Below are 72,089 nucleotides of genomic sequence, written 5' to 3'. Positions count from 1 at the left end.
TTCAGAATAGCGCTGGAGTTTTGATCATTGGCCCTTTAGTTCAGGGATAAGAATTACTCCCCCTCAACCTTCTGATCAAATTTGACACAATCCTGCTTATAATCGAACGAGAAAAACGCCCAAGAGCCGACCTAAATCGGGAGATGGACGTTAATCTCACAAAAACGAGTAAATCCATATAATCGAAAGCAATGTTTCAGTGCGTCCGTGTCGCTCGTACGTGGACGTAAAAACGCCCAAATAAGAGGCGTGTCGGGGGCGTGTTAGGGGCGGTGATACGACGTGGACGGGTACAACGTATAACGAATAGCGAAAGGGCTCTGGTTGGGCGGGAAGATGGGCGTAATATGATGGACCCGAAATAAAAGCGACCAGAGCAAGGAGGAAATCGTCTTTAGACCCATTAGCGATTGTGTGTAGTTGGAGAGTGGCGATATTGTTGGTGGAAGAGCTGAAGTGGTGGTTGCAGAGAGAAAGCCGAGCGTGTTCAGTACCTGTGACGGTCGTCTGTGTGCCCTGCCTCTTTTTGTGTCTTACCCTTTCACCGTTCCTTACTCCTACTCCTTTGCTCTATCGCCCCTTCCCCTCCCTCTCCCCCTATCCCTCCCCATTCACTCTTCCCACGTGTATACTGTATTCCCTGACCTCCGTTTGTCTCTGTGTGCCTGTACTGTTTGGCGAGTGAGTGGCCAGAGGGGCGTAGTGCCTGGAAGTGACAGATCTGTGTGTGTTGCTGTTTGACTACTAGTCCTAATACTTGCACTGGTGGTGGGGATATGGATGCACTTAATGCACTTGTGGCATTCATGCTACACGAAGAGGCCACCCACCGCAGGAGGTATTCACGGCCCCGAGTGTTTAGGCCCCGCACCACCTTCCTACAACTCACTGACCAGCAGTGTCTAACAAGGTTCAGGTTTGATAGGGCCACCATTCGTCAGCTGTGTGAGCAGCTGAAACCCCTCCTTCAGCCCCAGACACGTAGGAATAACCCCATCCCTGCCCACCTCAAAATCACTTCCGCTCTCTCTGTCCTGGCCACTGGCAGTTTTCAATCCGTATTAGCTGCTAACACAGGCCTCACCCAGGCTTCTATTTCACACTGTCTCACCCAGTTCCTGGATGCCTTCATAACTCACACCTCACACTACATCACTTTCCCCACCACCCCCCAGGCTCTGCACAACAACATGGCCACCTTCTATGCTGTTGCTAGATTCCCCTCGGTCATCGGTGTGATAGACTGCACACACGTAGCCCTCAGACCCCCCCGGGCACACGAAGCCACCTACAGAAATAGGAAGGCATTTCATTCTATGAACATGCAAGTTGTATGTGATGCCCAGGGGGAGATATTAGACGTGTGTGCCAGGTACCCCGGCTCCAGCCACGATGCTTACATCCTACAGCACTCGGGCATCTTCCGCAGGTTCGAGCGAGGGGAGTTCATTGGTGGATGGCTACTAGGTAAGTGCAACATGCATGTACCACCCATACTAGACCTCCTCCACTGGGCAACCCTCCGCCCTGGCTTCCTCCACCACAACCCACTATCCAAATCCCCCCGCCCCCCCTGTACCTGCTCCAAGCGATACACACTCATCTATCTCATTCTGCTTTTCTGCAAAGGTGACCGAGGCTACCCGCAGAGGACATGGCTCATGACCCCCCTGATCCACCCACAACCAGGGCCAGAAGAAACCTACAACAGGAAACATCGCAGCACCCGGGGGATCATTGAGCGCACCTTTGGTTTATTGAAAAACCGCTTCCGCTGTCTGGACCGGTCTGGAGGAGAGCTGCTCTACAGTCCAGAAAAGGTGGCCAAGATCTTTGTGGCGTGCTGTATGTTACACAATTTGGCCCAGCGCAGAGGACAGCCTCTCCCAGAGGAGCCACAGCCACCACCAGAAGAGGCCCCAGATGAGCTGGAAGAGGAGCCCCCTCCACCCCCAGCCCACAGAGCAGAGCTCAATGCCTACCAGCTTGGCGTAAGAGCAAGACAAAGACTCATTGAAACAAGTTTTAGGTGAATGTAAGTGAGCATTTATTTTTTACATACAGTGCATATGTGTTTGGTGAACCCCACCACCACCACCACCACCACCCCTCCCACACCCACCCCCCTCCCACCAACCCTCACCCTACAGCATGTCCCATCATTTTCCCCTTCCCTTCCCCCGTCCCCTCCTACCCCTCCCACGCCCTTCCTTTGCAGCTGGTGCTGCACGGGAAGTCTCTTCCCCCTCTTCGGAGCTGCTGCTCCCAGTGTCCTCCTCCCTATCCCCACGGCAGCCTGCGGCTTCGGCTGCACCGTGGAAATCGGGCCACCTTCTTGGTTGTAGTGGTCTGGCCACAGGACCCAGAATGGGAGCAGCAGGAGTGGGTGCGGAGGCTGAGGAGCGCAATGCCCACCTCTTAGCTGGTGGTTGCTGGTGGTCAGTGGAGGAGGAGGTTGATGGCAGGGGCTGCTCCAGCAGCACGGGGGCTGGAGTAGGCGCGGTGCCCTGAGGGTGCAGGTGTTGGATGCTCTGCTCCAGCCGTCTCAGTTGCTGGAGCACCTCCTGGTGGCCTTCACGTTGCGCCTGGAGGAGTTCTTGGTGTGCTCGCTGCTGTGCCTCCAGTGCTTGGCGCTGCAGCTCCAGTTTCTGCTGGCGGTACTCCTCCAAGCGCACGTTGTGGCGGAGTAGTTCCGTGGCCAGCCGCAGGAGTTGCCTCCTTTGGGCGGATGGCCTCTGGCGGGGAGCTGGGCCCTCCTCCTCCTCACCAAAGTCCTCCGGTGCTGGAGGTGCGGCCTCTGCTGGTGCAGGTGGTGGTGGTGGTGGTGGCAGAGGCTGGACAGCCGGTGCAGGTGGTGGTGGTGGTGCTGGCAGAGGCTGGACAGCCGGTGCAGGTGGTGGTGGTGGTGCTGGCAGAGGCTGGGGTGCAGGTGGTGGTGGTGGTGCTGGCAGAGGCTGGACAGCTGGTGGTGGTAGAGGCTGGACAGCTGGTGCAGGTGGTGGTGGACGCGGAGGATGCACAGCTGGTGCAGGTGGTGGAGGCTGGACTGCAGGCTGTGGAGGTTGAGGCTGGACGGATGGTGTAGGGCGTTGGCCTTGCAGGCCACTAGGGCCAGCCTCCTCTGAGTCTTCACCTGTATAGCACAAGAGAGGAATAGTGTTGGTGCAAATAACCCACTTTTGTCTTTCAGCATTCATATACATTGGTATGTCCCCCAACCTGATGACCCAGCAAAGAGATGGTGAGGAGAAATGGAATTGACACGGGTACAAAAGAGAGAGGCCCGCAGGCAGCTGGGTAGAGGTGGTGGATGAGCAGCCACGAGAAGGACACCACTCACAACGTTGTGCACAAGCTGTTAGTTGTATAATTGTTAAATTGAACAACATTGCAGCATGTGTTGTGTTACTACTGACTTGCTAAACTGCATAGAACTGCTTTATGACCCCCATTACAGGCTCCTTCAGTTGAATGCATGTGTCCCTCACTCAGTAGAGCACAGAGGTCACAGGAGGAACTAGGCACAGTTTGGTAAAATGGGAAAATAGGAGGGAGTAGTAGGGAAGGACGGCCCCCAGAGTTCTGCCACAGTAGTAACCTACACACACCCATAGGAGCCAACTGGAAAGTAGTATTGGGGGTGCTAAGCCCAGTGACCAACACTCCTCCCTGCACAGCTACATGATCTTTCCTCAATATTGGGGGTGCTCACACACACACACAGCACCCACCCTGTCTGCTTGCTCCTATAACACACATGACCACTACCACTACTCAAATAGAGCTTACAATTAATTCTATAAATATGGGCACACAGGACAAGTAAGAGGAAACCCAATCACAATGGTAGGGATAGGGAGTAAGGGTAGAGAGCTAGTGAGTAGGGGTTACCAGGTCACAACAGCATCATAAAGGTGGCCTGTTAATATACAGAAAGACAGCCAGAGATACTCCCCCCCCCACCCCCACCTCCACCTACCTCCCTCCTCCTGCCCCCCACTCCTCACCTCCCTCCCCCTGACCCCAACTTCTATAACACAAGTGTACTGCAGCACAACAGATACCCCAACTGCATAATGAAACACCTACCCGAGTCCTCAGCCTGGCCCGAGGTGTCCATGGAGCCAATCCCGTGGATGCCCTCCTGGGGTAGGAGGGAGTACACCATCAGCTCCATTGGTGTAAGGTTGGCAGTGTCATTGCCTGGGGGATTGGCCCCTGCCTTCCTGCGAACATCCCTCCTCAGCTTCCGCCACTTCCTCTTGCAGTCCTCCACGTCTCTCCCAGCATGGAAGACAGCATTCAGGCTGTCCCGTACTGCCTCCCATTCCCGCTGCTTTACTGTTGCTGCCAGCCTCTGCCCTGTGGGAGCAAACAGACTCCGGTGCCGCTGTACAATTTCTTGTACCAGGAGCTCCACCTCTGCCTCGAGAAAATTACCCTTCCGGGTCGGCGGCATGCGTGGTGGCATTGTACCAATGGTGTTTTCGAAAATACGGAGTGGGCGTTTATATAGGCGCCAAGAACGCCCATTGAGACGGGGGGAATAGGCGTTTCTGATTTGGGCGCTACTTTTTCAATTATACACATAATTCCTAAGCGTGCCCAGCTCAGATAGCGATTAGGAACACATGGTTTCGATTATGAGTAGATAAGTATGGGCGTCTCCACCTGCCTTCCCTTTCTTCATTGCCATTTTACCTGCCATTTCCTGCACTGAGACCTTGCCCGATGTTCGTAATAATCAGTTACAGGGTTTTACCCTCACTTAGCATGCTTGGGTACACCTGTGTATTTAGGGGGGGGGGGATTATTGTTGGCCCTCAGCCACCACGCCTTCCGTTTCCTGTCTTCCACATCGCCTGATGCTCCCTTCCTTTCTCCCATTCTCTCTGCCTGGTTGTAGCAGGCAGTGTGTGGGGGCCACGAATTTGCTACACTCACCCCAAATCAAGCACCCCTCGGTAAGGGTCATTTCAATCAGGGAGATGTGCAGCTAATGTTCCAGAAGATAAAAGGCGCACTACACAGTCTTGAAACAGACGTTCATGGTAAGCTCTCATTTGTCTGCCACCTCTTCTCTTTGTGCTCATAGTCAAGGAGTGTGCATTCACTGTATGTATGTAGTCTGGAGTCAGATGTTAGGTAGCTCTGTTTTCACCAGGTTCCTGTGCACTGTACTGTGGGGTTGGCAGGTCCTCAGTGGTGTGGGCCAGCTGTTGGAGGTGCTGTATTGGTTCCCGGTAGGTTCCATCTTCCTTGTTTATGTGGTGTACCCCAGTCCCCATTTATGAAGTGGCCACCCATTCTCAAGGTCCATAGGCGGGGGAGGGGAGAATGATTAATGCAATCGATGTGTATAGCACATTATGGACCACCTTCCTAAATTGCTCCATAGGTAGTAGTAGGGTAGGGAACATGCACATTACATTGTTTTTAATCGGTAGCCTGGACAAAATGATAGAGGTGGCTACAGGTAGTGCCACTGAGGCCTATGACGTGGTGGTGAGGGAAAGGGGGGTGTGTACAGGTACCAACCCAAAGTAACTGGTGGTGGCTAAAGCCTGATGGCTGCTGTGGCCTAGTGGTTAGAGCACCAGCCTTATAATCATAAGGTTGCTGGTTCAAATCCCACCTAAGGCAAGTCAGTTCAGCGACAAAGTTTGACACAAACCCAGAATACTTGAATGTAACACACCTTGATCGACTACTGGAGAAAGTGTGATCACACCTGCAAATAATGAGCACCATTTTTATTTGTGGCCTTCCCTAACACAAGTATTACATTGCAACTGTGATGAAGTAACCATCCATCTATTGGGTTTCCCATTGTTTCCCTTTTGCTCCTCAGCATTATATACCATAGCTGATGTATTCAATGTGAAAATATGAGCCAGCTGTTTGTATTGTAGGTCCTTCTTGCCCCCCCCCCCCACCCCACCAATGTGGCTTGTGGGTAAGGATATGTGTCCATCAGACAGCAAACACTTTGTATGTGGTACCTGGAGTTATGTGGAAGTGTGTACCTGGCAGATCACACGTGGTACACTATTAATCTCTTATTGATGGCACTCTGTATTGTGGGTCAGTATGGTGGAGGGGAGGGAGGGAGGAAGGGAGAGAGAGATGCTGGCTGGCCATTTTTATTAATGAACACAAATATCCATCCAGCCTCCCTGGCCCAACCCCCCTGCACATATGGGCCATGCAGGTTGGAATGAACAGGTGGCGTTCTGTCTGGCCAACATTCTCAGACATACATCACCTTCTCATTCACACAGCACATTTAATGCTGTGCATATTGCTGCCTCCTTCCTCTCAACTCAACAGCACCATTTGGTGATATGTAATGCACAAGGGAGACAAACACACACACACACCCTGATAGTTATATTATAACAAAAATTTATTTGGCCCCATCCCCACCCCCACCCCTACAAAATAACCCCAACAATGCCATCCTCCCCCCCACACCTCCCCACACACCCCAACAATTCCCTCCCCCACCCCCCACAGAACCCCCAACATTTCCCTCCCCCCACACACACAACCCCAACAATTCCCTCCCTCCCTCCCCCCACACACACAACACCAACAGGCCCCCCTATTTAAATTAAGGGCGGCCACGCCCTCTTAGTAAGGCCCTCTGTAGCAGGGCAATGAGCAGCCCCAGCAGTACCCTTAGTGGGCCCTGGAGCTGCTCATTGCCCTGCCGCAGGGCTGTCACCTCCTGCAGCAGCTGGTGCTGGCCAACTAGAAGTTGCTGCTGGCCAACTATAATTTGCTGCTGGCCATCTACCAGCTGCTGCAGGAGGCGCACCACAGTGGCAGGCCCAAAGGCTGGAGGTGGGCCAGGGGACACGGAAGAAGATGGCCCAGGGGATGGAGGTGGGCCAGGGGACACAGAAGCTGGCCCAGGGGATGGAGGTGGGCCAGGGGACACAGAAGCTGGCCCAGGGGATGGAGGTGGGTCAGGGGACACAGAAGCTGGCCCAGGGGATGGAGGTGGGCCAGGCGATGGTGCTGCAGGTGGGGAGGGGTCCTCATGCAGGTCTATAATGAGGACTCCCTCCTCCGAGTCCTCCTCCTCCTCTTCTTGCTGGTGGCCCGCCTCCTGGCCTGGCTCCTGCTCCTCCTCTTCCTCCATGTGCCCCTCCTCCTGCTCTTCCTCCTCCTCCTCCTCCTCCTGGGGGTGGTGGCCCTCCTCATCCTGGCGCTCACTTTCCTGCTGGTGGAGCCCTGTGTATGTAAAAGGAGTGTGATTGAGATCAGTGCATACACCATGGCTTGCATAGTGCAGTAGCTGGGTGGCATGGGGCAGGGTGTGGTAAGGCGTAGCCTATGCCCATGGGGAATGAGCTGCATCAGATGACATGAAACAGAACCCTGGACCCTCCTCTGACACACACCACGCAGGACATGTGGCCATACCAAATTCATTGCTGACCAGCATGTTTGCATTGTGAAATGCAACGAGGGGTTGATGGGCAGTTGTTGTAGGAGTTATTGGGGGGGGGGGGCAGTGGGAAGGGTGTTGAGCACAATTCTTTTATGTGATTTAGGCCATAACATGCAGTAAAAGTAGGGCCTCAGGCAGCTGTACCAGGACACAGTAATCAGCCACCACAATAAGGGGAATAGTAAAGTGTGGCATATCATCTCATTCATCTCGGGAGGATGGTCGGACGTTGCAAGCATGCTCATGGGAGAACCCCTGCAACCTGCATCCTTGATCTGGGACAGATATGGTATTACTTACTAGGTGGCTATTAGGCACATGGGAAGTGATATTGTACAACACATTTGCTTTATTCATGAAATGTATGTAGTAATGTGTACAGGTGTCCTGTTTTTGAATACTTACGGCGAGCCCTGAGGTGCCTTCGCACCGCCCGGATGAGCTCAGGCCTCTCCCGCCTCACCCGCCGGAACCGCCTCCTTAAGGACCCGAGGTCCCGGTGGACTCCAAAGCGTCTGTAAGATATAAGTTTGTAGAGCAGGGGTCAGGGGTGTTGGTCCTTTTTGTCCTCTGCACACATTCATTTGCTATTCACATACCAGAGAGAGAGGGTCTACAGTGTTGGGGGGGGGGGGGGGCACCTCCATTGGTAGTGAATCATAGGAGCCACCTTTTTAACATTTTGGGGGGGTGGAACCCCCAGTGGAGATGACCCCTCCCTCCATACATATTTGATATTGGGGGTGGGGTGGTGAAGCACCCACAGCAGCCACCGAGTTGGTTCCTATGCAGATGATGGCAGAGAGGTGGGCATGAGGCCAGACAGTACCGTTTGTATACATTCTAATGTATGCTTGTTAAACTACTTTATATGTGTTATCATGGTGGTCGTTTAAATAACATACAAATTATTAGTGATTGTGCATGTTCCTATATTACTCATGATCCTTGCATGGACACTCCAGTTACTGCTGGTAACATTGATGACGGAGCTGTTATATGTGTAGGTACAGGAGGGGAGGGGGGTTGGGCCATAACCTTACCTTTCCAATCGTTCCCGGATGCGGGACCAGGCTCGCATGGCCTGCAGCCTGGGGGGCAGGTGGTGGTGCTGGATGAAAAGGCGATGGCGGTGCCTTAGGCAGAGCCGGACAAGCAGCAGGCTCTCCTCTTCTCCAAAATTTGGCTCCCTGCGTTGTGCCATTTTTCCACGTGTTGGAAAAGAGGTGCCTTATATAGACGACCTTGCGTGAGGGACGTCGTTTCATGCACAGCTCCATATATGGATGACCATTCCATATATGGCCGCTATCAGCACGTGGACGCCCTCGTAAGCATAGACGTCTTTGACGTGCACATGCCTGCAGGAGTGTGAAACGTGCCTTATATAGATGACGCACCCCACCCGACCCTTTTCACATATACACAATATGCATTTACTGCATGTTTAGTAGGTGTACAGTGCATGCAGATCCGGACATTCAGATGGGCACATATGATGGAAGATTTGGTGGAGCAGTAGGTGTACAGTGCATGCAGATCCGGATATTCAGATGGGCACATATGATGGAAGTATGGGTGGAGCAGCATGATATGTCTGTAGTTGACACATATATGCGTTCCTCATATATTTCCGTACCCAGATGGCATGAACAACATGTATTGTACTTACGATACACCTATGTACATTATTTTTCACACCACGTGATTTGGTCGTTTGCACCTGCAATAGTCGACCGTGTTAGGGCGCCCAATTTAGTCACGCTTATGCGCTCGTCATTTGATTGTTTTCTTACAGGGATAATCAATTGTCGAAAAACGCCCACACTATTTTTCCATTATACAGGTCTATTTTTGGACGTTATCGTAAGAACGCCCTAATTCGTACTTGGACGATCTTTCCATTTTGCCCCTCTATGCGTTCCGATGGTGGAAGATAATTTGCTACAGTGGGGGGCCCCATTGCAGGGGCATAGCCAGATTTTGGCGGGAGGAGGGTCCACAGCCCGAGGTGAGGGGGCACATTTTAGCCCCCCGGCGGCGCTGATACCCCTGGCGCCGCCAGCACCACCACCACCAACTTTGACCCCCCCCCTGATGACGACCCTCTCAACCCCCCCTCCCGCCGTCAACCCGCCGTCACCGTCTGCTACCTTTGCTGGCAGGGGACCCCAACCCCCGCCAGCCGAAGTCTTCTTCCTTCGTTTTGGTTCTGAGTCTGACTTCCTGCACGTACAATGTGCAGGACATCAGATTCACAGAAACAGAATGAAGCCTAACGATCTGCAGGGCTTCGTTCTGTTTCTGTGAGTCTGATGTCCTGCACGTTGTATGTGCAGGACGTCAGACTCAGAACCAAAACGAAGGAAGAAGACTTCGGCCGGCAGGGGTTGGGGTCCCCCACCAGCAAAGGTAGCAGACGGCGACGGCGGGTTGACAGCGGGTTGGCGGCGGGAGGGGGGTTGAGAGGGTTGTCGGCAGGGGGTCCAGGGCCAAATCTACGGGGGCCCAGGCCCCCATGGCCCCATAGTAGCTACGCCACTGCCCCATTGTAGGCAAACCCAAAGAGAGGATAGGCGCTGAGAGTGTGTTAGATTGTTTGATGGGCACACCCTCTGCTGTGAACTTCCCAGCTGCATTGGATTCTGATCATTGTTCTTCAGGGCCTGTTCAAGACTCAGAAATAACTATTAAAGATGTATGGGTAGTAGCTATTAGATTGGAGACTATTTTGATAGAGTCTTTGAAGAATATCCGTAACTTTTCTTAAGATACCGTTAAAAAATTGGCTGAGTAAGGGGCCCTTTTACTAAGCAGTGCAAGTGTTTACGCGTGCCCAGCGTGTGCCAAAATGGAGTTACCACTCAGCTGCCGCGTGGCTCTTGCAGTAATTTCATTTTTGGCGCACGTCTGATACACGCATCCAAAAAATAGTTTTTCTTTTCGAATGCATGTATTGGACGCACGCTAAGTGGCATTTGACACACGTAGGTCATAACCGCCCGGTTACCATGTGAGACTTTATGCTAGGTCAATGGCTGGCGGTAAGGTCTCAGACCCAAAATCGACTTGCAGCAATTTTCATTTTGCTGCATGTCCATTTTCGGCAAAAATTTAAAAAGGCATTTTTTACAGGTGCGCTGAAAAATGATCCTGCGTGCGCCTAAAAAAATGCATCTACACTACCGCAGGCCATTTTTCAGCGTGCCTTTGTAAAAGGGTCCCTAAGATAGGAGAATTCATTACATTACATTATAGTGACATTTGTACCCTACACATATTTCACGAGTTTAGTGTGGCTTACAAAATAAGACAACTGGGCAGACCCAGGAAAATAACAATAGTCATACTTAACAAGAAAAACCAGATTAACATGAACCACGAACTTCTTAAACAAATAGGTCTTCAATAATTTGCAAAATATATCATAATCAGGTTGATATCTAATTTGATGTGGAAGCTCATTTTAATACTTAGTAGCCTGATTGCTAATATAGCTGAAAATACAGCTGAGATTAGGATAATTCAATGTTAAAAATTCCCTAGATTCTGGACTCGAATTTCTAGTCGATAAATGAATATATTTGAAAGGTATTAATCCGTAAACAAATCTTTTCCGGAGATGGGAAGGCGGTAGAACGAGAGGACATGAAATGAGATTGAAGGGGGGCAGACTCAAGAAAAATGTCTGGAAGTATTTTTTCAGAGAGAGAGAGTGGTGGATGCTTGGAATGCCCTCCCTCGGGAGGTGGTGGAGAAGAAAACGGTAACGGAATTCAAACACGTGTGGGATATACATAAAGGAATCCTGTGCAGAAGGAATGGATCCTCAGAAGCTTAACCGAAATTGGGTGGTGGAGCTGGTGGGGGGAAAGGGGGTTGGTGGTGGTTAGGCAAAGATAGTGGTGGGCAGACTTATACGGTCTGTGCCCTGAAAAAGACAGGTACAAATCAAGGTAAGGTATACACATGAGTTTATCTTGTTGGGCAGACTGGATGGACCGTGCGGGTCTTTTTCTGCCGTCATCTACTATGTTACTATGAGATAACTAGAGCATAATGAAGTATCAAACGAGCATAACTTAAATAGAATACATTACTATAACAGCAGCCAATGAAGTTGCTACAACAGAGGTGTAGCCTTCTCAAATTTTGTAACTTTAAAAAATCATTTGGGCTTTTGTGCTCATCAGTATCTGAATTTTCTTTATAATTTTCTCTTTACAACCCAAATAAATTCTGTTTCAGTAGTCAAAATGTGCTAACACCATTGTTTGTGCAATCATTCTAAAAACCTCCATAGTAAAATTGGATCTAATTTGTCTCAATTCAGGATATGTCCTCTTGAGTCTTTAAAGTGGAGTTGCAAAATAATTCATATCAAGGTGTTATTACCTCTTCTGTTAAGGACCCTATGATGACATATAATAGGTTGGAGTGGATTAAGAAATCAGTGTGCTCTAGGAATATGCATTTTTAGGGACCCTTTTACTAAGATGTGTAGGCACCTATGCAAGTCCAATGCACTTCAGTTTTGAACTACCGCCCAGCTACTGCGTGGGACGGGTGGTAATTTCATTTTTTACACGCGTCTGCTACGCGCACAGGAAAATATATATTTTTTCCAGTATGTGGTGTTAACCGGGCGGTAATCAGCATTGTAAGCGCATTGACCATTACCGCCTAGTTAATGTGTGAGACCTTACCACTAAGTCCATGGGTGGCGGTAAAGTCTCAGACCCAAAATGGACATGCACCAATTTTTATTTTGTTGCACGTCCATTTTCAACAAAAAAAGGCCTTTTTTGCAGGTTCACTGAAAAATGGATCTGCGTGGGTCCAAAACGTGTGCCTATACTAGAGCAGGCCATTTTTCAGTGCATGATAGTAAAAGGACCCCTTAAACTTAGTTCTAAGACTCACTATTTGGCTCTGTTGAAATTGTTAAAAAATATTTTAAAGAAGTGTTGTTATATCCACTAATGAATAATTTTGTGGTGGTTAATATTTATTATATTCCAAAGGTTCTAAACAAGTGAGTTCTGAGGAAGGTGCTCTGGATATAACACCTCCTACTTTTGGTATAGCACAGTTTTTAGAATCTTCTCAGGATGTTACCGAATCACGTGCAACTTTATTGGTTATTTTTCAGACAGAGATTCAGTAAAAGCTTATTCTTAAACGTTACTGTACTAAGAAAAATGTACCTTTTTGTGGACAACAGATTAATATTTTCCTGATGTGACCAGACCTACTCAGTTACATAGAAAAGCTTTCTTGGCTTTAAAACCTAGGGCCCTATTTACTAAGGTGTGCTAGCATTTTTAGCGTGTGCTAAAAATTAGCAAGCACTAACCGTGTAGATGCCCATAGGAATATTATTGGCGTCTACATGGTAGGTGTGCGCTAATGCTTAGTGCACTAAGGGATGTGTTTACTAAGCTGCATTAGTGCTTTTAACGCGCGTTTAAAGTTAAGGCGCATTAAATGCTAACACACCAATACATTCCTATAGGTGCATTAGCGTTTAATGTGCGTTAGCATTTAACACACGTTAAAAACGCTAACGTACCTATACCGCACCTATGTAAACACAGGCGTAAAAATGTTAACATGCCTCTACCATGGCTTAGTAAACATGACCCCTAGAATTTTAACCTTGGGAGCTACTTTCTTTATTAAAAATTTCCCTGTAAATGTCTGGTCACATTATAAGTACATAAGTACATAAGTATTGCCATACTGGGAAAGACCAAAGGTCCATCAAGCCTAGCATCCTGTTTCCAACAGTGGCCAATCCAGGTCACAAATACCTGGCAAGATCCCAAAAAAGTACAAAATATTTTATACTTCTTATCCCAGAAATTGTGGATTTCCCCAAGTCCATTTAATAATGGTCTATGGACTTTTCCTTTAGGAAGCCGTCCAAACCTTTTTTAAACTCCGCTAAGCTAATCACCTTTACCACATTCTCTGGCAACGAATTCCAGAGTTTAATTACACGTTGAGTGAAGAAAACGTTTCTCCGATTCGTTTTAAATTTACTAAATTGTAGCTTCATTGCATGCCCCCTAGTCCTAGTATTTTTGGAAAGCGTAGACGCTTCACATCTACCCGTTCAACTCCCACTCATTATTTTATAGACCTCTATCATATCTCCCCTCAGCCGCCTTTTCTCCAAACTGAAGAGCCCTAGCCACTTTAGCCTTTCCTCATAGGGAAGTCGTCCCATCCCCTTTATCATTTTCGTCGCCCTTCTCTGCACCTTTTCTAATTCCACTATATCTTTTTTGAGATACATTAGGGAACAATAGATATATTTTTGTTGATCCTTTACAGCTGGAGAATTTTCCAAGTGAAAAAGCTGTACCAACATGATAATTCACTGTTTAAAAACTTTTCTAGAAGTTTGAATGAGTGATTGGAGTAATTTTATTAAAGTTTTTTTCCCTGCTCTTTGAGATTTACCTGCAGTTTGGGCTGGTGTATCCTGTAATGTGGACTGGTGAATTCTTAAATATGTAGAAATTATGTTTCTTTTTTGAATTCTGTTTCCTAATATTCTTTTCTGTATCACTGGGTTTGTATTAATGATTATAAAATTAAAAAAACAAAAAACAAAAATATGTGAAAGGAGACTTTTTAATGGAATGGAGATGTTGGAAGAAGCATGCTGTATAGGGAGAGCACAGTTTCACTGGTTTGGAAGCCTTTCCTTGCAAAGACCAAGAAGAAAAAGAAGATACTCTGTTAATGTTGTTGTGATAGAATGTATGGTAAAAATTACTTCTAATTATATATCCCAGGATGTAAATAAGCAGGAACCCTGATCAATTCCTCTCTGGATGATTCACTCTGTGAGAATGAGACTGTCTGTCTTTCTCCCCACTCTCATCCTGAGTACGTAAAGTGCTTGGAAATAAAAAAAAACAAAACCCAAATCGTGCCATTTACTAAGGGGTCGTTTTACTAAGATGTGCTGAAAAATAGCTTGCGGTAGTGTATTTATTTATTTATTTATAGCATTTATATCCCACATTTTCCCACCCACGGGCAGTCTCAATGTGGCTTACATTAGTCTGAAAAAGGCATACATTAATCTGGCACTAGTGTAGGCATGAGTTTTGGGTGTGCGCAAATTCATTTTTCAACATGCCTGTAAAAAAGGCCTTTTTAAAATTTTTGCTGAAAATGCACGTGCGGCAAAATCAAAATTGCCGTGCATGCATTTTGGGTCTGCGACCTTACCATCAGCCATTGACCTAGTAGTAAAGTCTCAAGCGGTAATTAGGCGGTAATGACCTATGCAAATGCCACTTATGGTGCGCGTCTGATACGTGCTTCCAAAAATTACTTTTCGGCTGCGCGTATCGACCACACCCCAAAAATGAAATTACCAGAAGAGCCAGGCAGTAGCCGTGCGGTAACTCCATTTTGGCGTGCGTTGGGCACACATAGATGCTTACGCGGCTTAGTAATGGGGCCCCTAAGTAAAATATACTTGCTGCAAAAATCAGTGAGACTTTGAATAAAGATTATTAAATGAAACAAGGAAATCTAGAAACAGATAGAATGTTATTTTGAGTGCTCTAGTGAGCACCAATGCTGCAAAGCATAAAGTAAGGCTTTAATTAGATAGTAATGAACTTTCCTGTGATCTGTATTATGCACATTTGGCTCTGGGGAAGCCTGGAATCACAGGAAGCTGTCATAGTTTTTACTGTCCCAATATAAAAGGATGTTGTCCTCACAGACCCAATCTTTCAGAGGCCGTCTGAGGTTTCTGAAAACAAAACAATGTTGATTCATACAGTTTCTAACATCTGATCAATTTAAGGTTTTAGTTGCGTTCATAATGTACAGTTTGTTGTTTGTTGTGTATAAACTTTATTTTGTCATGCATATGGTGTATTGCGATGCTTTATTTTAAAATGTATTGTATCTGTATTGTATATTGACTGTACTACACCTTGGTCTCTGAGTGGAAAGATAATAGCAAAAGCACTCTGCACATACACAAATCTTTTAAAAAAAGAAGACTTGTACATTTTTGTTCCATCAAAGTTTGGTTGCTGAACTCTTTAACAGAATGTGCCCTGAAGGCAAAGTTCTAGCAAAGTAATTTTAAAGCTATAATCTGGTAGTATTTTAAATGCAGTAATATTCAGTTTAACTGACAAGGATTCACTTAAGTAAAGATACCGATGAGCTGCTGACTGATCTAGTGTGCCTTAGCAAAACAGCCCTTCTGTATGTTGGTATTTGTCAGATTTTTCTTTCTCACAGTCATGCAGTTTTCAGCATGCTTAAATTATGATCAGTTCTGCTTTTTTTAAGGCTATAATACAGCTGATAAAGCTGGTCTTCAAATGCTGAATTTAGCAAGGGTGGAGTGAGTGTGTGTGTTTTGAGGAGAAGGTTTGATGATGAACAGTTCAACAGCACCATGAAAGGATGGTACATTTCTAGTGGCTTATTCTTAAGGACTTTGTCCCATCTTGTGCCTATGGGATGAATGTTGCAACAAAAGATAGATGCATATTTTGCCTTCAGTAAGGGCCAGAAAGCAAAGTGCATATGATATTGCTTTGGATTAAGATTAGATGTATTCTTTGTTCAGTGTGTTTGCCTCAAAGAATGAGGCAATCCTAAAAAAAAAACAATACAAAACATTATGGGTATGATTAAAGTACCGGTGACAAATGCATTTGCAAAAAAAGAAGCGGTGAGAATTCTTCTCTCATCTCCTAGAACAGGAATGGGCAACTACGTTCCTCAAGGACCATACACAGTTGGGTTTTCAAGATTTCCAAAATGTAATTCCGTTACCGGAAATGGCAATCGCCATTATGGCAAATGTAAGTCACATTGAGCCTGCAAATTGGTGGGAAAATGTGGGATACAAATGCTACAAATAAAATAAAATAAAAAATAAAATATGCATGACATCTATTTGCATACAATGAAAGCATATTCATTGTGAAAATCATGAAAACTCAACTGGGCTGTGGCCCTTTAGGACTGTGGTTGCCCACCCCTGCCCCAGAACATCCCTAGATTTCTTTCCTCTGATTATGGTTTATGTTTCATTACTACTACTACTACTACTATTTAGCATGTCTATAGCGCTACAAGGTGTACGCAGCGCTGCACAAACATAGAAGAAAGACAATCCCTGCTCAAAGAGCTTACAATCTAATAGACAAAAAATAAAGTAAGCAAATCAACTCAATTAATGTGTACAGGAAGGAGGAGAGGAGGGTAGGTGGAGGCGAGTGGTTACAAGTGGTTACGAGTCAAAAGCAATGTTAAAGAGGTGGGCTTTCAGTCTAGATTTAAAGGTGGCCAAGGATGGGGCAAGACGTAGGGGCTCAGGAAGTTTATTCCAGGCATAGGGTGCAGCGAGACAGAAGGCGCGAAGTCTGGAGTTGCCAGTAGTGGAGAAGGGAACGATAAGAAGGATTTATCCATGGAGCGGAGTGCACGGGAAGGGGTGTAGGGAAGGACGAGTGTGGAGAGATACTGGGGAGCAGCAGAGTGAGTACATTTATAGGTTAGTAGAAGAAGTTTGAACAGGATGCGAAAACAGATAGGGAGCCAGTGAAGGGTCTTGAGGAGAGGGGTAGTATGAGTAAAGCGACCCTGGCGGAAGATGAGACGGGCAGCAGAGTTTTGAACCGATTGGAGAGGGGAGAGGTGACTAAGTGGGAGGCAAGCAAGAAGCAGATTGCAGTAGTCTAAACGAGAGGTGACAAGGGTGTGGATGAGGGTTTTGGTAGAGTGCTCAGAAAGAAAGGGGCGGATTTTACAGATGTTGTAAAGAAAGAAACGATAGGTCTTGGCGATCTGCTGGATATGAGCAGAGAAGGAGAGAGAAGAGTCAAAGATAACCCCAAGGTTTCGAGTTGGTTTTGATATACCCTTTTTCCTGAGGGACATAGTAAAATGGTTTACATTTACAGTTTCCATTTATAATTTTTCCGACTATGTTTCTTTTTCCTACATATTGCTCACTTCTGCCAGCTTCTTTGTTCATGGGTCAATTTCTTTGTGGTCGCCCTTGAGTAAATCCCGCTTGTTCTGAAGCCAATGGGAATTCACATCTTGTAATGCAGATGATGTGCCCAATGGCTACAGAATTCCAAGGACAAGAACTGGAAGTTGCAGTTAAATAAATCCCTTAAAATAATTTCTAAAAGGCTGCTTGTTGATTTCAGAAGTCACAAGGCTGAAAGAACAGTTTTGATTGCTAAATCTGTGGTAGACAATTGAGGTAAAGCTCTCGGGCATTTCGTCAAATCAAGGCTGAAGTAACATTTTGGATTTGAGCTGTCAGTGCCTTGTTTGCATCCTTGGTATTAGAATGTTCTTTAATGCGATAGAAACATTAGAGTCAATATTTACCTGCCGGTCAGCTGCAGCAGTCAAAAAATATCTGGATATTCAGCCTGCTACCTGGATAGCTTATCCAAATAACTTAGGCCATAAAAATGGCCGCCCTACATTATCCAGATAATGGACTGAATATTGCCACTGGTTGTATGAATTCCAAGACTGTCCTGGCTCCTCCCAGGCTCTGCTCTAGCACTGTCCAAATAGCCCAAATATCCTTGCCATCAGCATTTATCCAGACATCAGGTGATGCTATCCAGATATGAGCTTTTCAATATTGACCCGATTGGCATATTTTGGTGCCGTTTAGGTTTTCCACTAGTTGGAAAAGAGAATGAAGCAGGCAAGTTCAAAAATAACACTGATCTTTGTTTCTGTTGGGATTCATCCCATACTTCAGGCACTAAATAGAGACAATGCCATAGTCAGGCTTATTTTTACTCCAAGAAAGAACCCAGCCACACCTCCTAAAGGGAGGCTGGGCACAACCGGGCCGATGGCCTGCGACGGGGGGGGGGGGGGGGGAGGGGGGAGGCGGGAGGAGGGTGCAGGGAGAATAGAAAGGTAGAGATAGGCAGGCAAAGGGTTAAAGCAGGGAAGGGGAGGGGAGGGGCGGAGAGAAAAGAAAATTAAAGGAAGGGAAGGAAAGGGGAATTTCCTTTCCATTCGGGACAGCAAGGAGAGAGCAGCGTTCTGCATTCATACAGACTACACTGCCTTTATTTGTATTCTTACTTCAGTGTGTTTAGAATGTGATGAGTTGTACATCTGATGTTAAATCTCCATAAATTAATAATTGAGCGCACCTGGAGGGGCATAATTGAACGAAAACGTCTATCTCCACGGGCGTTTATCTCCGAGAACGGGTCCGTGAAGGGGTGGACCGAACCGTATTTTCGAAAAAAATAGACGTCCATGTTTTATTCGACAATGTGTGAGCTGGGCGTTTTTGTTTTTCAGCGATAATGGAAAATGAAAGCGCCCAGCTCAAAAACGAATAAATCCAAGGCATTTGTTCGTGGGAGGGGCCAGGATTCGTAGTGCACTGGTCCCCCTCACATGCCAGGACACCAACCGGGCACCCCAGGGGGCACTTTACAAAAACAAAAAAAAAGGTAAAAGAGCTCCCAGGTGCATAGCACCCTTCCCTTGTGTGTTGAGCCCCCCAAATCCCCCTCAAAACCCACTGCCCACAAGTCTACACCATTACTATAGCCCTAAGGGGTGAAGGGGGCACCTACATGTGGATACAGTGGGTTTGGGGGGGTTGGACGACTAATAAGCATTAAGCAGCACAATTGTAACAGGTGGGGGGGGGGGGTGGGCCTGGGTCCACCTGCCTGAAGTCCACTGCACCCCCTAACAACTGCTCCAGGGACCTGCATACTGCTGCCAGGGAGGTGGGTATGACATTTGAGGGTGAAAATAAAAAGTTGTGAAACATCATGTTTTGTTGTGGGAGGGGGTTAGTGACCACTGGGGGAGTCAGGGGAGGTCATCCCCGATTCCCTCTGGTGGTAATCTGGTCATTTAGGGCACTTTTTGGGGCCTTATTCGTGAAAAAACAGGGTCCAGAAAAAGTGTCCTAAATTCTAGCTAAAAACGCATACTTTTTTTCCATTATCAGTGAAATGCGCCCATCTCTGTTCGGCAGATAACCACGCCCCAGTTCCGCCTTCGCCACACCTCTGACACGCCCCCATCAACTTTGTCCGCATCCGCGACGGAGTGCAGTTGAAAACGTCCAAAATCGGCTTTCGCTTATACCGATTTATTCGTTTTTGGGAGATAAACGTCTATCTCCCGATTAGGGTCGCAATATAGGCGTTTTTCTCTTTCGATTATAAGCAGGCTGGTGGACTAGGGAGAAATTTAAAAGGGCTTGGCCCCATTTATACATGCATAAAACTGTTTTGCATGTATAAAAGGCACATAATTCTCATGAAAGGCCTTATGCTGGCAGTACACACCAATTTCAAGGAAGGTTGTTTTGGGAATAGTTGGGTAGGCCTTTGACGTATAAATGCATTTCTTATTTTTGAACAACAATACATCAATATCTAGGAAAACTTCAATGTAGGCTTTAATACGTGCTTCAAGTTACATACAGCCGTCAACTACTCTTTCAGACCTAGGCTTTGGAGGCTAGCTTGGGGGGGGGGGGGGGGGGGGGGGGGGGGGAGGGGGAATATGCTTACCTATCAAGTGTTCAAAAGCACCTGAAAATACCTGAAAGTTTGATTTTTGGAGCTTGACTTCTTAATTTGTTCCCCTTGTGTGGAGGCAAAAACACATTAAAAACCTTTTTGGGTATGTTAGAAGCAACAAGCCAGTAAAAGAATACATGGACTGCTAGATGACTGAGGGGTAAAAGGGACATTCAGGGAAGACAAGGTCATAGTGGAGAGATTAAATTAATTATTTTCTTAGGTCTTCACCATAGAAGATGTGGAGGACATATGAGTGCCAGCAATGATGTTCATTGATGATGAATCAGAGAAACTGAAACAAATCTCTAAACCTGAAATGGGGTAATTTGACAAATTGAAGAGTAGCAAATCACCTGGACTGTATGGTAGTCATCCCAAAGCACTTATAGAACTGAAAAATGAACATGCAGAGCTATTGTTTAAAACCAAGAATGTACCAGAAGATTGGAGGGTGGTCATTGTAACACCAATTTTTTTAAAATGGTTCCAGAGGTGATCCAGGAAATTATAGACCAGTGAATGTCAGTTCTGGTAAACTGGTAGAGGCTATTATAAGGAACACAATTACAGCACATATACATAAGCATGGATTAATGAGAAAAAGCCAACATGGATTTAGTCAAGGGAAATATTGCCTCATCAATCTATTACATTTCCTTGAAGTGGTGAATAAACATGTGGATAAACGTGAGCAGGTCGATATTGTGTATTTGGATTTTCAAAAGACATTTGACAAAGTACCTCATGAATGACTCCTGAAGAGATAAGAAAGTCATGTGATAGGAGGTAATGTCCTACTGTGTTTTAACAACTGTTTAAATGACAGAAAACAGAAAGTAGGGTGAAATATTCAGTATTCTCAATGGGGTTTCCCAGGGGTCTGTGCTGGGACTGCTGCTTTTTAACATATTTATAAATGATTTAAAGATGGGAATAACTAGCGAGGTAATTAAATTTGCTGATGACACAAAGTTATTCAAAGTTGTTAAATCACAAAAGGATTATGAAAAATTGTAAGAGGACCTTACGAGACTGGGATACTCGGCATCCAAATGGCAGATGGCATTTAATGTAAGCAAGTGCAAAGTGATGCATGTGGGAAAGAGGAACCCAAGTTATAGCTACGTGATGCAAGGTTCCACATTAGGAGTTACCACCCAGGAAAATGATCTAAGAGTCATTGTTGATGATACGTTGAAACCCTCTGCTCAATGTGCAGCAGCGGCTAAGAAAACACAGAGAATATTAGGAATTATTAGGAAAGGAATGAAGAACAAAAATGAGAATGTCATAATGGCTTCATATTGCTCCATGGTATGACTGCACCTCATCTCGAAATCTTTGTGTAATTCTGATCACCGCATCTCAAAAAAGATATCGCGGAATTAAAAAGGTGATGGGACAACTTCCTTATTAGGAAAGGCTAAAGTGGCTAGGGTTCTTCAGCTTGGAGAAGAGATGGCTGAAGGGAGATATGATAGAAGTCTATAAAATATTGAATGGATTGTATTGGGTAGACATGAATCACTTGTTTACTGAAACAAATACAACATAGCTCCTAGGTAATGAAAATTAATAACCTGCCTCGATCTGCCCAAATTCCGCATGAAGGAGCACACAAATGAGTGCTCCTTTGTCACCCTCCTTCATTGGCACAATGAGAATGCCCTCATCTTTCTGGCACACAGTGCCTATGGCGTCAGCCCCTGGCTTAAATAGCCACTGCACACCTAAATGATATCACCAGGAGGTGGGGGCAAGTACTGTTCCAAAGCCGGGGCTTGGCAAAGATTGACCGAACAGAGAAAGGGCTTCTTAGCTGGAGAGAAGGGCTGATGGTAAAGCGCTAGGCAACACAGTCAGGCACAGATGGTACAGCCTCCTATCTCTCTTCTGGCATTGGTCCCTGGTTTAAATAGCCACCATGCACCTGAGTGACATCATCAAGAGGCGGGGTACATAACTAATTGCCATACTGGGAAAGACCAAAGGTCCATCGAGCCCAGCATCCTGTTTCCAACAGTGGCCAATCCAGGTCACAAATACCCGGCAAGATCCCAAAAATGTACAAAGCATTTTATACTGCTTATCCCAGAAATAGTGGATTTTCCCCAAGACCATTTAATAACGGTCTATGGACTTTTCCTTTAGGAAGCCGTCCAAACCTTTTTTAAACTCCACTAAGCTAACCGCCTTTACCACATTCTCTGGCAACGAATTCCAGAGTTTAATTACACGTTGAGTGAAGAAAGCTTTTCTCCAATTTGTTTTAAATTTACTACATTGTAGCTTCATCGCATGCCCCCTAGTCCTAGTATTTTTGGAAAGCTTAAACAGACGCTTCACATCTACCCGTTTAACTCCACTCACTCTTTTATAGACCTCTATCATATCTCCCCTCAGCCGCCTTTTCTCCAAGCTGAAGATCCCTAGCCGCTTTAGCTTTTCCTCATAGGGAAGTCGTCCCATCTTCTTTATCATTTTCGTCGCCCTTCTCTGCACCTTTTCTAATTCCACTACTGTTCCAAAGCTGAGGCTCAGTGAAGATGGACCCAATAGAGAGAGGGCTTCTTAGTTGGACAGAAGTGCTGATGGTAAAAAAAAACCTAGCAACATAATCAGGCACAGATGTTTCAGTCAAAGGTCTATCTAGCCAGTACCCTTCCAACAGTGGCCAGTCTAGGTTACAAGTACCTGGTAGAGTCTTAAAGTGTGTATGTATGTATGTATGTGGGAGTGTGTTAATAAGTGGCTGCTGCCATTGGAGCATGACACAAAATACAACAAGCTTTTTATAAAATACCAACAAAAGAGCATAAGACTTGCCATACTGGGAAAGACCAAAGGTCCATTGAGCCCAGCATCCTGTTTCCAACAGTGGCCAATCCAGGTCACAAATACCCGGCAAGATCCCAAAAATGTACAAAACATTTTATACTGCTTATCCCAGAAATAGTGGATTTTCCCCAAGACCATTTAATAACGGTCTATGGGCTTTTCCTTTAGGAAGCCGTCCAAACCTTTTTTAAACTCCACTAAGCTAACCGCCTTTACCACATTCTCTGGCAACGAATTCCAGAGTTTAATTACACGTTGAGTGAAGAAAGCTTTTCTCCAATTTGTTTTAAATTTACTACATTGTAGCTTCATCGCATGCCCCCTAGTCCTAGTATTTTTGGAAAGCTTAAACAGACGCTTCACATCTACCCGTTCAACTCCACTCACTCTTTTATAGACCTCTATCATATCTCCCCTCAGCCGCCTTTTCACCAAGCTGAAGATCCCTAGCCGCTTTAGCCTTTCCTCATAGGGAAGTCGTCCCATCCTCTTTATCATTTTCGTCGCCCTTCTCTGCACCTTTTCTAATTCCACTACTGTTCGAAAGCTGAGGCTCAGTGAAGATGGACCCAATAGAGAGAGGGCTTCTTAGTTGGACAGAAGTGCTGATGGTAAAAAAAAAACTAGCAACACAATCAGGCACAGATGTTTCAGTCAAAGGTCTATCTAGCCAGTATCCTTCCAACAGTGGCCAATCTAGGTTACAAGTACCTGGTAGAGTCTTAAAGTGTGTATGTATGTATGTATGTATGTATGTATGTATGTATGTATGTATGCATGTATGTATGTGGGAGTGTGTTAATAAATGGCTGCTGCCATTGGAGCATGACACAAAATACAACAAGCTTTTTATAAAATACCAACAAAAGAGCATAAGACTTGCCATACTGGAACAGACCAAAGGTTCCTCTAGCCCAGCATCCTGTGTCCAACAATAGCCATGGCATTCATGACAGAAGGCAGGGTCCCAAAATGTATCAAGATTCCATGCTATCTATTCCCAGGGATAAGCAGTTGGTTTCTCTTGGTCTACCTTAATAATGGCTTATGGACTTTTCTTCCAGGAATTGGGCCAAATGTTGTTGTTTTTTAACCCAGCTACACTAACTGCTTTTTCCACATTCTCCAATAATGAGTTCCAGAGCTTAACTATGTACTGGGTGGATATAATTTGTTTTAAATGTACCGAATATATCTTTGAATATAAACCTATTCAAGTATAAAGTGAAGTAACAGTCCCCCGCCCCCCCCCCCTCCGAAAACTGTTAACTTGAATATAACCTGGAGGCATACTGGGACAGACCAACCTGCTTATAATCGAACGAGAAAAACGCCCAAGTTCCGACCTAAATCGGGAGATGGACGTTTATCTCACAAAACCGAATAAAGCGGTATAATCGAAAGCCGAGTTTTGGACGTTTTCAACTGCACTCCGTCGTGGATGCGGACAAAGTTGATGGGGGCGTGTCAGAGGTGTGGCGAAGGCGGAACTGGGGCGTGGTTATCTGCCGAACAAAGATGGGCGCATTTCACTGATAATGGGAAAAAAGTATGCGTTTTTAGCTAGAATTTAGGACACTTTTCCTGGACCCTGTTTTTTCACGAATAAGGCCCCAAAAAGTGCCCTAAATGACCAGATGACCACTGGAGGGAATCGGGGATGACCTCCCCTGACTCCCCCAGTGGTCACTAACCCCCTCCCACCACAAAAAAATGATGTTTCACAAATTTTTATTTTCACCCTCAAATGTCATACCCAGCTCCCTGGCAGCAGTATGCAGGTCACTGGAGGAGTTGTTAGGGGGTGCAGTGGACTTCAGGCAGGTGGACCCAGGCCCATCCCCCCTACCTGTTACAATTGTGCTGCTTAATGCTTATTTGTCGTCCAACCCCCCCAAACCCACTGTACCCACATGTAGGTGCCCCCCTTCACCCCTTAGGGCTATAGTAATGGTGTAGACTTGTGGGCAGTGGGTTTTGAGGGGGATTTGGGGGGCTCAACACACAAGGGAAGGGTGCTATGCACCTGGGAGCTCTTTTACCTGTTTTGTTGGTTTTGTAAAAGTGCCCCCTAGGGTGCCCGGTTGATGTCCTGGCATGTGAGGGGGACCAGTACACTACGAATCCTGGCCCCTCCCACGAATAAATGTCTTGGATTTATTTGTTTTTGAGCTGGGCGCTTTCATTTTCCATTATCGCTGAAAAACAAAAACGCCCAGCTCACACATTGTTGAATAAAACATGGGCGTCTATTTTTTTTCGAAAATATGGTTCGGTCCGCCCCTTCATGGACCCGTTCTCGGAGATAAACGCCCATGGAGATAGGCGTTTTCGTTCAATTATGCCCCTCCAAAGGTCCTTCAAGCCTAGTATCCTGTTTCCAACAGTGGCCAATCCAGGTCACAAGTACCTGGCAAGATCCCAGAACAGTAAAACCGATTGTGTGCTGCTTATCCTAGATGGCTTATGGACTTTTCTTTTAGGAAAGTAGCCAAACCTTTTTTTAAACCCTGCTAATCTAACTGGTAAGCTTTTACCACATTCTCTGGCAACAAATTCCAGAGTTTAGTTACACTCTTGAGAAATTCCCTCCCTGATATTCCCAACTCCACCACTTTATCTTATGAACATCTTTTGCAAGGATATTTTTGCTAGAATGCCTGAAGGTGGATGATGATTCTCTGCTCAGCAATGATAACAAAAAGTAAATGCACACCCGCAGGGTTAAAATGAGATTTTCTCTTGCATTGAATAAAATGACAAAATGATTTGTAATTTTGATAATTATTTAAAGCAAAGGAAACATAAATCTCATATTATACATGTCCATTGCAAATTGCTTCATACTCTTTCTTCTTAATTATGAAAGTGTTGGGGGTTGAATCTTCTTTATATAGACAGAATGGGTGCCCATGAAGAATCCGAGGTATATGTGGCATATTGAACTGCACCAAAAAATGTGCAGGGGTGATTTTTCAGGAAGGAAGGAAGAATGCACTGCTAAGTTACAAAAAGTAAGGGGTCCTTTTACAAAGGCACGCTGAAAAATGGCTTGCGGTAGTGTAGGCACGGGTTTTGGGCATGTGCCGATTCATTTTTCAGCGCCCCTGTAAAAAAACGCTTTTTTAAAATTTTTGTCGAAAATGGACGTGCGGCAAAGTGAAAATAGCCACATCTATTTTGAGTCTGAGACCTTACCGCCAGCCGTTGACCTAGTGGTAAAGACTCACGTGGTAACCAGGCTGTAATGACCTACTCGTGCCAAATGCTACTTGGCGCGTCCGATAATAAAAAATATTTTTCAGATGCGCGTATTGGACGCACACCAAAAATGAAATTACCAGAAAAGCCATGCGATAGCTGGGGGGGGGGGGGGTAACTCCATTTTGGCGCACGTTGGGCGTGCATAGACCCTTATGCGACTTAGTAAATGGCCCCTAAGTATACAAGAACAACACCATTAAAAGTGATTCTTGATTTATAACCATATATAGTATTTTAATTTATGACTTTACATGAAACAGACACACAAATGCTAACAGGCTACTAACTTTCCTTCTACGCCCCCTTCTGACTTACACTGTATTTAGATGGGATGTACTAGGGAAGGAAAGGGATTTTGGCTTTATCTTATACCTTTCTCAGTGTACCCTTTTGTCTTTTTCGAGACAGTGAGTCACTACCTTCTCCTTCAAAAGCTACTCCTCCAAAAGCAGATTGCAAACGCAAGCTTGAAAATATGTCTGCTGTCTGTTGTGCCTGAAATATTTGTTTCCAGAATCCAGTCTACAGAGAGGAGCCAGCATGACGGGGAATCTCCAGGTAATGGATAAAGGCACACCCTAGCTTAGTGGTTACAATCCAAGCTATACTGGTGGTTTGGTCTACATTGAAAAATTAGTCATAGGATGGAGTCAAACCTCAAACCAAATTAAAGCATCCAGCTGTTAACTCCACCTGGCAGCCTAAGAACCATGACTACAAATCCAAAAGGAATCTCTATGTTCCCAGCTGCTCATTAGAGCAATAAAAGGATTTTACCATGGAGCGGAGTGGCATTTAAATCACTGACTAGGAGTTGGTTAACTTATTAATATTACTTTGCTTATTACAAGTACATTGTGGACAGAGTTTACAAAGGTTTGAAATTGTTGATCTCGGGTGCTATTTTCAGTGTGTAAATGCTAAGGGATTAGCTACATATCCATGGATTTTCTGCACCAATATAATGCAGGGAGCATAACTCTTGAAGGCTAATGGTTCAACCTACTTTGTTGACCTTAATTTGAAAGGTGGATGTTAAAACATCCAAGAAAAAGTCAGGTGGCTAAGTACAGACATCCATAAAAGTGGGTGGGAATAAGTGGGGACTTGCATTGAGACGCTGTTCAGTTAATTTTCAACATGGCAAGTGCCTTTATCTTTCTTAGAAGATAATAATATTTCTGACAAACTTTTCAGTCATGATACTGAAGTCTTCTAAGCATCCCAGTGTAACTCTGAAATACCAACTCATTATTTTTGGCAGGTTGTCTGCTGATACTAAGGTGCTCATTTTCAAAAGAGAAAAACATCTGAAAAGTGACACAGAGCATCGGATGGACATTTTTATTTTATTTATTTATTTATTGTATTTGTACCCCACATTTTCCCACCTTTTTGCAGGCTCAATGTGGCTTACAGAGTATGGATATGAGAACGTCGTTACATGATTTGAGAAAACAGTCGATCATAAGCTGAGGTGAAAGAGAAATTTAGATGGAAAGGTGTTAGGTAAGGTCGTGTAAGAGGTGTTTGTTTGGTGTACTTGGGTGGTTTAAGGAATGATTTGTTTCATTGAGGGTGACTTTTGTAGGCTCTGTTGAAGAGATGTGTTTTCAAAGCTTTGCGAAAGCTGGTTAGATTGGTCATGGTTTTCAGGGCCATGGGTAGTGCGTTCCAAGACTGTGTGCTTTTGTACGCAAAGGTCGTAGCATAAGCCTGTTTGTATTTCATTCCTTTGCAGCTGGGGAAGTTCAGGTTGAGGAATTTGCGGGCTGATCTTTTGGCATTCCTGGGCTTTAAGTCCACTAGGTTTAACATATAGAGTGGGGCATCTGCGTGAATGATTTTGTGTACAGTCGTGCAGATCTTGAACTCAATTCGTTCCTTGAGTGGGAGCCAGTGCAGTTTCTCTCTGAGGGGTTTCGCACTTTCGTATTTAGGTGTTCCAAAAATGAGTCTGGCTGCGGTGTTCTGAGCTGTTTGGAGTTTTTTGATGGTCTGTTCTTTGCAGCCTGCGTACAGAGTGTTACAGTAGTCCAAGTGGCTTATTATCAATGATTGTACTAGGGTGCGGAAGATGTTTCTTGGGAAAAAAGGTTTTATTCTTTTGAGTTTCCACATCGATTGGAACATTTTTTTCGTCGTATTCTTCACGTGGATGTCGAGAGTGAGGTTTCGATCAATGGTGACTCCAAGGATTTTCAGATTTTCTGAGATAGGAAGTGTGCAGTAGGGTGTGGTTATTGTGGGGTAGTTGTTTGTATTGTATTGGGAGGTGAGAACTAGACACTGAGTTTTTTCATGGCAAAAGTTCAAGTCATGAGAAGCTCAGATTTGAGATGGTTTTCTCCACAGTTCATCTGAATCAAAAGGGGGCATGTTTTGGGTGGACCCAGAATTTGGATGTTTTTCAGGAATAATGGAACCAGATAAAAACGTCTAGGGCAACAATTAGGGCATTTTTATCTGAATCTGTTTCAATCAAGACTAAGTCACAAAAAGGTGCCCTAACTGACCAGCTGACCACTGGAGAGATTTAGACATGACACCTTAATACCCAAGTGGTCACTGACCCCCTTCCACCCTCAAAGATGTGACAGTGACAGTACATACCAGGATCTGTGACAGCTTCAGATATTATGGTCATTCCTATTAGAGCAGCAAGCTGCTCCCAGGAGTAGGCTAGTGGTCAGTGCAATGGACTGTAGAGAAAGGGACTCAGGTCCATACCCCACTCTACCTAGTACACTTGTGATGGAAATTGTATATCAATTGCACCTATAGATAGGAGGTTCTTGCAGACCTGGAGGCTTTTGTAATGTGTAAGTTAGGTATAGTACATTTTTAGGTGTTCCTGGAGGGCTCACAATACACAATAAGGGTGTTAAGGTGGGATTTGTACCTGGGTCCTTTTATGAGGAATGGTGCCACACAGCTATCCCTATGGCTTGTTTTTATGCGTTTCTCTCCAGGAATTTTTTTTTAATGCTAGCATTCAATATAGAATTCACTACAGAAATATGTACTTAGCACAAAAGCATTTGGAAAATAGTGATTTAAAAAAAAAAAAAAAACACCGCTTTGAGAATATTCCCTTGGGCCAGAAAATATGACCAAGTTGCTCCTCTCTTTGGGGTCCTTTTACTAAGGTGCGCTGAAAAGTGGCTTGCAGTAGTTTTGGGCACACACCAATCCATTTTTCAGCGCGCCTGTGAAAAAGGCCTGTCTTTTTTTGGCCAAAAAGGGACATGCGGCAAAATCAAAATTGCCGTGCGTCCATTTTGGGTCTGAGACCTTACCGCCAGCCGTTGACCTAGCGGTAAAGAATCCAGGCGGTAATGGCCTACGCACATCAAATGCCACTTGGCGCGCCTCTGTTAGGTGCATCCAAAAAGCAAAAATAATTCAGACGCGTGTATTGGACGCATGCCAAAAATAAAATTAACCCAAGAGCCATGTGGTAGTCTGGCGGTAGCTCCAGGGGGTTAACCCCGGATTGATGTGGCTGTCAGGCTCTACTATGTTCCCAGAGATTTAAAGCAGTGGCGTAGCTACAGGTGGGCCTGGGTGGGCCAGGGCCCACCCACTTAGGGCTCAGGCCCACCCAACAGTAGCACATGTTTAGCGGTAGCTAGTAGGGATCCTAAGCGCTGCCAGCAGAAGACTCCCCCCTGATGGTAATGAAAACGCTACTCTCCATGATATCGGCACTTGCACATGCTCAGTTTTCAGTGCATGCCTGATGCAGACTGCCAAGGTGGAAAGAAGCGTTTTTTTCGCCAGCTGAGATATTTTTCTGGTCGTAGTGGAGGAGAGGGGGAGAACACTTGGTGCCCACCTACTTCTTGCTTAGGCCTACCCAAAATCTGTTGTCTGGCTACGCCCCTGATTTAAAGCATACTCATCTCTAACTAGGCCTACTAAGTATTATATGTTCTCTTGGGCAACAAAGACTACAAAGCTGTAGCTACAGTGGTGGAAATAAGTATTTGATCCCTTGCTGATTTTGTAAGTTTGCCCACTGACAAAGACATGAGCAGCCCATAATTGAAGGGTAGGTTATTGGTAACAGTGAGAGATAGCACATCACAAATTAAATCCGGAAAATCACATTGTGGAAAGTATATGAATTTATTTGCATTCTGCAGAGGGAAATAAGTATTTGATCCCCCACCAACCAGTAAGAGATCTGGCCCCTACAGACCAGGTAGATGCTCCAAATCAACTCGTTACCTGCATGACAGACAGCTGTCGGCAATGGTCACCTGTATGAAAGACACCTGTCCACAGACTCAGTGAATCAGTCAGACTCTAACCTCTACAAAATGGCCAAGAGCAAGGAGCTGTCTAAGGATGTCAGGGACAAGATCATACACCTGCACAAGGCTGGAATGGGCTACAAAACCATCAGTAAGACGCTGGGCGAGAAGGAGACAACTGTTGGTGCCATAGTAAGAAAATGGAAGAAGTACAAAATGACTGTCAATCGACAAAGATCTGGGGCTTCACGCAAAATCTCACCTCGTGGGGTATCCTTGATCATGAGGAAGGTTAGAAATCAGCCTACAACTACAAGGGGGGAACTTGTCAATGATCTCAAGGCAGCTGGGACCACTGTCACCACGAAAACCATTGGTAACACATTACGACATAACGGATTGCAATCCTGCAGTGCCCGCAAGGTCCCCCTGCTCCGGAAGGCACATGTGACGGCCCGTCTGAAGTTTGCCAGTGAACACCTGGATGATGCCGAGAGTGATTGGGAGAAGGTGCTGTGGTCAGATGAGACAAAAATTGAGCTCTTTGGCATGAACTCAACTCGCCGTGTTGAAGGAAGAGAAATGCTGCCTATGACCCAAAGAACACCGTCCCCACTGTCAAGCATGGAGGTGGAAATGTTATGTTTTGGGGGTGTTTCTCTGCTAAGGGCACAGGACTACTTCACCGCATCAATGGGAGAATGGATGGGGCCATGTACCGTACAATTCTGAGTGACAACCTCCTTCCCTCCGCCAGGGCCTTAAAAATGGGTCGTGGCTGGGTCTTCCAGCACGACAATGACCCAAAACATACAGCCAAGGCAACAAAGGAGTGGCTCAGGAAGAAGCACATTAGGGTCATGGAGTGGCCTAGCCAGTCACCAGACCTTAATCCCATTGAAAACTTATGGAAGGAGCTGAAGCTGCGAGTTGCCAAGCGACAGCCCAGAACTCTTAATGATTTAGAGATGATCTGCAAAGAGGAGTGGACCAAAATTCCTCCTGACATGTGTGCAAACCTCATCATCAACTACAGAAGACGTCTGACCGCTGTGCTTGCCAACAAGGGTTTTGCCACCAAGTATTAGGTCTTGTTTGCCAGAGGGATTAAATACTTATTTCCCTCTGCAGAATGCAAATAAATTCATATACTTTCCACAATGTGATTTTCCGGATTTAATTTGTGATGTGCTATCTCTCACTGTTACCAATAACCTACCCTTCAATTATGGGCTGCTCATGTCTTTGTCAGTGGGCAAACTTACAAAATCAGCAAGGGATCAAATACTTATTTCCACCACTGTATATTAGATTTCTAAAATCTGAAAATACTAAAAGTATTAAGTATTTTCGAGAAATGTAATATTCTGTTTATAGTATAAACCAGACTGTGTAATGTGCTCTCTTTCTGATTGATGGGTCCAGTGCTGAATAGTTCAGCAACTATTTTGTACATACTTTATTTTATAAATATATAATTCAGTGAGAAGTCGTAAGAGTCATTTCTAAAATGCAAAGAACCATGAACATTTTTAAGTGTGCTTAGAAGAGATGTTTTCTTTCCAGTGTCTATTTGTGGGAAGCATGTTAACTCATAGCTGCTACCAGGGAAAAGAAGTTATAAACCATCTGTTGAAATGGTTGCCTCTGGACGACCTGCACAGAGAACCTTGTAATCAGGAGCTTAGCCGAGATTGGGTGGCAGAGCCAGTGGTGGGAGGTGGGGCTGGTGGTTGGGAGGTGGGGATAGTGCTGGGCAGACTTATACAGTCTGTGCTAGGGCTGGTGGTTGGGAGGCGGGGATAATGCTGGGCAGACTTATACAGTCTGTACCAGAGCTGGTGGTGGGAGGCGGGGCTGGTGGTTGGGAGGCGGGGATAGTGCTGGGCAGACTTATATGGTCTGTGCCCTGAAGAGGACAGGTACAAATCAAGGTAGGGTATACACAAAAAGTAGTACATATGAGTTTATCTTGTTGGGCAGTAGTACAGCATAAAAAGGGTCATTTGTGAGTTTTTATTTAGGTAAGGACGGACAGCATGGAATTATCTCAAAACGATAAAACAAGACCTGGTCAGAGCTGCAACCTGTGGGGTGAACGACAGTTCCCAATCAAGAATAATACCCAAATATTTAAAATGTGTGACCAATTAAAGCAGGGAACCCTGGAGTAGGGGTGAAAGTGTGGGGGCAGCTTTATTTGTAATCCAACAAGCGGTGGTCTTAGGTGAGTTGAGAGGCAGGTTTATTTATTTATTTATTGCATTTGTACCCCACATTTTCCCACTTTTTTGCAGGCTCAATGTGGCTTACATAGTACCATCAAAGGCGTTTGCCCAGTCGGTTGATAACAGACACAAGGTTGTGTAGTGATCGTATGAGTTCTAATTGGAGGGTCGGAAGGGATGAAGATTGCGTGTTCTCCAGTACGATTATAGTCTTGTTGTGTTGCTGGGTGAAGAGGTTTACGTGGGGTTGTTGGGGTAGGCCGTTTTGAAGAGGTTGGTTTTTAGTGATTTCCTGAAGTTCAGGTTGACATTCTATCAAGACCTTTTTGGAGAGTAGCAGTATCAGGAAGCAGAGAATCACTGTAACAGATGAGCAGGATATTGTCTGCATAGTGGTCGGCTTTTCGTCCAGTGGGAATTTTGTAACAGGACATTTACATGCATATATGCTACATACACATGTGTGTAAATGACCTTATAAACTTACCTCCAAACTGTTTTTGTTTTACTTCATATAAGGACAGCTCAATGGCATTAGAGAATCATGCTCTTAGTGGGTCTTTTCTGTGTGTCTGTATCAAGGCACTGGGTCATACTGCATTTCATGTTAGAAAAAAACAAGCAAAATGAAACTAAGGGGTGGGTAAAACACAAGGATTCCATATTTAGGCTGCAGAGTCACATACTTAAATAGGTGTGTACAGTTTTGAAAGTCAAACATGCCAGTAAGACAGCTGTGCAAACTTAAGTCCTTAATTCAAAAGGAAGTGGATTGGACACATTCCCAAGCTATCCTGCAAAACAGAACTTGAAGATGTGCTTGTTATTTAGATCACTTCTCTTGTACCGTGCACTGTCCAGATGCCCTTCAGATGCAGAGAGAAAGCTTCGGAAATCAAAGAATGGAACAGTGCGTTTAGATTTCTGTTTTGGGGTCAGAGTCTTTGAAAGTGCTGTTACAGTTTATAAAAACAGAGAAGATGCAGGAGTACAAAGGTTATTTGATCCCTCAGTCTGCCCATAGTAGCAAGAACTATTTTGAAAGGTGGTCCAAAGTAGGGATGGGCTGTTGTTTGTCACAAAATGTCATTCGCTGATAATTGTGTGTGCTTGTATTAAAAAGTACTGGGAAAGACTGCACCCTCTTTGCACACTTGCAGGCTTATTTTTGAAAGTGATCGCCAGCCATCTTCCGACATAAATAGGGAGATGGCCGGCGATCTCTCAAAAGCGGCGAAATCGGTATAATCGAAAGCTGCTTTTTTGACACCATCGCCGCTTTCCCGTTGCCGAGCCGGCGAAAGTTCAAGGGGGCGTGTCGGTGGCGTAGCGAAGGCGGGACATGGGTGGGCATGGGTGTGGCTACCAGATGGCTGGCTTTCGCGGATAATGAAAAAAAAAAGCGACATTAATCAGTATTTCGTCGGATTTACTTGGTCCTTTTATTTTCACGACCAAGCCTCAAAAAGGTGCCCCAACTCACCAGATGACCACCGGAGGGAATGGGGGATGACCTCCCTGTACTACCCCAGTGGTCACCAACTCCCTCCCACACTAAAACAATAAAAATAAAAAACTTTTTTGCCAGCCTGTATGCCAGCCTCAAATGTCATACCCAACTCCCTGACATCAGTATGCAGGTCCCTGGAACAGTTTTTGTTGGTTGCAGTGGACTTCAGGCAGGTGGACCCAGGCCCACCCCCCCCACCTGTTACACTTATGGTGGTAAGTGTTGAGCCCTCCAAACCCCCCCAAAACCCACTGTACCCACATGTAGGCGCCCCCTTCACCCATAAGGACTATGGTAGTGGTGTAGAGTTGTGGGGAGTGGGTTTTGGGGGGGGATTTGGGGGGCTCAGCACCCAAGGTAAGGGAGCTATGCACCTGGGAGCTATTTGTATATATATTTTTTTAATTTTTAGAAGTGCCCCCTAGGGTGCCCGGTTGGTGTCCTGGCATGTCAGGGGGACCAGTGCACTACAAATGCTGGCTCCTCCCACGACCAAATGCCTTGGATTTCGCCGGGTTTGAGATGGCCGGCATTTTTTTTCATTATCGCTGAAAAACAAAACCGGCCATCTCAAACCCGGCAAACTCTGGCATTTGGCCGGGCTAAACCATACTATCGAAAGAAAAGATGGCTGGCCATGTTTTTCGATAATACGGTTTGGCCAACTGTTTGCGGCGCCGCCAAAATAGATCACTGGCAATCTATTTCGCTGGCGCCATTCGATTATTATTCCCCTCTTGGGGTGGTCGTTCTGAAAATGACCCTGAAATTTAGGTGCTAGGATGCTGTACACCAAGGACCAGATTCTATGAACAATGCTGAAAATTCAGTCTCAACGCTAGTCTATAAAGGGCACTCAACTTTGGGTACAAAGACTTATACCAACTGAACCTTGGTGTAAATCCTGGCGCACAAATTGCTAACACAGCATGCACCTTTTGTGAATACCCCTGACCTGCCCATGCCCCACCCATAACCACACCCCCTTTTGATTTGCATGCAATCCAATTTAGTGCCCATTGTTAGTGCTATTCTCTAAACCGTGCTTAAAGTTTGGCGTGACTCATAGAACAGTGATTAGCGGCATGAAAACCTGGTGTAAATCCTCATGCATAAATTAGATGTGGATCCCCCTAATTCCATAGCAACGTGCATAAATTTTAAGAACACCCCTGACCTGCCCATGTTTCTCTCATGACTGCTCCACATTGTTGATTTGTGCACTAGAATTTATGTGCACCTCTTTATAGAATACATCAAAAAGATGCATGCCCACATAAGTAAATAAGTATTGCCATACTGGACAGACCGAAGGTCCATCAAGCCCAGCATCCTGTTTCCAACAGTGGCCAATCCAGGTCACAAGTACCTGGCAAGACCCCAAAACAGTACAATACATTTTATGCTGCCTATCCTAGAAATCAACAGTGGATTTTCCCCAAGTCATTTTAATAATGACTTATGGACTTTTCTTTCAGGAAGCTAGCCAAACCTTTTTTAAACCCTGCTAAGCTTTTACACGTTGAGTGAAGAAAAATTTTCTCTGATTCATATTAAATGTACTACTTTGTAGCTTCATTGCATACTCCCCAGTCCTAGTATTTTTGGAAAGAGTAAACAAGCGATTCATGTCTACCTGTTCCATTCCACTCACTATTTTATAGACCTCTATCATATATCCCCTCAACTGCCTTTTCTCCAAGCAGAAGAGCCCTAGCTGCTTTAGCCTTTCCTCATAGGGAATGTTTCCCAATAGTACTAAAATTTGTGTACGCAACTCAAAGCATCATTCAAATATATATATATATATATATATATATATATATATATATATATATATATATATATATATATATATAAATATGCCGTACTTCGGTCCCGTTTTTGGCGCCATCAATTTCTATGGGGACAAACTTCGGTTTAGCGCACCACTGATAAGTGCAAGATTCGCTTATATGCATGGTTTATGACCGCTCCTCTGCAGGAAAGACTCCGCATAAGCGTGCGCACGGAATATGGAAGCCGATTAGCACGTGAAAAAGGGTCGGCAAATTTGAAATCTCGTTGGTTAACTGCCACAGGCAGAATAAGTGAAAGAATGTTGTTAGAGTGTACAATGGAGTCGTCGTCGTTGCGCAACTGTAAGACTTTAACACTGGCTGAACGAATAGAAGTTCTTAAAAAATTAGAAAACAAAGTCAAGCATCTATTGCTAAAGAATATGATGTCAATCCCAGTCAAATGTCACGTGTCTTGAAGCAGAAAGACCAGCTTCTGGAAGACTGGCAAAACAATACAAATCCACACCGGAAACGAAAACGGGCAAGAAAAGCTGAGGAGGTAGAAGAAGCTCTTCTTCAGTGGTTTTCTCAAGTCAGGAGCAGACAGTTTCCACTGCTTCTGGAGAAAGCTAATCAGCTAGCTGAAAGTCTTGGACTAACTGAATTCAAAGCCACTGTTGGATGGTTGGAAAGATGGAAGGAGAGGAACAACATAAAATTCAAGAAACAGCATGGTGAAAAAGAAGATGCTGATGACTTTGATGCTGAAAATTGGGTTGTTTCAGTTCTTCCTACCATCTTGAACGAGTTTGCACCTCGTGACATTTTCAATGCTTACGAAAACGGACTCTACTGGTGAGCGATTCCTGATGGAACACTTGCACTCAAACAAGCCGAAAGTACAGGAAGTAAAACGTCGAAGGACCGACTGACGATCCTCCTTTGCTGCAATATGGATGGGAGTGAGAATTTGGAACCACTTGTCATTGGAAAGAGCAAACAGCCCCGTTGCTTCAAGAATGTTAAGAGACTTCCTGTGTCATACGAGGCTAATGCAAATTCATGTATGACTGGGGAAATTTGGAAGCAGTGGCTAAAGAAGTTAGACACTAGAATGCGGGCACGAAAACGTCAGATTTTGTTGCTTTGTGATAATTGTGCTGCATACAGTGATGATCTCAGGCTGTCTAACGTCAAGGTGGTCTTCCTGCCCTCAAACACTTCCTCTCTGATCCAACCTATGGATCAGGGCATAATAGCCAATTTCAAAAAACATTATCGGGCTCTTGTGCTACGTCGTCTGATGAGCATTTCGGATGACCAGACTGGCAAGGTTAAACGTGCTGTTGAACTGGCTCGTAATCTATCACTGTTGGATTCTCTCCCTACATATGCAGAAAGAAGCCTGGAATCATGTTACATAGGCAACCACTGTGAATTGCTACAAGTGGGCAAGCTTTGTTAGGGATATGGAGAGGGACAAAACAGATGCAGCTGTTGCAAACGCGTCAGATGAACAGGCTATTGATATCCCAGCCTGTGTTACTGAAGAGGAGTTTCATCACTATGTAGCTGTTGATTACGATCTACAAACAGCTGACGACAGCAATGATGTCGAGATATGCGCCTACACGCAGGCAATGGCTGATGATGAAACAGATGATGAAATGAGCAACGAGGCACATGCTGATGAAATTCAACAACCTCCTGTCATTTTTGCAAGAGCGCTGGAAAGTCTCAACACCATGCGGGCCTATCTGGAGGCCACTGGATGTCAGTGCTATGACAGTTTTTACTGTCTGGCAGACGTACTCTATGGAACTCACAGACACAAGAGTGCACAGAGGACTATGATTGATTACTTCAAGTAAGCCTAACGTCAGTTAACGGAGACTGTATACTGTATGTATAATAAACAGTACTGTACATATGTTTATCGGATGTCGTGCTTCTTTTTTTGGGTCACAACGGTTAAGTGCACGTACATGCAGGATGTCAGACTCACAGAAACAGAAGCCTGCGTGGCCGCGTTGCTGATCTGCAAGGGCAGGCTTCTACATGGAATGTTGCTAGTGGAATAGCAACATTCCATGTAGAATCTCAAATAGTAGCAACAGAATCTCAATAGTAGCAACATTCCATCTAGAATCTCAAATAGGGAAAGGGAAATGGGACTTGATATACTGCCTTTCTGAGGTTTTTGCAACTACATTCAAAGCGGTTTACATATATTCAGATACTTATTTTGTACCTGGGGCAATGGAGGGTTAAGTGACTTGCCCAGAGTCACAAGGAGCTGCAGTGGGAATTGAATTCAGTTCCCCAGGAGCAATGTCCACTGCACTAACCACTAGGCTACTCCTAGAATCTGTTCCATCTAATATGTGGAATTCTAGTAACCACACTGGAGAACACTGGAATCTTAGGGTCCTTTTACTAAGCTGCAATCAAAGGAACCCTGTGCTAGCAGCTGCGGCCACACAGCCATTTGGGGGGGGGGGGAGCACTTACCACCACCCACTGGGGTGGCGGTAAGAGCTCCCACGCTAACCTAGTGGTAACCGGGCAGCGTCTGCAGAAATTTTTTTTTAAATGGCACACACTGGGGATGAAAGTACTGCCAGCCCTTGCATGGGGCTGGCAGTAGTTCTGGGTTGCAGCATGGCAAGCCTGTTGCCATACGTTAATCCTTTAGTAAAAGAGCCCTGTAGACATTTGCAGTACATGAAGTTTTGGAACCCTGTGGAGGTCCCAGATACATAACCAGTGGAAATATGAAAAATATTTAAGGTCAGAGTCAAACCAGGTGGATCTTCAGTGTGTTTTTAAATCATGATGTTTTTAGATTTTCCTGAGAATTTCCTCAACAAATCTGGGGGAAATGTAGACTAGATATAAAGCAGATTTGTCATGGATTTGATGATTTGTGAGATGCCACATCAAATCTTCTGGCTATGGATCCTTCAAACTGGACAAATTTGCTGAAAACTGCAGTGCAGATTTGCTGATTTCAATGAAGTTGCATCTGAATTATTTTTGTCTTTAAATTTAAAAAAAATGTGCAAATTAATTCAACAAATTCTCAAAAGTTCTTGCCGGTTTGTCAAACTTTCTATCTATCTATCTATCTATCTATCTATCTATCTATCTATCTATCTATCTATCTATCTATCTATCTATCTATCTATCTATCTATCTCCCTGAGCCCATACGCCAGGCCCCCTCCCTGCCCATCTTCAAGTTCTTGCTCAAAGCCCACCTCTTCAATGTCGCTTTCGGCACCTAACCAATACATCTCTACTCATGAAATTTAGACTACCCCAACTTGACATTTCGTCCTTTAGATTGTAAGCTCCTTTGAGCAGGGACCGTCCTTCTTTGTTAATTTGTACAGCGCTGCATAACCCTAGTAGCGCTCTAGAAATGTTAAGTAGTAGTAGTAGTAGTACTATCTACTAACTAAAAAAGTTATATATGCCACACTGAGACAGACCAAATATATGCCATACTGGGAAAGATCAAAGGTCCATCAAGCCCAGTATCCTGTTTCCAACAGTGGTCAATCCAGGTCACAAATACCTGGCAAGATCCCCCAAAAGGTGCAAAACATTTTATGCTGCTTATCCCAGAAATATTTTCCCCACGTCTAATTTGATAATGGTCTATGGACTTTTCCTTTAGGAAGCCGTCCAAACCTTTTTAAAACTCTGCTGAGCTAACCGCCTTTACCACATTTTATGGCAACAAATTCCAGAGCTGAATTACATATTGAGTGAAGAAAAATGTTTTCTCTGATTCATTTAAAATGTACTACTTTGTAGCTTCATTGCATGTCCCCTAGTCCTAGTATTTTTGGAAAGCGTAAACAGACTATTTACGTCTACCCGATTCACTCCACTCATTATTTTTTAGACCTCTATCATATCTCCCCTCAGCCATCTTCATAAAGGCAATTAATAAAGCCCAATAAATAATTAAATATATCCAGGGACCACATAACAGTGTCTTATGAAGGCACAAACATGGCCATGATGGCTTGTGCATTGCCACAGCGTTTGGACTACCTTCTAAAGCTCTCAGAACCTGCAGGAGTTCCGTCCTATCCGATGGATCCTTCTAGCACAGAAACATACAGAAAGGAACCAATCAATTCAGAATAAGCAAGAATTATTTCCTTAAGTAAGAAAGCCTGAATTCCTATGCCAGGCAGCTCTACAGATTAACAGTCGACATAAGTGCAATTATGTGAGCTATTATACAGATTTGGGAAGTCAGAATATATGACTGCAAAGAGAAGCCACTGGGGTTTGTTTTGGCTCCAGAAGTCAGAACCCAAGCCAAGTCATTAGAGCTGCCTGCATACACCTAACGAAGAAACTGCAGCAAGTGAAATAAGGTCCCTGCACGCCCATGTGCTTATGTCGGAATAGGCAGCTTGCCACAAGTTTTCTTTGTCCTCTTTTCTACACCAAAATTTCATCAGTCAAAATAAGCATCAGGAACATGGCTAGGCTGATCTCCTGTGCTCTCATGCACACTCACAAAAGCAGCATTTTGTTTTTTGTTTAATGCATTTGTTTAGATCCTTCCGGTTCTATAAAAGTTGGCATGCTCTATTTCATTGACATATGCATAAGGAGGATGTCTCCAAGGATGGGCATCCATTTGGTAGCAATCATCAGGCTCGTTATTCAACAGACAATGGCATTACTGCTTCTGTTGTTGGGCACTAGATGAACATATCCAATAGCTGCTGAGATTGAGAAGCTCATGTCCCATGTGAAGTGCAATTCTGCAAGAGTGTGCTTATTTATAAGTGCCTAGACGGTGTCTGACTGGGGCCTATTCTATAAAGAAAAGTAGGCTCCTAAATGCCAGAGATATGTGTATGACTTACATTTTTCTATAAGTTATGTATGTAATAGAGAATGACACGGGAACGGGGACCCACAGTAACCGCGGGGATGGAGACGGGGGCAGAGCTTGCGGGGACGGAGTGGGGACAGATCCCACGGGGATGGGGACAGAGCCCACAGGGGCGGGGCGGGGATGGGTACAGAGCCCACAAGAATGGGGACAAACTTTGTCCCTGTGTCATTTTCTACTTTGAAGCCTGTTAATGAACTGGACTGTTATTTGAGTGATGCAGACAACGATATTTTGATTTTTTGGAAAAACAAGCAAACATGCTGACCACAACTAGCAAAATCTGCATGGGGAGTCCTGAACATCCTGCTACCAGCATATCTTCTAGGAAGACATCTTCTACTGCAGGAAGGACTGTGGACGTCAGGAGGACTAGTCTGAATCATGAGATTGTTGATGACTTCTTATTCATCCACAGATTAAAAAATCATAACAGTGCTACATAGGGCATATTTCTCCCCTCTAGGGCCTACAGAACGGGTTGTATTTTGTACCCTTGGACATTTTAACAGGGTGAATTAGGATTCCTTGGTGTGGTAGAAATCAGCTATTGTTGGGGTTGGAAGGGTAGAGGGTGATGGTGAGGAGGGTTATTGTAGCTGCTTGCTGTTATTGTTTTCTATTTGAAATTTATACACAATAGTTGCACAGCATATTATTCCTTTTTATACTTTAATAAAAAAATTTAAATATAAAATCATAATTGTTCAAGACTTCTGCAGATAGGACACAGCCCATGGGGATGGAGTAGGGATGGGGACAGGGTCTGCGGGGAAGGGGCGGGGACGGAGACAGAACCCACGGGGACAAACATTGTCCCCGTGTCATTGTCTAGTATGTAAGCGCATTCCCTCCATTTGAATACATACCTGTAAAATGCATGCTATGCATGATATACAGTATGTGTTATTTACAGAATAGCCCTTAGGTGTTTTTTTTGGGAGGGGGGGCATTTATGAGCATATGCACACCACTGTTCTCTCTAAGCTGAGCAAGAGTCTTCCAACTGCATTGCTGCCAGGGGTGGGGGCGGTGCTTCAATACTGTGTTTTCAGTTACTAGGGATAGGCAGGTTCCCTGGAGTCCTGCAGAGCTTGCCTGTCCTTCACTATTGGAAATGTGATGGTGAAACAGCACCACCCACTGGCAGGACTGTATGTGGAGGACTCCCACTCAGCTTAGAGGGAATAGTGATACACACAGATATATGCATTTATGTTGTTCTAATGAGTTATGCACATATTCAGCATGTAAAGATTAGTACCCACGTTTTAGCATTACTGAACCCATTTAGGGGTAGATTCAAGAAAGTGTGCAAAAAATTAGGCATGAAAAATAGGGGCAATATGCACCAATTCTATATCAGCAATTGTGCATGAAATTTGCTTATTTCCGATCTGAGGAAGAAGGGCAACCTTCGAAAGCTAATCAAGTAATGTATTAAGTTATCTCCAATAAAAAAGGTATCATCTCATTTTCTTTTCCATGTTTTATTTTGTTTGATTTCTATAGATTCTACATGGAATGTTGCTATTCCACTAGCAACATTCCATGTAGAAGTCGGCCCTTGTAGATCACCAATGTGGCCGCGCAGGCTTCTGCTTCTGTGAGTCTGACGTCCTGCACGTACGTGCAGGACGTCAGACTCACAGAAACAGAAGCCTGCGCAGCCTTCTACATGGAATGTTGCTAGTGGAATAGCAACATTCCATGTAGAATCTCCAATAGTAGCAACATTCCATGTAGAATCTCCAATGGTATCTATTTTACTGTCATAGTAATGCTTGAATGTTTTCACTTATATACACGGTCAGCTAGCACATTTGCTTATTTCCGATCTGAGGAAGAAGGGCAACCTTCGAAAGCTAATCAAGTAATGTATTAAGTTATGTCCAATAAAAAAGGTATCATCTTATTTTCTTTTCCATGTTTTATTTTGTTTGATTTCTATTGATAACCTGTTATAGAACAGAAACTACTATAGTCTTTCTGCTCCTTGCTTAAGTTTAGCTGATCACGCTCCAACAATATTCATAAACTATCACTTCGGGAGGCTAATGCACGGGTAGCATGTGCCCATTTGGTACTACTACTGGGGTAGCGTGTGCACCCAGCGGTAATTCTGAGTTTGGTGCATACTGAATCCTGGGGTAAAAAATATTTTTCTATTTTCTACCACGGGGGCATTCCCGGCGGTAACCAGCAGCGTGCCCCACATTGGTGCACGCTGCATGCTTACCGTGTGGGTAGCGCATGAGCCCTTACCACTAGGTCAATGGGCGGTGGTAAGGGCTCAGGCCTTAAATAGGTGCGTGCTAGTTTTAATATTAGCACAGGCCCATTTCCCGGCCCATTAAAAAATAGCCTTTTCCCCAGCCGCGGTAAAAAATGACCCACCGCATGCCTAAAAGATGCGCCCACATTACTGCAGGCCACTTTTTACCATGGCTTTACATAAGTACATAAGTATTGCCATACTGGGAAAGACCAAAGGTCCATCGAGCCCAGCATCCTGTTTCCAACAGAGGCCAATCCAGGTCACAAATACCCGGCGAGATCCCAAAAATATACAAAACATTTTATACTGCTTATCCCAGAAATAGTGGATTTTCCCCAAGTCCATTTAATAACGGTCTATGGACTTTTCCTTTAGGAAGCCATCCAAACCTTTCTAAAGCTCCGCTAAGCTAACCACCTTTACCACATTCTCTGGCAACAAATTCCAGAGTTTAATTACACGTTGAGTGAAGAATCATTTTCTCCGATTTGTTTTAAATTTACTACATTGTAGCTTCATCGTATGCCCCCTAGTCCTAGTATTTTTGGAAAGCGTGAACAGACGCTTCACATCTACCCGTTCAACTCCACTCATTGTAAAAGGAACCCTTAGTTTCTTCACATGTTGTGCTCATACAACATACTTTCTGCAGCATACCATACAAACTTCATAAACTCATACCTCGTAATTCTAGAAAAAGCGCTAAAATATGTGCATGCAAATTTGGGCACACATCCAATTTGCATGCACATTTTAATTGAATAGCAAGCTAATTAGCTCTAATAATTAACTTTTTAACAAGCAATTATTGGTACTAATTAATTCAATAAAAATGTATCCATGTAAATGTAAGCGTGGGAGCCCTCTTATGCTATAATTACACATGCAACTAAAAGCGATGCTCCCAGTCCTCCCATGGCCCTCCCATGGGAGGACTGGGAGCATCGCTTTTAGTTGCAGGACGTCAGAAACAGAAGGAAGCCTTTTGCAAGAAGAAGAGGACCTTGGCTGGCAGGGGTTGTGGTCCCCCACCAGCAAAGGCAGGCGACGGCGGGTTGGCGGCAGGAGGGGGGGTTGAGAGGGTCGTCGGCAGGGGGGTCCAGGGCCAAATCTACATGGGCCCAGGCCCCCTGGCCCCACGTAGCTACGCCACTGGTGCCAATTAGTTCCAATTAATGCCACAAGGACAAAGGTTGTCAGTGAGGGGAAATGGGATTTGAACCCTAGCTTTCCTGGTTCTCAGCCCATTGTTTTAATCACTAAATCAGTTCTAGTTGTGTTTAATCAAATTCTGTCTGCACAAGTAAATACACAAGCATCAGTAGCTTCTTAGCTATTTATGTGGTTTTGAGAAGTTCCCCTGAGGGATAAAGTCTTACTGATAAGGCCATTGCCCTATACTTTGCTGATTTTCCTATTTATGGTGGAGACTGTTTGACAAAGAGCATCTGCTGTGAAAATCTCATAAAAGAAAAGCAGACAGCATGGAATGATCTTTATACATGAGTTCCATAGTAAAAAGCCTTACTTCAAAGCTACAGGCGATTATATGTCCTTTGCACCTGAAAGCATCTAATTCTACCCAAAACTTTCATATATAAATACATGACTATTTATTTTTAAACAAATGTAGACTCTTGTAACTTTTATTTATTTTTTCCTTTCAGGGAATTAGAAAGGAGTCTGTTTTATTAGAGACTTCCGGGTCATTCTTTGTCTGTGTCTGCTTGTATTACAAAAAGTTTATTAGTCACAAAAGTGAGCTGGAATAGAGTCCTACTGGAGTCTGGAGTCCGTGAACATCGGGATATTTAGGAAAGTGGTAGGCAGACAGAGTGAAATAAACAATGAACTTCCTTTCAAATTCATGGAGGTCTGAAATGACAATTTTTAAAAAAATAATTATAAAAGGCCTTTTTCTAGAGCACATACATTGTAGTGGGAGGCCGATCGATCCCTGCTTCCCTACATATGAACATTTCATTTACTAATGAAGAAAATATATTTATTTCTAAATATAACTGAAAGGAGAAGGGAAGGGAAGGAAGAAGGATTTGGATTTAGATCATATCTTTTCCAGTAGCAGCTCAAGGTGAGTTACACTTAGGTATGCTAAGCATTTTCCTATTCCCAGAGGGCTAAAAATCTAAACTGTGTTAATAAATGGACTTAGTGTGCCCTATGTCTACCATGGCCATAAAATAGGCATTTTTCTATATCTGGCTGTTCGGTAACATTAGCATACGTGCATGCCCATTCTAAAAAATATAATGAGGTAACACTTACCGGCTCCTATTTAGGAGGCTTTAAGAACTCCCAGGTTATGGACATGCCAACCGTGTATCGTGATGGTAATGTGAGTGTGCTAGCTGAATAGCACTCCAGATCCATTCTCTACCTCGACACATCCCCTCCAAAATAAATAAATAAACGTGGAGGGGCATAATCGAACGGAAACACCTATCTCCATGGGCGTTTATCTCCGAGAACAGGTCCGTGAAGGGGCGGGCCGAACCGAATTTTCGAAAAAATGGACGTTTTTGAGCTGGGCATTTGTTTTTTTTAGCGATAATGGAAACTAAAAACGCCCAGCTCAAAAACGTCCTATTCCGAGCCATTTGGTCGTGGGAGGGGCCACGATTCGTAGTACACTGGCCCCCCTGATATGCCAGGACACCAACTGGGCACCCTAGGTCAGTGCGGTGGACTTCAGAAAAAGCTCCCACATGCATAGCTCCCTTACCACGGGTGCTGAGCTCCCAACCCCCCTCACCCAAAACCCACTACCCACAAATGTACAACACTACCATAGCTTTTAGGGGTGAAGGGGGCACCTACATGTGGGTACACTGGGTTTTGGAGGCCTCCCATTTACCAGCACAAGTGTTACAGGTGGGGGGGATGGGCCTGGGACCACCTGGCTGAAGTGCACTGCGGTACCCACTAAAAGTGCTCCAGGGACCTGCATACACGCAGGCCTCTAGGACTGGTTGCTGCTATATAACATTGGCACACCAGTTGACACCTGAAGACTAATCTGCCCGAAAATGTCCTTTATTGGAATAACCGCCTTTACTCACAGTTAACTGCAGATCAGAGGTTGTGCCCCACTGGCAACGAGTCTCCCTGGTACTGAGATGAGCAGTAGGTCAGAGCTGGCAGAATGCTGTACAATGCCCTCTTTCACCCACATTCAAGGGAAGAACTAAGTTGTCTAACGTGGCTAACACAGGAAAGGGAACTAAAACTGGCTTACAAAAATGGCCACTACCGCATGGACTACAACAGGAAACACAACAGGGCACACTCTGACCCAGTAGGCAGGGGGAAAAGCACCATGGGAGAAGAGCCTACCAACTACCAACATCGTGAGACTGTAACACAAGCTAATGAAATCACGGAGCCCAATACCCTACAATGCAATGCTGATGTGACCCTGTACTGCACCCGAGAGCCACATCTGACCCAGGGAAAGGCTGTGACAGGATCGAACACATTCTGTTGTCATGGAGGTGGGTACGGCATTTGAGGCTGGCATAGAGGCTGGAAAAAAAGTTTGTAAAGTGGGGTTTTTTTGGTGGGAGGGGGTTAGTGACCACTGGGGGAGTCCGGGGAGGTCATCCCCGATTCCCTCCAGTGGTCATCTGGGCAGTTGGAGCACTTTTTTGGGACTTGTTCATGAAAAAAAAGGGTCCAAAAAAAGTGACCCAAATTTGCGGTAAAAATGCCTTTTTTTTTCAATTATCAGATAAAGACGCCCATCTCTCCTCGGCTGATAACCACGCCTCAGTTCCGCCTCCACCACGCCTCCGACACGCCCCCGTCAGCTTTATTTGTTTCTGCGACGGAGTGCAGTTGGAAACGCCCAAAATCGGCTTTCAATTATACCGATTTGGGCGCCTTTGCGAGACAAACGTCTATCTCCCGATTTAGGTCACACTATAGGCGTTTTTCTCTTTCGAAAATAAGCAGGATTGTCTGCTTGAGGAAAGGCTCCTGGCCGATTAAATGGCGATTAATTGGCTATCTGGCAATATTCAGTGGGAGATCACCAGTTATTTTCCACTGAATATTGTCAATTAGCGCTTAGTGGATAGTCGGTTATATCGCGTGATAGAACTGGCTATCTGCTGGTATTCAGTGCATCACTGTTTAAGTTTGGAGGCCAAATTAGGACACCAAAATTGCTGGAATATCTTTGGCCAGTTTAAACTTAACTGGTTGGCACTGACTATCAGCTTGGCCAGTGAACCGGTTAAAACACCTGGATATTCATGGCGGTCACCAGAAACAGCCCAACATAAGTACATAAGTACATAAGTACATAAGTAGTGCCATACTGGGAAAGACCAAAGGTCCATCTAGCCCAGCATCCTGTCACCGACAGTGGCCAGTCCAGGTCAAGGGCACCTGGCACGCTCCCCAAACGTAAAAACATTCCAGACAAGTTATACCTAAAAATGCGGAATTTTTCCAAGTCCATTTAATAGCGGTCTATGGACTTGTCCTTTAGGAATCTATCTAACCCCTTTTTAAACTCCGTCAAGCTAACCGCCCGTACCACGTTCTCCGGCAACGAATTCCAGAGTCTAATTACACGTTGGGTGAAGAAAAATTTTCTCCGATTCGTTTTAAATTTACCACACTGTAGCTTCAACTCATGCCCTCTAGTCCTAGTATTTTTGGATAGCGTGAACAGTCGCTTCACATCCACCCAATCCATTCCACTCATTATTTTATACACTTCTATCATATCTCCCCTCAGCCGTCTCTTCTCCAAGCTAAAAAGCCCTAGCCTTCTCAGCCTCTCTTCATAGGAAAGTCGTCCCATCCCCACTATCATTTTCGTCGCCCTTCACTGTACCTTTTCCAATTCTACTATATCTTTTTTGAGATACGGAGACCAGTACTGAACACAATACTCCAGGTGCGGTCGCACCATGGAGCGATACAACGGCATTATAACATCCGCACACCTGGACTCCATACCCTTCCTAATAACACCCAACATTCTATTCGCTTTCCTAGCCGCAGCAGCACACTGAGCAGAAGGTTTCAGCGTATCATCGACGACGACACCCAGATCCCTTTCTTGATCCGTAACTCCTAACGCGGAACCTTGCAAGACGTAGCTATAATTCGGGTTCCTCTTACCCACATGCATCACTTTGCACTTGTCAACATTGAACTTCATCTGCCACTTGCACGCCCAATCTCCCAGTCTCGCAAGGTCCTCCTGTAATCGTTCACATTCCTCCTGCGACTTGACGACCCTGAATAATTTTGTGTCATCGGCGAATTTAATTACCTCACTAGTTATTCCCATCTCTAGGTCATTTATAAATACATTAAAAAGCAACGGACCCAGCACAGACCCCTGCGGGACCCCACTAACTACCCTCCTCCACTGAGAATACTGGCCACGCAATCCTACTCTCTGCTTCCTATCTTTCAACCAGTTCTTAATCCATAATAATACCCTACCTCCGATTCCATGACTCTGCAATTTCTTCAGGAGTCTTTCGTGCGGCACTTTGTCAAACGCCTTCTGAAAATCCAGATATACAATATCAACCGGCTCCCCATTGTCCACATGTTTGCTTACCCCCTCAAAAAAATGAGTATCTAGGCTCAGCTCCGACTGCAGGAAGCAGCCCGGCTACCTCCCATGTCTGAATACCGGCCCCCCCCCCCCCGTATACTTAGCATATGCAAATGGCAAATCTAATGTAGAATGATTTAGCCCATTGTAAAGGGGTCCGCTTCCTCCGCTCTGGGTTAGGGCCGGCAGCCCGGTTAGGCTCACAGGTTTCCAGCAAAGAACCAGACTGCCATATGGACTTAGGACTAAAGTGCTTTATTCTCAATTCAGTTCCACTCTCAAAATTGAAATGCAGCTCGCAAACAGGGTACAGGCCGGGTTCCAAACTCCAGCCAACATTCAGTTCCTTAACAGTTCAGGCCCACTTCCTTTGCACTACCTTCCCCTCTCCCTCAGAAGGGCTCAGTCAAAGTTCAGCCTGCTGTTCTATACATCCCAATAAGTCAACCCTTTCACAAACAGTCTCTTCAAAGGAAACCACTACTTAATGCCCCTGTCCTCTTCACAGCACCCCGGAGGACCCTGTACCAATCAGAGCTGGCAGCTTTCCTCCTACCTCACAGCACCACACCCCTGTGGCCTCTCACACTGCCTTCATGTGCTGGACAGGGCTACATTTACATTCTCACACTCCATGGCAGCTTACTCTTCCCCCCCAGAGAAGCTCCAGTGGCAGGCCCTTTCCGTCCTCCACCTACTCCATGGCAGCTTCTCTCTCAATCAGTTTCCTCTCCCTCCTGGTGGTTGGGAGCCACCCAGAAGTCTCTCCCCCTCTCACAGCTGGAGGGAATTATATACCAGTGATGCAGCTAAGGGACTGAGCTTCACCTCCCCTTCTCCCTCTAGTGGGGAAGGGAGTAACTGGCTCCCCTAGCACTGAGCCATTGCTCCCCCTCCTGGGGTTGGAAATCCATTCCACCCTTTTGGGGCTACCCTCCTCTCTCCTGCTTGCAAGGGCTTCTGGGAGCTGTAGTTCAGGGATTAGCTGCTTCTTTGTGGGGCCTCAAGTGCTAGCTTTGTCACATATCCCCTCCCTCAAGAAATTGCGACTCCCAGAAGCCAAAGGAAGCTTTTCCAGGGACTCTGCAATTCTCGACAGGGCATCCGCATTCCCCTGGAGTCTCCCTGCCCTATGCTGTACAGTAAAAGAGAAGGCCCTATAGGCTGCCAAAGCCTCTTCAATTAAACAGCCGGCCCTCTCACGGCCCACTGCTCCTGTGGCCATTTTACTGCACTTGCAATTGGTTCAAAAGTCACTATAAAGTCCACATCTTTTTTTCTCCCATCTTTCCCAAAGACAAAAGTCCATAGTTAGCATGTCCTACACCCCGTGAGCCCTTACTGCTAGATCAATGGGTGGCGTTAAGGGCTCAGATTGTAAATAGGCACGCACTGGTTTCAGTTTTACCGCAGGCCCTTTTCCCGGCCCATTGAAAGAAAGCCCCTTTTCCCAGACGCGGTAAAAACTGGCCCGGTGCACGCCAAATACATGCGCTCACGCTACCACAGACCACTTTTTGCTTCAACTTAGTAAAAGGACCCCCCTGGGAGGAAAGAGATTGGAGACTACGAGAAAGGCAGGGAGGTTAATGACAAGCTAGTACAAGCTTGCTGTAAGTTCTCAAGGAAAGGCACATAATATGAATTGTTCTTTCTGAAAGAAACCCAGTGAACAGTAGATAGAAATGTGATTTGGTTAAGGTCACCAGCTGACTTTTCCTTCTTAAGATACAGCAGTAAAAATAGCAAGCACAACACTGCTGAAAGATATAGGATTTAAGAGAACACAATAGATTGGATTTTTGCCTATGTTTGGCCTCTGTATTTATTATTCCACTGTCTTCTGTTGGATGCTTAAGTTATTCATAGCTGGGTTTAGACAAGAAATGGCTAAGTTGCTGTGACTACATGTTTACTTATGATTAATCCTCACAACCATGTTATGGAATGCCTCATCTTAGCAGGGAACAGGTAATAAAATCACTATGAAAAGAGTTAAATGTAGTCTCGGGATTTCACCAACAAAACGCTTCTATTATTATCTGGTACTTATTATGTCTTAGAATAGAAGAGTTGCCATATTGGGTCAGACGAAGGGTCTATCTAGCCCAGTACCCTGTTTCCAACAGTGGCCAGGCCAGGTTACAAGCAGGGGCGTAACTTTGGGGGGGGGGCCACAGGGGCCTGGGCCCCGGCAAATTTCATCCGGGCCCCTGGTTTGGCTGGCGGGGGTCCCCAACCCCCACCATAGTAACATAGTAACATAGTAGGTGACGGCAGAAAAAGACCTGCACGGTCCATCCAGTCTGCCCAACAAGACAACTCATGTGTGCTACTTTTTGTGTATACCCTACTTTGATTTGTACCTATGCTCTTTAGGGCACAGACTGTATAAGTCTGCCCAGCACTATCCCCGCCTCCCAACCACCAGCCCTGCCTCCCAACCACCGGCTCTGGCACAGACCATATAAGTCTGCCCAGCACTATCCCCGCCTCCCACCACCGGCTCTGGCACAGACCGTATAAGTCTGCCCAGTACTATCCCTGCCTCCCAACCTCCAGTCCCGCCTCCCACCACTGGCTCTGGCACAGACCGTATAAGTCTGCCCCGCACTATCCCCGCCTCCCAACCTCCAGCCCCGCCTCCCACTACCGGCTCTGCTATCCAATCTCGGTTAAGCTCCTGAGGATCCATTCCTTCTGAACAGGATTCCTTTATGTTTATCCCACGCATGTTTGAATTCCGTTACCGTTTTCATCTCCACCACCTTCCGCGGGAGGGCATTCCAAGCATCCACCACTCTCTCCGTGAAGAAATACTTCCTGACATTTTTCTTGAGTCTGCCCCTCTTCAATCTCATTTCATGTCCTCTCGTTCTACCACCTTCGTATCTCTGGAAAAGGTTTGTTTGCGGATTAATACCTTTCAAATATTTGAACGTCTGTATCATTCTTCAGTGCCAGTCTCCGGCGCAGCCACATTCGCTGCCTGCCCCCTGTTTTTCTTTCTTCTTGCTCCTCCTGTGCATGGGTTGTGTTGGCATTGTTAGTGCAGCTCAGTAATCAGGGGGGAGGGTAAGTCTGTTCCAGGCAAAGGGCACAGCAAATTTGAGGAGTCCTTTTACTAAGATGCCCCAAAATGTGGCCTACGCTGGTGTAGATGCGTGTATTGGACACGTGCAGGTTTATTTTTCAGCGTACCTGCAAAAAAGGTCCTTTTTTTGGCTGAAAATGAACGTGCGGCAAAATGAAAATTGGCGCGCGTCCATTTTGGGCCTGAGCCTTACCGCCACCCATTCACTTGGCAGTAAGGTCTCACGCGTTAATCGGGCAGTAATCATCAGTGTGCGTACAATGCCAATTACCGCCTGGTTAGCGCTACCTGCCAGTAATCTTCTGGCATGCGTAAAAAATGAAATTACTGCCCGGGTCATGCGATAGCCAGGCGGTACTTCCGAACTGGCATGCATAGGTGCCTACATGGCTTAGTTAAAGGGATCCTGAACGAACAGAGATGATAGCAGTGGAGCAAATGGGCACAAATAAGAGAGACTTACCAATGAACAGAGTTCATGAGGAAGACTATAGGGAAAGAGAAGATTTGTAATGAGGAACTGCACAGGAAATGAATTTGTGGGTGAGCAATAGAAATTTGAACTGTATGAAGAAATGGATAAGGCGTCAACATGGTAACAGTGAAGGAAGGTAAGTTCTGCAGCTGCATTTTGAACAGATTGCAGAGGAGAAAGATGGCTCCTCCGGACACCCGCAACGAGTAGGTTGCAATAGTCTAAGTGGAAGATAATGAGTTTCATCTATGGTACATGCAGAATATACTTTAGCTATGATAGAGTTTCATAGGAACTTATTCCCGTCATATCTGCTTACAACTAGAGTTAGCTGTACGATTTGCTCTCTGGGAATATATGGAGGAAAAATTGCCATTGCTTTCTGTGATGCTGTTTTGTAGCTGTTGTTCTGGGTTTTCTGATATTTATGCTGTATGGACCTGATATTAAAAAAAAAAAGATGCACCCCTAAATTTAGGCCCTTATTTCGAAGAATCTACACAAGTAAAGAGCAACATTTGCAATTTTATCGATCCCTGGGGTGCATAGTATGGATCCTAAAAATAGACATATTATTCAAATTTTATAATTGGAAATTTATAATTGGTACACTGCTGACACGCCCCCGTGAACTTTGGTTGTCCCCGCAATTGAAAGAAGTTGAGGACGCCCAAAATCGGCTTTCCATTATGCCGATTTGGGCGACCCTGAGAGAAGGATGCCCATCTCCCGATTTGTGTCAGAAGATGGGCGTCCTTCTCTTTCGATTATGCCGCTGATAGTATTTTAGGGGGAATGGAATGATGGGAGCATTAGTTAACTGTGGAATGCATGGATCCTAAAAACAGACATGTTATTCAAATTTTATAATTGGAAATCAAGTCTATTAAAAATAAAAATCTTCACACTGAAGTAGGGAGGGAGGGATGGGGAGAGGGAGAGGGTGAGATTAAAAGAACACGTTCGGACATGGTGAGGGGGAAACAGTTATGGAAAAAAAAAAATTTTTGGTTAGCGATTTGGTTGTACTAGAAATGTTTTCCTTGCTGCCATGTTTGTACATGAAAATAATAAAATAAATGGTAAAAAAAAAAAAAAAAAATCTTCATCGGCTTTTGCACCTGCTCTGAGGTATGTGCCGATACCAGTAAAAAGGCACACACAAAGCAGTATTGAACCTCCACAGCTCTGATTCCCTCTTGATAGCATTGACCCCTCACCCCCAATCCCATTCTCCCTGAGAACAAAGAAACCCCTACCCCAGAACCTTCCCATGAATACAGAAATCTCCACACTCCATCTCCCCTAAACGCGCTGGTTTTGGTTTTTTTACTGACAGTAAACAGATTGGCCTTGATGTTGAGATAGAGGGAGTTAGACTGGCTAACTCCCACTGTCGTTGGCAAACCCGGAAATTCAACGCCAGGGCCACATCTGGCCACCAGCATCGAATTTCCAGGGTTTTTTTTTTGTCACCGCAAACATAGCTGGTTAAGCCGATATTCATTGGCTGACCACTACATTCTAGCAGCCAAAGGTAGACCTACTATTTACGCGGGTCTATCTGGCTCCTAAACTTAACCAGTCAGCCGCTGAAAATCAGTGGTAACCGGCTATGCCACGCGACATAGCCGATGACCGGGCTAGCTACTGACCAGGATATTCAGCGGGAAATAACTCATTATTTCCCGCTGAATATTGGTGGATAGCTGGCTTGAGGGTATTTAACCAGCCAGGTGCCATTCCTGGCCATGAAATACTTTTGAATATCAAGTGGATGGTTTTCTGTTTTATTTTTGTAGGCTTTCTCATTCATTTTGTTATTTATTTGGTTTCAAATAAATGAAATGAATATCAAATAAATAAGCCACAAAAGAAAAAAGAAACAAATTAAGGGGTGCTTTTACTGAGGCGCAGTAGGCCCAACGTGAGCCTACCTCATGCTAAAAGAGCACTACTGCAGGACACGCTGAGGCGTCTTGTGGTAGTTTTTCACTTAGTAAGCTCTAATCCTGTCCTCAAAAATATTTTTTATTTTCCAGTACAGGAGGCGTGCCCGTGGGCAGAGAATAGGCATGCCTGCGCTAATCAGGTGGTGCAGGCATATTACCACATGCTACATGATTAGCACTGGGGTAGCATGGGAGCCCTTATCACCTACTAAATAGATGGCAGTAAGGGCTCCCATGCTAATGGGGAAATTATCACATGGCCATTACAAAAATTTCTGGCAAGGCGGCCATTTTACCACCACACTAATCCAACTGTTTACAAACACGCACTAGTGGCTGCTGCACGGCAATGCCGACAGCCCATTCAAAGTGAGTGGGCAATGTCGGCATTAGCACATGGCAGCCGCTAGCACAGCTTGGTAAACAGGGGGGTAAAGGGGACACAGTGCATGGAAAATCTACATGTTGACAACAGCACCGGCCACTTTTTAGTGTAGCTTGGTAAAAGGACACCTAAATAAGCCAATGCACATCCCTAAAGTTGGTTTAACTTTGACAGAATTTTTGCCTTTTCCCTGGTTTGCTGAGGACAAAAAAAAAAAAAATATATATATATATATAGAAAATTTTTGCATTCTTTTTGGAAGAAACATAACAGGATTGGCAATTCAAAAAAAAAATCTGCTTCAGATCTTGCAAAAAATAAAAGAGAAATACAAATATTTTTCTCAATAAAGGTTCATCAAACCAATTTCATTAACCTGCTTTGCAAAAAGTATTTTTATGTTGAGTATATTACAAAATGCATTTTCTTTGCAGACTGCTTCTGTAGATTTGTTGGGGTTGAAGAAACATCTGTTCATTTCTTATTTATTAGTTGTACTTCCAGTGCTTCACAGACAACAGGACTTGCGCTAAATTAATTAATCTCTGGAAAATGTGATTCAAGGCCATAGGTGTTGTTTTGAGGATGTCACATAGGAAACGTAAAACTTTGTTATTTTATCTACACTTTGTTTTTAAGTGTACTTTGTTTACATAAAATCTATACCTTAGACATCTTAAGCTGGAGATAAATTAATCTGATACATTGTTTTTGATATTGTAACTTTGAGCCAGCAGTTTCTTCTTGTTCCTTTTGTGCTTCCAACTCAATTGGAGCTGCTTCTGCTGAACTAAGCTGCCATATGGGCATGGGGATTTCCCCAGTTTTATATCTCCTTATTTCAGCTCAGCAATTGTAGTAACAATCCACAGCCAGGAGTTACAAAGTTGCGATTCTCACTAAAAGCCAGCTATTAGGGATTGTATATCTGGCCACTAAGGGACACTTTTATAAAAGTGCAGTAAGGTTTAGAACTTATTGTGCTTTAAGAGCAAATTTTGATGCTCAGTAAGTGCAAAGGCTGTGCGGTATTTGGGACTACACCCAACATGTCCTCTGAGGTTATGGCATTGAAATGTTTTTTTACCCTCTGTTAAGTCTGTGCTTAGTACATACCCTTCTTAAAGTGGTAGTAAATTCACCGGTGCACTTTAAGGGGATATTCTTTAACTGGGCGCCTCCAATTAGGTGCTCAGAGGGTGCCTGGAAGGAGCATATTCTATAAAGGAACCTGGGTGCCTGGGTTCCCTTATAGAATACTAGCAAAACTGGGAATCAACATACTTAAAATTTAGCCCCCCCCCCCCCAATAGTCAGCCAGTGATGGTTAGCGTTTTTTTAAACGCTTACCGCCGCTGGCTAAATTAGTCCCCAATATTCAGTGCCGGGCCATGTTACAGAATAGTATCATTTACATGCTAAAGTACCACATTTAAGTGGGTGTATTTACATGGCATAACTGAGCACACCTTAATGATGGAGTGTAAATGCCAACTTATGTTAGTATTCTTAATGGAATCTTGGCATCCTAATTATAGAATTGGCGCTTAGCGCCCAGCATTTTGGCACCTATGGCATGGCTATGGGTGGGCCATGGGTGTTCCAAAAATCTAAGTGCAGGGTTATAGAATATACCTGCTCGGTGCCAAACTTAAACATCCGTATTTATACCAAGTTTTACTTGGCATATATGGACACGCCTAGAGTTAGACGCAGGCATGGCCACTAGGCGTATTCTATAAACTCATCTAGGTGTATTCTATAATCCATGCCAAAATCTAGGCACAGTTTACAGAATACGCCTAGGTGTAAATATTTTTGGCGCTGATTTTTCAGGCACCTTATACAGAATCTAGTTCTTTAAGACAGCTATCTGCTTTGAAAATGAGCACCACAGCCAATAAACATCATTTGGTTTTTCAAACACAGCTGTATTGCTTTTTATAATACAGCTGTTCTATATTTAACCCCAATAGTCAAAATGACTATTCTTCAATGCAATTGCTGTAGTGCTCTTATCCTAAGACACACCTTTTGGAGCCTTAGAGCTTACCCCATCTGTCTCTAGGTCTAAGCTCAGGGAAGAATCAGTTACAATCAAAATGGCCTCCCCAGGTTATGAGACCATAACAATCCACTCCCACTCCCACTCCCACAAAGAATCAAACAACTCAGTAATGGAAGGATTACAGTTGGATCTGGCAGGGTACGACCTGTAACACAGAGATACCCACTCCTTGGAGACATCATGAATTGAAATAAATGGCTTAGTTGGGCCTATCCATGGATATTTTGCCATTGAATATCCTTACAGACTAGCTCCATACTATCTGGATGGTGTCAGGGTGGTATGGGGTGGAGTGAAGACAGCTCTGGAAGTTAATCAGTTAGGGTCAATATTCAATCTGATAACTGCATAATTATCCAAATATAATTAGGACTGCAAAAAGGTTTTCTGGTTAGCTATTTGGATAGTGGTATCAGTACTGGAGAACCACACCACGCAGAGATTTCAAAGTGGTATGTTGAGAATGTGGTGGGGATGTGGTTTTGGTGGGACTTGGGGGAAAAATTTACACATGTATTCCACATTTCACAAAGGGAATATATGTCCATGGGGAAAAATATCCCCATCTGATTTTTACGCTAGCTTAGAGCCACACACAGATTTTAAAAAAATGTTCATTTGGACAGGGCTTTGCATGAGAGATTAAGAGAGTCATTCGCCTTAATTCCCTGTTTATTTCTGCCTTCGAAATGAAACCACTTCCACGTGGAAGCTAACAGGTTCATGCCATTCATTTTATCCAAATGAATATTTCTGAAATGGTTGTTGCCGTCGTATGTATCAGCAAATACTCCTGCAGGCTCTTTGCTGGCAGTACCTTTTCTAATATACTGCTGGAATTGAGCACATCTCGACTTGGACATCTCAATTCTGATCACTACATTCTATGTAAAACCGGACTTTCGATATCATCACTATCTAGGTAGCAGCACCAGTCACCATTCTATCTGGATATTCCATGCTGCCCACCCCACCTTCCACTGAAGTTCTTGATTTTTTGGCTGCCATGGTCAATATTTAAATATTGAGCTGTCCACTTTTAAGAAAGAGTTTCCTTTGCATGAATAATAGCTTTTCTTGCATCTGAGTGGACAATGGCCTGTTACAACATTAAGTGATGCCTGTACTTGTTTTGCTTTCATATTTATTTATGTATTTTATGCTGTATGATTTGTTATGTTATTCTTGACTATTGTCAGTTGGAATTTGTATGTGATTTGTTGTCTGCTTAGAATTGTAGATGAACAGAATATAAGTATTTTAAATAAATAGAGGAAGGCCAAGATGGCAGATGGGACAGTTTGCTGGAGACTGAGGACTGAGTCCTCAGGACTAGTTTTCTTGAGTCATCGTTGAAGGTTGTTATTTAAAGGACCAAACTAGCAGTGACTTTTGTTCTTGAGCCAGACTGTAATACTGTCCTACGTTTATATTTTCAACAGATGGATAAACTGTTTATGAGGACTATGATTTGTGAGTTCCCTGATTTATCTACCACCACACAAAAGAGGTGAACTGACTTCTTGGCTTTATTTATTTATTTGAAAATTTTTTTTCTACCAAACAATCCAAGCAAACTGTTCTCTTGGCAGGAAACAAAATACATATACAATAACATAAGATGATCAAAACAAAAACAAGTAATAAACATTCCAATTTCCTTACATAAAACAAATTACATACATAATCCAAAACACCCTCTCATCCCTCCTTACATAAATGTGTTATAAATCTTGTGTTAAAAATTTCTTGTATTTTGACCCCAAGTCATTGCTAGTATTTGTCTTAGCTAGGGAGGAGCTGAAATTTCAATGAGCCTCTATAGATTTGGCTTACATTGAAGGCTGACTGCAGCCGTCTCTTCTGTTTTGCTTTTTTTTTTTCTTTTGGATTTGTTTTGGATTTCCTTCATCTATTTTTTTCATTTCCTAAGTCACTTCAGTTGATGTGCTAGTTTAAATATTCATAGAATGTAAATATAAAAAAAGCAGTATCAATCGATAGATTGTAGCTGCCCCCGCCTTTTGGTGCAACAAAACTGATAACTTCCTTAGTGGGGACCTGGTAATATTATAATAACTTCTTGCATGAATTGTCATCCTTTGGGGACCCCCGCCAGCAAACAAAGTATCTGATATGGCGGCGGTGCGGGAGGGGGGGAGGCAGCGATGGCAGGGGGGTCAAATGTAGAGGGGGCCAGGGCGTAATCTGTGGGGGCCCATGCCCCCGTGGCCCCACATAGCTACACCCCTGGAAAACACAATATTGAAGCCCCCCCTGCCGCAATGCAGTTGGAAAACTCCCGCTCAGCTTAGAGGGAAAAGTGCTAATAACCAAGGTTAACAGTAAAATAGCATGTCTTAATGGCAGCTCACACTGATAACTCCCCCTTTTATTTGCACAAATGTACGCTTAAGCCATGAAAGTGCTGGCATTCTAAACATTTACCCGTGCAAGTAGCGTGTAAATTGCAGGCACCTAGTTATAGTATTGCCTTCATAGTAACTTACTAACAGAGAGGATAATAATCAGTCTGCCTTGAACAAATATTTATTGGATATTCAGCCCCCCTCCCGACCTGGCCTCAAGGGACCAGAGTCTCAAACCTGCATCTCCAGAATGTACCATGATGAACAAGTCATGGAACCAGCCAAGAACCTAACTGAGCATGAGCTGAAGGTTAAACTAAGACACAAGAACTTCTGCTGACCTGCAGGCAAACATTTCCTTGCACAAAAGTGATCTAAAAATGTATTTTAACTAATGACCTGAAATGAGAGAAATTAGAAATCTGAATGTAGGCATACACAGGGAACTCGAAGGTTTTGCTTTCATAATGTACCTTTTCTGACAGTAGACAGCCGATGAATGCAAAACACAAGTTTGTTTTTATAAGACATGCCAAGTGTATTTCATCCGTCACACTGAATGTTGTTGTTGTTGTTGTTTCTTTTTTCCTATTGCTAGTTTTCATTATAGACAGGGAAAGGATTATTGTATGAATGTCGTCTTTAGTAGCCATGGAAAGTTTTAGAAAATGCCTGTTTGCAAAAGCAAATGACAGAAAAGCTGAATATCTTGATTGGCAGCTTAGCCCCCGTGAACTTCACGAGGGCATTATTCAGAGGAGCTTATTTGGATAACCTTAGGCATTATGCAGATAACTCCCTTATTTTTAAATCTTCCAGCAACCATGGTATAAATCTGAGCAGGACAAGTTAATCTCTGGTAAATGTAATCTGTATAAAGTAAGGACTGGTGATGGCCAGTCTGAGAGCAGGTTTCAAATTAGATGAATAGTGAAAATACTCACCTGCTATCACTTAACTTAAAAAGAGTCAGCAAATGTAATAGAGTCAGTGAATGCAATAAAGCATTGTACAATACAGTATTATCTATCTAATGATTTGGTACCTTCGCTGTGGTTGATCACCTAAGTCTACCCAGACATCTTGGCCACATTATAGCAGGCCTAAAGAGTGGAGTGGCTTATTGGTTAGAGCAGGGGTGAGCCACAACCCAGTGGGGGTTTCAGGATTTTCACTGTCTCCATTGTATGCAAATAGATCTCATGCATATTCATTGTGGAAATCCTGAAAACCTGTCTAGGTTGCAGCAGAGCTGCCGAGAGGGGGGGCGGGGGGGGGGGGGACAAAATTCCCTGGGCCCAGCGCCGGAGTCTCTCATCCTTTCCTACTCCTAGGCTGCTGGTGCCGCAGTCCCCAGTCTCCACCTACCTACCCTCAGCTCCCTTCTGTTTGCCATCCGACCACCTTTATTTAAAAAAAAAAATCTTGAAATCGGCAGCGCAGCGCCTTCTGTGTGAAAGCGGCAGATTGCCTCGGGTGGGCCTTCTCTCACTGTGTCCCGCCCTCCTCTGATGTAACTTCCTATTTCCACAAGCCCTCTAAGCATTCTACACTCAATCATACCGGCACTAGTCTGCAGATAATTGTTTCTAGTGCCGGCTTTAGGTTTTGAGCATCGGCCCATTATGATTATGAGCCCTCCAGAGACAGGGAAATACCTGAATGCAACTTGTATTGAGCTACTCCTGAATAAAGGTGCGAGCAAAATCCAAATAAATAATTATCTGTATATCTCTGAGCTGCGATATTCAACACTGTTGAGATATCTGCATAAAGATGTCCTAAATGTATCCATAAAGCTATTTGGATAGTGGCTGAATATTGCTGGCTACCTGTACAGCCACAGCACTCACTGCTGTAAATAGCACTTTACCAAAACCCTCATCCACACCCTTGTCACCTCTCGTTTAGACTACTGCAATCTGCTTTTTGCTGGCCTCCCACTTAGTCACCTCTCCCCTCTCCAGTCGGTTCAAAACTCTGCTGCCCGTCTCATCTTCCGCCAGGGTCGCTTTACTCATACTACCCCTCTCCTCAAGACCCTTCACTGGCTCCCTATCCGTTTTCGCATCTTGTTCAAACTTCTTCTACTAACCTATAAATGTACTCACTCTGCTGCTCCCCAGTATCTCTCCACACTCGTCCTTCCCTACACCCCTTCCCGTGCACTCCGCTCCATGGATAAATCCTTCTTATCTGTTCCCTTCTCCACTACTGCCAACTCCAGACTTCGCGCCTTCTGTCTCGCTGCACCCTACGCCTGGAATAAACTTCCTGAGCCCCTACGTCTTGCCCCATCCTTGGCCACCTTTAAATCTAGACTGAAAGCCCACCTCTTTAACATTGCTTTTGACTCGTAACCACCTGTAACCACTCGCCTCCACCTACCCTCCTCTCTTCCTTCCCGTTCACATTAATTGATTTGATTTGCTTACTTTATTTATTTTTTGTCTATTAGATTGTAAGCTCTTTGAGCAGGGACTGTCTTTCTTCTATGTTTGTGCAGCGCTGCGTATGCCTTGTAGCGCTATAGAAGTGATAAGTAGTAGTAGTAGTCTCTTGTAACCACAGCTAATATTGTGATGTCATAATGCCTCAGTCCACCAATAAGAGCCAACCTCATCAGTGATGTCACAATGGCTTGATTGTCCTATACTTGGCTCACTTTTATTACATAGCTCTTTGAGCAGGGACTGTCTTTCTTCTATGTTTGTGCAGCGCTGCGTATGCCTTGTAGCGCTATAGAAATGCTAAATAGTAGTAGTAGTAGTAATACATATAAAATATTTAAATGCCTTGGCCCCGATATGTAAAAGAATTGCTAATTACAGTATTTGAATATTGTCTCACTTATTTTTAGCAGCCTATAGTTAGGAGCAATTTCAGCTGAACTTAATAGGAACTGATGGGTCAATATTCAGCCTCTGCAGTCAGCATTTTTTTAAAACATCGGCTACAGCGGTCAAAGATTATACAGATATTCACTATCATGTTTTTTTCTTTCTCTTGCTATTACTAAATGTACATTTTCTATATAATTCTTATAAATTTCTTAAATATTTCTTACTGTGATTGCTTGCTAATACACTACCATGTTTTATCATTATCATGTTACCCAAAATCTTTCTGTTTATTACTAAATGTATACTTTATCATGCACTCTCACTATTCCTGATGTATTGTAAGCCACATTGAGCCTGCAAAGAGGTGGGAAAATGTGGGATACAAATGCAACAAAATAAATAATAATATTCACTGCCGCTATTCAGATAGTAGCCAACTTTGAATCTCTGTGGCAGTATTGCCCACAATCTGGGAACTTAGGGCTCCGTTTACGAAGGTGCACCAAAAAGTGGCCTGCGCTGGTGTAGACACGTGTATTTGGATGCGCACAGGTCCATTTTTCAGCGCCAAAAATGGATGTGCGGCAAAATTTAAATTGGCGCGTGTCCATTTTGGGCCTGAGACTTTACCACCACCCATTGACCTAGCGGTAAAGTCTCAGGCCCAAAATGGACACGCGTTAACTGGGCAGTAATTGTCAGTATGCGTACAATGCTGATTACCGCCCAGTTAGCGCTGCACGCCAGAAATTTTCTGGGGTGCGTAGTGGTGTGCGTAGAAAATGAAATTACCGCCCGGCCACGTGGTAGTTCAAAATTGATGCGGCTTAGAAAAAGGGCTCCTGAACTTCCAGCAGCTTTCTGTCCTAAGCTATCTAGATAATTTCTGGGACCACTCTGGCTCCATCCATATTATGCCCTGGCGCTATCCACATGGTGCTGATATGGTCTGTAAGGATATTCAGAGCAGGGATGAGCAGCCAGAAAATGTTCTTTTGTGTCATTTCCAGGAATGTTCATTTCAATTATTTTCACTGGGCATGTTTTTATCTCAGGGGCAAATTGTTGGGTGCACACTCTTTTGAAAGAGGACTATTTGGGAAAAGGGTACGCTGTTTCTGAAACAGTGAGCATCAGAGCATAAGTGTTTGCCATACTGGGACAGACTGAAGGTCCATCCAGCCCAGTATCCTGTTTCCAACAGTGGCCAATCCAGGTCACAAGTACCTGGCAAGATCCCAGAACAGTAAAACAGATTTTATGCTGCTTATCCCAGTGCACAATCCTTTCCCAAAAGCATGCATAATGCTCAGGCATCCACAGCATTTGCTCATGCATGTTGGTTCACGCAATAAGCAATGAGCCACTTTTTCCAAGTGAATTTTCATGTCTTTTTAAGCTTTATTTTTTTTTTTATTATTATATCATTACAATCACAATTTACAGTTATTGCTACTTAAGAAATACCATAAATAAATTGCAAACATAATACATCTGTTGATGGTGAAGATTGCTGATAGAGCGAAATAAAAGTTTTTAAATAAATAAATAAATAATATAAAGGAAATATCCATCTCACTTTGACCACAAACAAAAAAAGGATCCAAGACCTAGAAAATTACATTAAAGAAAAATGCATTTTAAATTATGGGATTCCACTGAATAATCTGCCTAGCCAGTTTCAGTGGATTATGGGACAAATCCAAAAATCCTCACTTCTTCCTTAGTCACTGAGGGGCTGTTTTACAAAGACATGCCAAAAAGTGGCCTGTGGTCAGTGGCGTAGCAAGGGCGGGATGGTGGGGGCGGTCTGCTCCGGGTGCACGCTGCTGGAGAGGTGCAGAGAGCAGCCGCGCGCCTGTTGGCTCCGCTGGTTCCCTGCTCCCTCTGCCCTGGAACAGGTTACTTCCTGTTCCGGGGCAGAGGGATCCAGCAGAGCCGACAGCCGCGCGGCTGCTCTCTGCAGCTAAGAATGCACCCAGAGGGGGTTGATGCGCCGGGGGGTGTCGTTGTGCCAGGGGGGGGTGTCATTGCGCCGGGGGGATGCCATGTTGCACCAGCTGACCTAGGAACACCACTGCCTGTGGTAGTGTGGGCATGTGTATTGAACATGCGCTGGACCATTTCTACAACACATCTGGAAAAAAGGGGCTCTTGTGGACCTGGAAATGGATGTGCGGCAAAATGAAAACCAGTGCACGTCTATTTATGGCCTGAGCCCTTAACGCCACCCATTGACTTAGCAGTAAGGGCTCATGCATTACCCATGCTGTAGCCATCCAGCATGCGCCAACTGCCGATTACCGCTAGGAATGCCCCTGCAGAAGAAAATAGAAAAAACTTTTCGACTGCATGTTTTTGGCACACACCAAATTTGGAATTATTGCCCAGGGCATGTACAAGCCAGGAGGTAATGCCAATTTGGCATGTACTGGATGCACATAGGCCCATCCTTGCCAGTTTGTAAAAGGGCCCCTAAGAGCCCTGTTTACTAAGCCACATTGTAGGCAGTAGAGTTTTTAACGTGTGGTAAAAATTAGTGCACGCTAATGCTAGAGACACCCATACAGTATATTCCTATGGATATCTTTAGTGTTGGCGCATGCTAAAAATGCTAGCAAACCTTTGTAAACAGGGCCCTAAAAATTCAATCAGTTGTTAAGATTCAAAGAACATATACACCTTCCTCCCAATATTTAAAACCATTTAACTGGCCAGGTTAAGTGGCATTTATTTATTTATTTATTTCTTCTTTATTTATAATTTTAAATTACAATTTTCAAGGATTACCTTGTACAGAAATACAGGAGAAAAGTAAAATAATATCCAATCATTCACGTTTATCAGGCATTATAATAACTTATAGACACATTTGCACATACACGTATATACTTATACATATATATACATACTTATGTACTTAGACTGGTTAGTCATCTTTAGAAGCTATATGATTAATAACCTTTCTTAGACCCCAATTTAGATAAGGGGGGGAAAAGAGTAAGAGAAGTATTTACAAACTTATATTCAAATTAAGAAAAAAGCTGCTTTTTCTCCAGAAAAAAAAAAAAAATTTTTCATTTCACTTGTTTCAATTCTACAAAAGATTTAAGTTGTTCCGGCGAAAAGAAGATATATTTAGTTTGACCCAATTTAACTACACACTTACACGGGTAAGCAAGAAAAAAGGAAGCACCGATATCTATTGTCTTTTGTTTTAAAGCAAGAAATAATTTCCTTTTTTGTTGAGTAGACTTGGTGACGTCTGGATATATCCACACTTTTGAGCCATAGAATTGAGCTTTCAGAGTTCTAAAGTAAAGTCTTAGAATAGCATTGTAATCCTGCTCAAAAACCATTGATACAACCAAAGTAGCTCTGTTCATTATAATGTCCGAAGATTGTTCCAGAATATCAGAAATATTTTGTGTCAGGAATACCTTTCTCAGAGCCCTGCACTCCTTCCCTTGTTTTAGGAATATAATATATTTTATTTAATGGGGGTATTGACTCAGCAGGAAAATTCAAAATTTCTACCAAGTATTTCTTAAAGGTATCTATCAAAGTTACCCCCGCAATTATAGAAAAATTCAGGAGACGGAGATTTAGGCGTCTGTTAAAGTTCTCAATCTGTTCAATCTTACGTCTAAGGTCTGTAGAATCCTTAGTGGAGACATTTTTAAAGGCATTTAAAGTATCAACCTCTTGTTGTAAAGATTGCACTTTTGTTGTTAAATCATTTTTAACAGAGTCTACGGTATTTTTCAAATCTTCAAACTTAGTATTAAGATTAAGGACATCACCTGAGGTCTTCTGCAACATAGTAGCAATCCGGTCTAACATCGCCTTTAATGTTTGTAGAGTCACCTCTGAGGTCTGTGTTACAGAAGGCATGCTTCCTCCAGCTCCCCAAGTCGTAGCCTGCATACCTGGGTCCTCACTGGAAGCCTCTATCGACACATCATCAGAGTCGATGGGGTTTCCCTCCAGGGCTGCTCTCGACGCCGGGCTGAGAGGGATCTGTGAAAGAGATGGTGGAGACAGGGAGACTTCCTCTCCCGGCAGGGGGGCTGCTTCTCCAGTCCTCCCCGCAATGGGATCCTTTCCCCGTGTAGTTCTGGAGGTACCGGAGAGGAAACGGTCCAACGATGTTTGAGCCGGAGAGGAGGTTGAGGTAGGTGGAGGCACTAGTCTCAACACTTCCTTACGTTTAGTATGAGGCATTTTATCAAGGAAAAAAGAATAAGTTCAGCTCATAACATCCAGAGCGTTTCAACAATCGTCCGGTGCGGCAGCCATTTTGAATTCTCCCCTTTTTATTTATTTATTTTTAAAAAAGTGTACCCCGCCTAAAACCTAGGCCATTTCCAAAAATACATAAACAACAAAAAACATATTTAAAAAACATCATAAAATATAGTAAAATACAACATCAGCACTGCTCCACCATCTCCAAGTCCAGCAGAGAAAATTTCAAAAAAAAAATGCTGCAACAAACAAATGTGTCTTAAGCAGTGTAAAGTGTAAAGTGTAGTCTATTCACTCATTCCAAAGTAATATTTCCATCAACAGAAAATGCTGAGGCACGTGTGTCTGTATAATGGACCGTGGTCACTGCATCTGAGGATGCATTGCACATACAGTACAACATCTTTAAAATACTGTGGCGCAGGAGAATACACCACTTGATGAATCAAACATAACACTTTAAATTTGATTCTATAGAACACTAGTAACCAATGGAGTTGTCTTAGTATCGGAGAAATACGCGCAGTCTTTCAATCTCTGTCCACCAATTTGACTGCCGCATTTAGGACAATCTGCAATGCCCTGCACTGAGTACTTGTCAGTCCTAGGTACAAGGCATTGCAGTAGTCCAATTTACTCAAACCCATAGCCTGCACTACACTCTGGAAATCAGACCTCAACAACATTAGCCTTAACCTATATAACAAATGCAAGCTCCATCTCTGGCCGTCTTCAAATCTAAGCTAAAAGCCCACCTTTTTGATGCTGCTTTTAACTCCTAAGCTTTATTCACTTGTTCAGAACCCTTATTTTATCATCCTTACTTTAATATTCCCTTATCCCGTTTGTTCTGTCTGTCTGTCCTAATTAGATTGTAAGCTCTGTCGAGCAGGGACTGTCTCTTCATGTTCAAATGTACAGCGCTGCATATGTCTAGTAGCGCTTTAGAAATGATAAGTAGTAGTAGTAGTAGTAGTAGTAGTCTTTGGGATTCCAGAATCTTGCTACTCTTTGGGATTCCGGAATCTTGCTACTCTTTGGGATTCCGGAATCTTGCTGTTCTTTGGGATTCCAGAATCTTGCTACTCTTTGTCCTTATCCCTCATTTGTCCTGTTTGTCTGTCTTAATTAGATTGTAAGCTCTGTCGAGCAGGGACTGTCTCTTCATGTTCAAGTGTACAGCGCTGCGTACGTCTAGTAGCGCTTTAGAAATGATAAGTAGTAGTAGTAGCAATTTAAAAAAAAGAGGACTGAATCACACTATCCACCTGTTTCATCATGGTGAGCTTGGAATCCAACAAAATACCTAACAATTTTATCTCCCTCCGCACTTCAAGGAGAACGTCATCAATCACCAGTGAATCAGGCCGCAGATCTTCTTTTGACCTTCCAACAACCATTACCTCTGTTTTGGCTAAATTCAACACAAGATCATTCTCACACATCCATGCACGGCGAACCCTACTCATATATCCCTGCAATTAAGAGACCAAACATGGTCCCCACACAGTTATTGGGAAAAAAAATTGTATATCATTGGCATAAAGTCAATAATATACCCTCAGAGATTAAAATACCTCACCCAAAGATGCCATAAAAAATATTATACAATAAAGCTGATAACTCTGAGCCCTGAGGCATTCCTCTATCAAATGACACTTCACAAGAGATCTGTTCACTATTCGTCACACAAAACGACCTGTCCAACAAGTATGACTGGAACCATTTATACACTTGTCCACCTACACCAAAACTTCAATAATAATAGTTCTAAATCCACTGAATCAATTGCTCCAGACATGTCTAGTGAAACCAGACAAAAACACATATTTTTATCCAAACTTTTTTTGTAGCACATCAAAGTTGACACCAAAAGTGTTTCAACACCGTAGGCCCGCCTGAAACCAAACTGATAATCATCAAGACAACCATTACGTTCAACAAAATCTTCCAACTGTTTTAAAACTGCCTTTTCAGTCACCTTTCTCAAAACTGGAAGAACTGAATTTGGATGATAATTCATTAAATCATCTGGCTATCTGGCAATATTCAGTGGGAGATAGCCGGTTATCTTCCACTGAGTATTGCTGGTTAGCACTTAGCAGATAACCGGTTATATTGTGCGATATAACTGTCTATCTGCTGATATCTATTGACCCAACTTAAATGTCTCAACTCTGCAATGCATCAAAACCTTACATCGTATTGGACATTATATATTCCTTATTTCATTGACCCTTATTGTACTTGTATATCCTAACCTTACCTGACCCTTATTTTATACTGTATTTGTTTAACATCTACCTGACCTGGCGATCGCCTTTACGGTAATATTTTAAATTTTAAATTTAAATGCTTTACTTTTTGTCTATTAGATTGTAAGCTCTTTGAGCAGGGACTGTCTTTCTTCTGTGTTTGTACAGCGCTGCGTACACTTTGTAGCGCTCTAGAAATGTTAAATAGTAGTAGTAGTAGTAGTATTATGTAAGCCACATTGAGCCTGCTAATGGGTGGAAAAATTTGGGATAAAAATGTTACAAATAAATAAATATTCAGTGCATTGTTGGCTAAGGTTGGTTGTCAAATTAGGCTGCCACAATAGCTGGTGTATCTTTGGCTGGTTTAAACATAACTGGCCAGTGCTGAATATCGGCTTGGCCGGTTAAATTTAAACAGGCCGAAAAACACCTGGCTATTCAATGCCGGTCGCCAGAAAAGGCCCGGCATTGAATATCTGGGCTGACCGCCAACTGCGGGAGTTAGCCGGACTCCCTCCCATTGTCTGAATATCAGGCCTCGTATTTTCAAAGAAATAACACAAGAACAAGGAAACTGCAAAACAAACTTCAGACCCAATGCTTGAGTCCTGAAACATAATGCCAAGAACGCCTGCCATTGTTTCTGGGTAATAGCTAGACAAGTAAGGAAATACTCAAATTTTTGAGCCCCAAAACGTTTTATCCATTACACAGAAATAAGATTTTAGAACCAAAGCTCGGTCCATTTCTAGGGCAAATGTTGCCAGCAATCTACTTCTTTGAGTCACCACCACCAGTGATGATTCCAAGAACTCATAATATTCAGTACTGATTTATCCGTCTCCCATAAGAAACAGAATCAAATGGTGATGATGATTAGGTTGCAACTTCTCAACCGACCTCATTACACCAAACTGTTGGATTGTGCCAGTGCGACCACCTCAAGAGGAAAAACCATTTGGTCCGCTCCCTGCTCTTGCTGCCACTGAAATGTCCTCTGGTGGGAAAACATAGACCTTAGCAAAAGGTCCAAAGGTCCCTTTACAAGCACAATACTAGAAGAACATATAAATGCAGCATTATTCACTCAGATTCACTCAGAGTTGTTACTAAACGCTCTTCTGACTTCTGAAAGCTGATTTTAATCAGGCTTTGCAGTAGGTTATTTTGAACATCCTTTCTGCCTTGTTATGTAGTTTGGAAAGACAACACCATACAAGCCAAGGAATATGAGAACAGGATGTCTGCCCACTTTATAGCACGGGAGGTTTTTTAATTCTATCCTTTCCATTTAACAAGATGTGGCTTTGTCCCACCACTTCCTTCACACATGGAGTAAAGCTTTTATGTTGCAAAGTACCTAAAATGTATTTCATATGTGGCAACGTGATTGCTCAAAAATAGCAAAAAAAAAAAATAAATGAATAATTTTTTTTTTTTTAAAAACCTCTTCCCTTTCTCGATCTGGCAGACCTCCTTACAAACGCATTACTATTGCCCTAGCAATAATTCAATGTAACACAACGCAATTAGACTCTCAATATTTAGTTCAGTTGTTTGAATATAGAGGAGGAAAAGGCTTCAGGTAGTCAACCGTTATTACGTCACCCTTAGATTGGCATTTTGCGGTTGATGCCTGCAATATCCCTCACTGAAGAAAAAATTCTTCTTCTCGTGGATATTAGGCTTGCTCTTCATTAGTCAAAAAAAAACCTCCGTATTTTACTACTAACTTTTTCTAATACTTTGAAATATAGGCTGCACTTATCTGAGCTTGTGACCGGGCTGCAGACGCTCTAGCAACCAATTTGTTCTTGCGCCCGTCGCAGACAGATTATTTAACAATTCTATCTCATAACGCCCACCTCTTCAATGTCGCCTTCGGCACCTAACCACTACACCTCTATTCAGGAACTCTAGACTGCCCCAACTTGACATTTTGTCCGTTAGATTGTAAGCTCCTTTGAGTAGGGACTGTCCTTCTTTGTTAAACTGTACAGCGCTGCGTAACCCTTGTAGTGCTCTAGAAATGTTAAGTAGTAGTAGTAGCAGGGGCGTAGCCAGACACCCAATTTTGGGTGGGCCTGGGCCCAAGATGGGTGGGCAGAAGAACTCCGCCTTGTCCCACAAATGATTTGGTTTCTCCCTCTCTCGCCTGCATGTCATAGGTTCTCTCAAACATCCCCCCTCCCCTGCATACCTTTTAAATAGCAGCTTTTCAACGGCAGCGAGCAGCAACTAATACACACTGCTCATGTTGGATCCACAGTCTTCCCTCTGATGCAACTTCCTGTTTCCGCATAGGCGGGAATACATCAGAGGGAAGGCTGTGGGGCTGGTGCGAGCAGTATTTATCAGTCGCTGCTCATTGCAGATGAAGATCTGTTATTTACAAGGTATGCAAGAGGGACAGTTGTTGGGAATTTTTGGTTGGTGGGGCTTGGGGATCCCTGCCAGCCACATCATAGATGTGCTGCTACTGGGTGGGCTTGAGGCCAAAATGGGTGGGCCTGGGCCCACCCGAGCCCACCCTTGGCTACGCCACTGAGTAGTAGTAGTATAAGGCTATATAGCTAGAAAGATCATGTAATACAATATTTAGCGGTGTTGCACTTTCTCTACGGAACTCTCTCCCAATGGATCTGAGACAAACATCCAAATGCAGATTTATGCCACTTTCTGGACGTTTTTCTCTTTTGAAAATGAGCTCCATAACTTCCAGTATTCAGAAAGTTGAATGGTAGTACCACCCGTGCCAACTCCCATACTCCATCCATGTGAATGCCCCCCCTGCATTTATGCACTATGCCCCTTGTGTGCACCCTTGCACAATAGTGCTTAGCCACTTTCCTGCCACTTACAGGAGTAATTGTGCACATATCCAAGCCGGCATTCTGAACGTTTATGCACACAAGAGGAATATAAATGTGGATGTCCAGTTATAGAATTGCTCTTTAAGGGGCCCTTTAACTAAGCCATGTAAGTGTCTATGCACACCCAACGCACGCCAAAATGGAGTTACTGCTCGACTACCAAGTGGCTCTTGCGGTAATTTCATTTTTGGCGCACGTCCAATACATGCATCTGAAAAATATTTTTTTTATTTTCCGGCGCATGCAACGGACACACGCCAAGTGGCACTTGGCATGTGTAGGTCATTACCGCCCGGTTACCGCGTGAGTCTTTATAGATAGGCTAATGGCTGGCGGTAAGGTCTCAGACCCAAAATGCATGCGCGGCAATTTTCATTTGCCACATGACCATTTTCTGAAAAAATTTAAAAAATGGATCGACGCACACCCAAACCCCCGCCTACACTACCGCAAGCCATTTTTCAGTGCGCCTTTGTAAAAGGACCCCTAAATGCCACTCCATCAAAATAACTATTAGTGTTTTGTGCATTAACAAGGCGCGTTAAACTTCACGCTAGGGGGATAATTTGTATAACTGGGCATCTGATTGTAGCCTATTCTATAAAGGAATATTGATGCGTTTTAGAGTAATCTAGTGTAACAAGCTAGATACATGCATATATCTTAGGCAGGAACTCTTATACTAACCATAAGGCTGGTGTAAATGTGTGGGCATTAGTTCTGGAGATATAAGTTAAGCACATAACTTTGCCCACCTATCTGTATGTGAACCCTCAA

General features: G+C 44.1%; 1 long non-coding RNA gene across 1 annotated transcript; it reads right to left on the bottom strand.

Annotated features, from left to right (window-relative positions):
- Positions 1-43,235: 43,235 nt before the first annotated feature.
- LOC115475360 lies at positions 43,236-50,290 on the bottom strand. Its single transcript, XR_003943015.1, has 3 exons — positions 50,262-50,290; positions 47,890-47,891; positions 43,236-43,302 (listed from the first exon to the last, which is right to left on the bottom strand). It is a non-coding gene; the product is annotated as an uncharacterized LOC115475360 (long non-coding RNA).
- Between the last annotated feature and the right edge of the window lie 21,799 nt (positions 50,291-72,089).

This window comes from Microcaecilia unicolor, chromosome 8, assembly GCF_901765095.1.
Source record: "Microcaecilia unicolor chromosome 8, aMicUni1.1, whole genome shotgun sequence".
Lineage (NCBI taxonomy): Eukaryota > Metazoa > Chordata > Amphibia > Gymnophiona > Siphonopidae > Microcaecilia > Microcaecilia unicolor.
This window is presented reverse-complemented; position numbering and strand designations above follow the sequence as displayed.